General features: G+C 43.7%; 1 protein-coding gene across 1 annotated transcript; it reads right to left on the reverse strand.

Moving 5' to 3' along the window:
- Positions 1–10,218: 10,218 nt before the first annotated feature.
- Positions 10,219–50,613, reverse strand: LOC147626771 (protein S-acyltransferase 21-like). Its single transcript, XM_086815323.1, has 10 exons — positions 50,156–50,613; positions 49,879–50,064; positions 31,924–32,037; positions 31,439–31,834; positions 31,253–31,321; positions 31,045–31,116; positions 12,684–12,812; positions 12,397–12,477; positions 12,067–12,261; positions 10,219–11,974 (listed from the first exon to the last, which is right to left on the reverse strand). Exons 2-10 carry the CDS (start codon positions 49,921–49,923, stop codon positions 10,709–10,711), a joined length of 2,367 nt encoding a protein of 788 aa, XP_086671449.1. The 5' UTR covers positions 49,924–50,064; positions 50,156–50,613; the 3' UTR covers positions 10,219–10,708.
- Between the last annotated feature and the right edge of the window lie 21,476 nt (positions 50,614–72,089).

Here is a 72,089-nt window from a genome sequence, read left to right on the forward strand (position 1 = left end):
TGCCCGCTAAAGCTCACCTTTTACTTTTTTTTTTGGGTGGTTTTTTTTAACGTCTGCGTTGTATAGAGAATGGCTTCAAGTGATGGCCTCACAACGTTTTGTAAAAAAAATAAACCACAACGCTGATGGCGAGGGAGGAAGGGAGAGGCGGCAACGGCAAGGATAGGTGCAGGCTATAGTGGGGCGGGGGACCAACAACCAGTCGGCCCACATCAAGGCTCAGTCAGCCAGAAAGCTCCTCACAGACCTCCTCCTCCTCCTCAGCTGCTATTGAAGAAAACGTTGTAAAAACGTTGTAGCAAATCTAGATCAGGAATTCGATGCCAAGATTGTATCCATGTGAGCATTTGTTGGTGTTGGCTTGTAATATCTGGGAAGGTAGATGGCAAGAATTGCAGAAAATTGTAGCATGAGAATCTATTTGCTTTGCATCATGGAATTGGAGTGGGGTGAGCCTTCGCTTAATGGGCATGTAGAGCGGATCCACTCTTTGGGTTGGCGGGAAGCACTAGTACTAATGACTATATTCGGAGGGATCGTAACCTTTTGCCAATCTGGTTGTATACCAAAATTCTCGATGCGAGGATTGGTATTATTTACGATAATGGCTGTGTAGCCTCCCCTTGTAGAACTAGGTTAGCCTTGGGCCACTTGCAAAAACAGAAGCCAATCATGAAGGCAACAATCTAGATTCTAGTAGGTCAGCTAAGTGGGGGTTTGCTACCTTTCCATAATGTGCCTTCTCTCCTGATTGGTAAAAGCTCCTCTAAATATGGCATTGGTGCGCGGAGAGGGTAAGGCACATAAGGCTGCCTTCTTCATTCCATTGTAGAATAAGCATCGGGCATTATCCTTCAAGTGGGTTCAAATGGTGTGATTTGTATCAACACCTTGAACATGACTTGTAGCTTTAAAAGGGTTTTTTGCTCTGATGAACCCCTCGTATTCTACAGTTGTCAAGGACTCAAGGACATTTATGTTAGTAAAAGCTTCAATGTGATCTTGAAGTAGGATATTACGTACCTCATCAAGCAGTCGTGGTGGAGATACATTGGGTGTCGACATCTCTTTCGGGACGAGAGGGTTAGTGGGAATATCAATAGAGATAGAAGGTAAGCGAGATAATGTGCAATCCACCTCAGATTTGATAGTAGGAGCTACACTCAGAGGGATTTAGTAATTTACTTGCAATTGAAGAGAAGACGAGATAACTAGTTGGAATAAAGGACCCTTGTTCCTCTTCTTGACCCTCTCTGAACTTGGGGGTGGGAGGTGGGCTTGTTAGTTTTCATAAATTCTTGGAGTTTAGTTATATCTTCTGTAGTTATATTAGGATATTCAATGTGTTGTTAATCAAAATTATACACCACAGTAGTGCGTATAGACTCCAAATGCTTATGGATATTTTAATAAAGTTTGATAATACCAAAAGGATGATATAAGGTCGATTCTGAAAGATTTAGATGATGTGTATTATAAACCTCTATTCAATCGTGGCTAATGACCCATTGATAACTTCTTGCAACAACCTCATAGTTGACCGGTGTTATTAGGATATCATCTGGCATAAACAGGTCAAGTTTATTGACATTGTCATCCAAGATATTTGATTGTTGTAGGACCCGACACCAACTATGAAGGTTGAGCACTATGGGATGTAAGGGATATAAAAAGATATTAGCTAGGTCAGTTAGTACTATATCCCCCCGAAGGATTCCCATTATGATAGTGGGGTCGGCATCTCTTTTCGTGTTTTTATGGATGAGTGTAAGGTCTCCTAGACTGAGGTCTTCTGTGAGGTTAATCTCATACTGAAGGAGAGAGAGTGTTAGTGTAGATAGAAACAATGTAGTGTTTGTTGAGGAGGGGCTTGAGGAGTTACTGGCAACGAACATATCTCCCTTCGAGGCTCATTCAATGAGGAGTCATAATTTATCAGTTGTTTCCGTCCTCTAAGTCCTTTGTTGCATGGCGAGCTGGCGATCCTGTTCTTGTATCCTTGAGTCGTTGGTGGAAAGGAGGTCAGAAATGGCAGCTTCTCGTACCTCTCTAGTAGCGGCCAGCTCATTATATCTTCTTGTAGCCTCTTTTTGTGCCCTTCTTACAATGGTGGCCTATGCATGAGCTTCTTCAATCTACTTCAACCTTTCTGCTACAAACTCTGGCTGTTGCTTAGTTTGCTTCATACCTTGTATACACATCTGTTTGGGGCACATATTGTTCTGGAAGCTGTTCTGCATCGAAGTGGCGACTTAGGAGTTATGCTTGCTAGTACGCTTATCTTTTCAGTGCCCTGCACTTCTTGCTGCTCCAATGCCTGCTTCAATGAAGCTATTTTTCTTGTGACACTTCTACCTCCAAGCATTGGGATTCAGCTCTTCAACCTGCTGCTAGAGTATCCCCCTCATCTTTGTTTCCTTCTTTGTTCTCTTACCCTTCTTCAACTCTTGTAGTAGCTCCTTAGTTTCTTTTAAGACCGTTTGTCCCTACCTATTGCAGCTCTTCGGGAATGATAGTAGATGGTTCCAAGGGTGCATTAGCCTGGGGTACCTGTGCTTCCTATGTGCCTTCTGGAAACTGGACGATTAGCTGCATGACTGAGCACTTTAGTAAGGAGATAGAGGTTATACACCTTTGATTGGTGTGACTTAAGGTAATTCTCCATTTCTCAACATGTGTACCACGCCCAGTCTTCTTCTTTTTCTTCATGGACCCTATTATACTTGTCCAAGAATTTCACCTACATGAGCATGGACATGGCTCTACAAGCCTTTTCATCTACTTCATCCCTTATATTATCATATTCTGCCCATGGAAGGCATTTGCTTGAAACTGTCTACATGTGTCGAGATTGGTGGGGGAAACTGCACAGTGTCGTGTATCAGCTCCTCTGTGAGATAAGGACCTACTCAGTTGTTCCATCTGACTTTGTTACTATACCCCTCTTGGTGGCTTTGTCATATGATTTCAAATACTCCATACATAAGTTTATGTTGATAGTGTAGGAGGGGAGGATCTCTACCATTTGCCCAAGGCCACCTTCTCCAGCTTGTTTTTAACCGAGCTGTATCCTCCAATATCTGTAAACACTCTGGGTTGTGGTAGTGCCGCGTGATGCTCTCTTCCTTCTTTCCACTCTGGTGACCCTGTTGTTGTACTAGCCTGAGTGACAGACAGATTTCCTTCTACTTCAAGGTATGATGTGCGAAGGAGGCCATCTGTAACATTGAAAAGAGCATCAGTCATAATGACTGGTAGGAGCTTGTGGTCCTCCTCTTGTGTGTGTGTGTGTGTGTGTGTGTGTGTGTGTGTGTTCTGATGTAAAGAGTGTTAGTGGGGTGAGCAATAAAGGGTGTGTTTGGGAATGATTTCTAATTCGTGAAGTGTTAAGCTGTGAGAGGCTTAGTACGTGAGATGTTTAAGCCGTGAGAGGCTTAGCACGTGAGATGCTTAAGCCATGAGAGGCTTACCACATGCGATAGAGTAGTTTAGTAATTCATGAAACAGCAGAGTTGGGTGTGTCATGATTATCAATGGAGAAGGAGTGTTAGTGATGTACGTGTGGTATGAACAATGAATTTTAAGTGCTCAGTGCAATGTTATTCCACCCGAGGGGTTAGTGTGGACCCCGTGAAATAGCAGACTGTTATTTCATGGGTTAAGAACTCATGCCCTTCTGAGGCGATTTGGGGGGAGATGTTACATTCTTGCATGAAATGGATTAATGATTTGAAAAACAAGACGGGGAAGGAACATATGCAATCGATTAAGGAGATCCCTTAATTAATTTAAGAATAGCAAAATTGAAATGTGTTCCTTCTTGACCCACAATGCTTTTATTCATACAAATGAATGAAAAAGAACGAAGGTGGATAACATGCTCCTACCTGAGATTGACAGTTCGCAAAAGCAAGGAAGAAGGGATGAACACCGCCACGAATGCAACCCAACATGCGATGAAGAGCGGTGCAAGACGATGAAGATCGAATGCAAGATGATCACACAAAGAAGGTCGAGAAAAAATGCACAAAAAGGGAAAGAAGAAGTATTTATGATTCAGCTGTCGGCCAGCTTAAATGGGTATGCCCCACGTGTCCGCATGCGATTGGTGGAGGGCTTGTGACCGTTTCACGACATGAACTGCTAGAGTCGGTTCACGACGTGAACCATTTTGAAGTGTTTCATAGCGTGAAGTAGTTCTAAGCGTTTCACGGCATGAAGTAGCTCGGACCAGTTCTCTTAATGCATGTAAATTTTGATACCCTATGGCTTCCTATATGCTCAAACACTCAAGGCCACACATTATGCATTCAGAGGAGGAGAAGAGTACACGTGAAATGAATGAACATGTTTTATTGCATGACAAGCATACTTTTTACCTTGTATCCACTTGCTTGGGGATGGGTACCTCTTATGATGCTTCTCCGTTTATTGCCATATAAACCAATGGAGTACTTTGGAACCTATGTATATTTATTGTTTGCAACTGCTTCAGTTTAGAGTAAGAGCTTTAGATTTTTCCCACCATCCAGTTGAGGAGTGCATCCACCGAATCCTGGTGAACCTGTTTTGTTTATTGTACATGTGAGTGCACGTCTTCTTTACCCTAGTCCATAATTTGCAAAGTTCAACTCTTTCTCCTTGGTGGATGACATTGCACTCCCCTGTTTACTTGATTGAACAACTTTCTTTTGCCAGACCAATGTTGGTTCTTCTTTATCACTTGATTTAGCAGTGGATTGGTTTTGTTTGTGCTTATGGGCCTCTTCTGTTGTCCTGAAGGTGCACACAACATTAGATCTTGGGTTGGTCTTTGGTACCCATACCGTTGCATTCCCTTGATAGTAGCCATGTGTTGCTAGTAAGTCCTTTCGGACCCACCACTTTTGAATGCTGAGTTGAGTATGGGCTTGCGTGGAATATTGCTTCCTGTTCTTGGGGTGCTTTCCTAGTCCCTTGCTTGTAGCATGGTTTTTTTGGTTGGATTCCCATGAGGTCTTATCTGTATCATAGTACCCTTGGGCTTGAAGCTGGGCTTTGGGAATCTACAACTTACTAGATACTTTTGCTACTTTGCTTGTGGTTTTCTTATATGGAGATGAGGTTGTGACGTGGGTGCCTTCTCTGTTATGGCCTCTGCTTTCTTTGGTAACGACGGTCCCATGTCACATGTCATTTGTTTTCCTTTATTTATTGGACTCCATAATGACACGGTGATGGTTTCCTTGCCATCATTAAGTTGTGCTGCCCGTTCCTCCCATTGGATGTGACAATTATTGGTGCAAATCTAGGATCGTCCAGAATCATCTCTTCTTCCATGGATCCTGCAAGCATGACAAACAACCAAGGGATTATTTTGAAAGAAATATTAACATTCAAAAATCACATGGTTTTCATAGTTGACAAATGCACACTGCGAACTTGTGCATTAGAGGCCTCGAGGTGAGGTTTGTCTAGAGCTACCCATGTTTCATAGAAGATCAAGTTATGACTTGATCCCGTATCAATTAATGCAATGCTCTTAATATTACTCTCTTTTGTAGAGACTTTTACACTAAGACATGTAGGCTCAGTGTCCAGGTCATCCTTGCCAAGCAAGGTGAGTGAAACCATGTTCACATGTAGCATTTTTCCCTGGAGTCTCTGCTTTGCCTTGGCTTCTTCTCGAGCTTGTCTAATTTTTTCTTTGGCTAGCTCCTTCTTTTGTTTTAGAAGATACTCTTGTGTGAGTATTTCCTAGGTTAGGGGTCCGTAATACTTTTGAGTTTGCTGCCATTGATGTATCCTTCCATTTCTACTCCCTCGATGATTTCAATTTGGACCGATCCTTGAGAGGTGATTTCGGACACTCTGAAAGTTCCTAACCCTCTGTATTCGAGTTTCTTTTTCTTGGTGCTTCCAACACCATACATGAGGAGGTCCCTTGTTTCCAGTTCCTTGTGTTTCAGGTTATGGTCAAACCAACGTTGTCTTCATAGTTTCTTGACCATAAGCCCATGTGATACAATTAGCCTGGTTTCATCAAGTTTTTTCAAATCAACCAATCTCTCATCTAATGCATTTTCAGTAAGCCTTTTATGTACTGCAATTCGCAGGCTTGGAACTAAAAACTACATTGGCATTACTGCATCAATGCCATAAGGTAGATGGAAGGGAGTGTATCCCGTCGTTACCTTATACAATGTATGATAAGCCCATAAAGCTGCAGTCAGCTTGTGTTCCCAATCCGTGAGATTGGCTTATAAGGTTTTCGTCAAGATAGCACATAAATCTTGTTGGTGCTCTCTGCTTGACCATTTGCTTGTGGGTAATAAGGTGATGATTTGCAATGTATTACAAGGAATCCTGTAAGCAAGTGTTCAATCACCTCATTAATGAAATGTGAACCCCACTGATGACTAATTCAAGTGGACAGCCAAATCTAGAAATAATTTGTTCATATAAGAACTTGGCTGTTGTTCAAGCATTGGCTCGTTTAGAGGCCCTTGCCTCTGCCCACTTTGTGAAATAATATGTGGCCACGATCACATATCGGGCTTGTGATGGATGTGTTGCTGAACTATTGGGTCCAACAAAATCAATTCCCCATTTCTCAAAGGGTTGTCTTACAATTACAGGGGTGAGTGGCATCCTGTCTTTTTGTTATGGACTAGCAAATCTCTGACATTCCTCGTATCTTTTCACAAACTCTATGGCATCCCTGAATAACGTAGGCCACCATAGTCCCACTTGAAGCACTTTGCGAGCTGTAGCTTCTCCCGCGAAGTGTCCTCCGACTATTCTTTAGTGTGCTTCTTCTAATACCATGACAAATTCATCCTCTCGCACACATCTTCTCAGGATATCATCATTGCGTAGCTTATATAATTCTCCAACAATCAATTGATAAGGTGTGGCCAGCTTAATAAGTCGACGCATTTTATCCTTGTTCAAAGGTCAATCTTGCGAAAAACCATGAACTAGATAGCCTCAAATCTCCTCACTCCACTCAGGCACCATGTCAAGTTGGACAGACAAGCATCTGGGAGATCATCATCAATGCCATTTACTGATTCTCCGCTTGGAATTCTTGATAGATGGTCGGCCAACACATGTTGTGTCCCTTTTCTTACTGTAAATGTAAAGTCGAATTCCAAGAGTAGAAGTAACTAGCGTGTGATTCTTCCCGTGCTGCAAGGTTTGTTCACCAAATATAATAGGGCTTGATGGTCCACAAAGAATACAAATCTGTTGGCCAGTAATAAGTAATGTCGATATTTCTTTGCAGCATAAACTATGGTCAACAACCCTTCACGCTCCATAGTGGTGTAGTTTATCTCTGCATCATTTAGTTGACGACTTGTGAAGCAAACTGGGTAATCCAATTTGAATTCCCTAGGCTACGCCAATACATATCCTATCGCAAAATTTGATGCATTAATGTGCACATGGAATACAAGATCCCAGTTGGGTGACCTTAGAATAGGTGCACTTGCCAGTGCTTTCTTCAACTTATCAAATGCTTCTTGGCATTCCTCAGTCCATTCCAAAGACAATGAGTAGTCTATACAATGGTCTGGTGATTTTAGCATAGAACAAGATGAAATGACGCGATAATACCCAACATGGCCCATAAACCTCTATACACCTTTGTAGTTGGTTGGTGGGGGTAATTCCAAGATCAATTTTACGTTGCTCTTATCCATGGAAATACCTTTTTTAGACACAATGTGCCTAAGATTACACTATGCTTGACCCAGAATTGACACTTCAAAGGGTTTAAGGATATACGATATAATCGACATCGCTCAAACACCTTTCTTAAGCAAGACAAATGTTTAGTCCAGTGTGTGTGCACACAGATCATCAATGAATACCTCCAGCCACTTTTGCAAGTAGTCCTTGAAGGCCATGCACATCAATCATTTGAAGGTTACTGGGGCATTGGTGAGGCCAAAAGGCATAACCTTATAAGCATATGTTCCCCACATCATATTGAAGGCCATTTTGTGCTGGTCTTCTGGTGCTATGGACACCTGATTATAACCTAAAACCCATCTAAGAAGTAAGCTTTTTCACCTGCTACCCGTTTCCAATACTAGTGCCTACATTGACCTTTTTGAGATCAACACAGACCCTCAATTTCCCATTCTTTTTTGGTACAATCAGGATTGGTGAGAGCCAATCTATGTGTTTGATCTCATAAATAAAATCCGTAACGATGATTTTATCAATTTCCTCCTTTACAATCGTTGCATATTTCGGATTCATCTGGTATGGCTTTTGCCTGGATGGTCTTGATCCGTCCATGATCGGAATCGTGTGTTGAACCACCTCGGGTGGTACACCCTTCATTTCAATGTATTTCCAAGCAAAGCAATCTTTTAATTCTTTGAGGAGAGCAATGAGTTCTTGTTCTTCAGCTGTAGTTAAATCCTTAGCAATATAGACAGGTTTGGGATCCTCCCCTGGCTCTGCAAGGTCAACCTCCTTTACTTACTCAATTCTTCACCCCAGTTCTTAGAAAACTCCTCGTACACCTTAGTGACATCGAGATATCTTAGCCATTGGGTATCCATGGATTTACTTTGTAATAAGGCATTTCGTCAAGTGATATACCTCTTTTGCTTAAGCCATCTCCTGAGGCGTTGGGTACTGTTGTGGCCTTATGATCCAGAACCATCTATACTAGAGGCTTCATCCTCCATTTCTTATTCTCTTGGTTGCACATCTACCATGCACACTGAGGTGGTAGAAATGTTTCCCGATTCAACGTATTGGGTTTCTTTGGGAGGCAACACGTCTATAGTAGCAAGCACATGCATCCAAGTTTCACTAAAATCCGGGGGTGGAAGCGACACGTACATTGCGGCCTCTTCCTCTTCCCGTGGCAAACTAATAGAGACGTGGTTCGTTTAGTGGTGACCGAATCATTTCCAAACAATTTCCCTTCCATTGGGTGTGTCTTCCACGTTTGTAAATCGATCTTTAGAATCTGTGGGTCCTTTCGAACATACACTTGATCTAATGCCCAAGTATGCACCAATTTGGCTTCCCTCATGAAAAGGTATGTCTAAGATAATGTCATATGAATCCAGTTGGCACATGAAGTCCATTACAACAAATGTATGATGGTAGCGAAACAAAAAGACCTTAAGTCTTACATTTTTCAATAGCCCCATGAATCTTAAGGATGTTCCGTCTGCCATTTTGACGTTTAGATCTACTCTTTCCAATCTGGTTCACCCTAGTTTTTTCAACATCGTTTTGTGATGATGCTGACCCCCGCTCCTCCATCCAGGATAGCCAGTACTTAGTATCCATTATGGTGAATTGGGATCGTAGCATTTGTATCACTCTCATAATACGGATCCAATTCATTGACATGTATTTTAACGAATCTGGGAGTTCCCTCCTCCGCATGGACTAGGTTTTTCTCTGCTAGAGGTGCGGACCTAGACCTCCCTCACAATGCCCTTCGCTTTGTCCATCTCCACAATGAGGCAGTGAGGCGAGACACGAATTTACCTAATCACGATGCAAATATCCAAGCCTTTCGATAAATCCATTCGTTGTGATTCACGAAAGTGATCTCATTAAAATTGTATCTTTGACGGTGCCTAATCACTTTCTGCCTAAGAAATAAAAAAATAATAATCTTTAGGGACCACACTACCAAGCCCACACTAAATGGCATGCAACCATGTGACATGTAAAGTTCATTGTTAAACATGATGGCTGTTTTTTATTAATATATAAGGGAATCGACCTTCAGAGAGGAAAATTAAGGACATTATGGGACTTTTCTAGCCCCATGTTAGTATGTTCCCTCGCCCTCCCCAACTTTTGGTATATTTAACAGACTAAGCTGTCTCAGTTGTTGCATCCAAGGTTTGGGATTGTGTGTTGGAGATCGACTTACAGAAATAATCCAAAACAGGCATTAACTTTTGCAGAATCTCCTTGCTAAAGGCTAAAAGAACCACATCATCTACATACATGAATGTAAAATGTCCAATTATATCATTTCTCCTGTGACATGGTCAAAATCATCATTTCCATTTCATCTATCTAGACCCCTCCTTTCACCACAGATAAGGCTGTCATCTCCCATCATCACCATCTTACCTTCCCATACACGTAGGCAACTGCTGTGAGATAACCAGGTTTTCTCTGTTCTGACTCACACACTTTAGCAAGGCACACACTATCAAAAGATTTTCGGAAGCCATCACAAAGTTTCACAAAAAAATAACTAATCTATTTTACACCAAAGCTAACAGCTTCCTTGATCCCTAAACTATCCTAAGAAAAGGCCACAAATTCATATTAAAATGCGTACCCATATAAAGGGGAGATAATTCCACCCATTTTCGTGCCTAGATTGTGCAGTGCATGCACGTGCACACACATGCGTGCTGGAGCCTCACGTCAAAGTGGACAATGTTCCCATCAAAAGAGCAAGGTGCAAGCTCATCTGCCTTGTACCATTGCTGGATCAAGACTGCTACATAAATCCCTAGCTGGGGTCAGAATGTTCTGATTGAATGCAAAGCAAGAGCCATGGGTCCTTCCAAATCACACCAGCATGGAAGCCATAATTCTGTGCTCTTCAATGTTGTCAGCAATCAAATCATACTGGCATGTGCAAGAGCAGTACAGTTGTTTCATGCAGAGTATTGCAGACAATTTTAAAAACAATCTGTTAAGAGGATGTAAAGTGTGGTAGTCAGGGATTCTTGTGTGAGGATCGAGGGGGAACAAAAACAGGAGATTGTGATCGTATCGTTGATCCCCGCAAGACCACATTCTCTTGGGTGCTGTGGCCTACTACTGGAACACTGCTGCTGACAACAGGCCTCACTTGGGTAGTACCAAGGTTTGAAACTGGTGAGTTTTCCTTTCTGGTACTACCAGGTACCGGCATGCTGAGAGGTCCACCAAAGAAGATTGAAGTTCCACCATACATATAGAGGTTTTCAGGTGAAATAAATGAGGCTGGCTCAATAGGAGAACCACCCTGGGCAGTGGAGAGGTTTTCTGGAGAGCCTGGACCAAGAACAATGTCTCTGTCTGCTGCAACAGGAGAAACCTGGAAACCATCACTAGATGACACCTGTGGGTGTTGTCTAGAGAGAGGATTCGAAATCCTCATGAGGTGGTTTCTATTGGGCACAGAAATGAACCTACCTGCTGCCCGATCCCAATAAATTGCACTTCTTCTTTCTCTAGTATTGCTGCTGAAGTGAGACTGCCTTGATTCAGTATCTATCATGACACTATGACTCCTCCGTTTCTCATCTGCACTATCACCGCCACTCGAAACATCACCTCCATCACTGACAGGAGTGGTTCCAACCCAGGATGGATGATGCTCAATAGATGAGGGTGAAAGGGTGGCAGCATGATATATTGGCAAACTGTGCCTCGAATCCCTTGTTCCAGAAGAAGACATGCCCCCCCGCACATTGTGAAGTGTAGCTTTCGGTCGTGGCATCATACCTGTAGTCCCAAACCTCATCTCTAGTGGCAAAGGACTCAAAGCAGTAGAGGTCTCACCAGTTGTCCCTCCTGGACTGCTCAAACTACTACGGCTTATCTCACCTGCCTCCCCTTCATCCTTGCTGGTTGCTCGACTGGGAGGATAAGCTGTCCTGGGCGAGCCCAAATCTTGCCGTATTCCTCTCCTGCTCCCCATCAGCCCATAATCTGCACTCATGCTGCTTCGAAGACTAACATTGCTGCTTGAACTATAGCCAATTTCAGATGTTCCCACCTCACGTGATCCTACAGGGCGCAGTACAGATGAGCTTTCTCGAGCTTTTGTTGCTGCTCGTACAGCCTGACTCGGATCCAACTTTGCCAGTCTCCATGCACTAATTCTAACTGCACGCTTATGTGACCTGTTTTCTGCCCTCACAGGTACAGTTGTGGCATCTGGATCTACGGTAGATGGAACCCTGCCTGGGCCCAAGTGCGGTACAACTTCATCCTCCTTTGCAGAACAACAAAAAATGAAAATCAACAATGATACCCACCCAAGTGACTTCAGCTTTAATGATGAAGGCACAATATAGAGTGCTTTACCTGATGCTCAACAAAAACTCTTGGGGGTGTGCACCATGCTCCTCTGTAATGTAAACCAAGGGAGCTAGACCCACTTAACCCTGTCGCTGTGGAGCTCGTTGGAGATGATGGGGCGCTTTGCTGCTCGACTTCTGGCATTCCTTGAGGTTCACTTTGAGCTCTCATTGCCACCACATATTCATAAGTTGTGATACCCTGCAAGAAGAACAGCTGTGAACTTGTTTAAAAAAATCATAAGCTTGATTTCTCCCAGCTGATGATTGATTCGCTCAATCTAATGTCTGGTTATCTCAATCAAATGGCAAAGCAATGTTAAGCAGAGCAGCACACCTTCCTGATGAGTATGATATGGAAGAAGAACAACTCGCCAAGTGGTATAGAAGCCAACAGGGGAACAAAAGTACAAATTGCCTGTAACCAAGGATAGTAAACATTTTTAACTTGTTAATGTGGGATGTATATTATCTACTTATAGCACGTCCATCGGGTGTTGAACCCCCTGTGAGAAAAAACCACCAGGCTACACACTCATGGACACGTGTAAAAACTTTTTGAAGAGAGCTGATAAAAGAAATTAAATCTCAAAGTCTCATCATCATCAAGCTCAGAACTTTTACCACCACAACAGCAAATGGTGCCCTTGAGAACCCGTTGCCAAGCTTATCTGCGATCTGTCTTTCAATGCCCCTCTTGTCTGTGAAGCACCGCACTAGCACCACTAAACCAGTGCCCCAATCCAAAACAAGCTGCAGAAAGAACGACAAATTTAGCAATGCAAGTTTTTCCATCCATGTCGGTCTGCATTTTAGGTTCGTACTAGAGTGTGTGCGATTCAAAAGAGCCCACCCAAAAAGGATAGAAAAGTTAATCCATGTGGGTCTGCATTTTAGGTTCTTACTAGTGTGCACGATTCAAAAGAGCCCACCCAAAAAGGATAGAAAAGTCATATTGACAAATACACCAAATCCAAAGAACATAATGAGGTAACAAAATTGAAGCATAAGAACCCTGCTAAACCATGCAAAGCTTTATAATATTATTATTGAGCCTCTCGACACTTCACCAAAACACTCACGACTTCTTTTGTTCCAGGGATTGGCCAGCACAAGGTGCAAGAGGCAAATAGCACTAGCTCACAAGACTACCCTCAAATTCAGCCCCACCCGCAGGGACTTGTCTCGAGACATCTTCAACATTTTATGAAATTCAAGGGCATTATCACTTTCCATTCAGAAAAGGTTACAGTCTCCTGTGGAACATCTCCAAGCATAAGCTGTTAATAGAGAGTAGTCCTCTAGAATGTAATTGATCATTATTTTGCTTATATAATGATTACTTGGACATGCTCTAGATTGGATGGCAACAATGCCAGAAAGCCCAAGGAGTAAGACTTGTATTTGGGTGGCAACGATGCCAGATGACCCATTCGACAGCCAAATATCTTGAATTTCATAATCGGGCAGTCATTGTTGCGACCAAATAGCCCAGATGGTCAGACGGTCCATGCAAACAGATGGTGCAGATTACTATTGATGAACTCTCGGGCAGGATCATAAAGTTTGCACATGAAAAAGCATCGTTTTGGTCAAAAAGCAAAGAAAAGCAAAAAGTCAAACTGGGTTGACTGCGAGCTAGGAGCACCATTGGCAAGAGTAGACTGAGTTGGACCAAAAAGCAAAAAGCTGTTTTTTCAAAAAGCAACTCTAGGGCCAAAAGGAAAGTACCTAAAGCCAGAAAAGCAAAGCACAAGAACTTTGGGAAAAGCTGACCATATTTAAATAATATTTATTGAATAAAGTGAAAAAGACAAAAGCAAAGCAAAAGCTTAGCTTTTGGTAGAAAGCAAGGCTCCCCTCTAGTATAAAACTAGTCTGAGGCTCTCTTTGGATTATCATCAAGGTGTGAAGCTCATCATCATTGAGGCATGGAAAACTTCATCAAAGCTTGGAGTTCATCATTGAAAGAACGGAGATCAACATCATCATCACCACCGAGCTTTGGAGTTTTCTGCCAGCATCATGTCCCGCCCAGCCATTGTCTACGCCATCCTGTGCCACCTGAGCGTTCTCGCGCTAATGCTGTGCGCCGTACCTATGTGCTGCCCATCTCCGCCTGTGCGCTTGGCTGTTCCACTGCCTGGGCCGCCTTTGCCTGCTGCCCAACGCTGCCTCCCCTACAGCCAGCACTACCTGTTTAGCCAATGCCAGCCAGCACCAGTCAGTGCCGCTAGCACGAGCCAGCATCGCCGGTGCAGCCTCACTTCACAGCCGAACCACCTTCTGCCTGTGAACTAGGCGCCACCTGCACCATCTCGCTGCACCATCTGGTTCAGCCTCCAGTGCCAGCTGCCGCCTGTCCACCTCCGCTGTATGCCACCTGTCTTCTGGCCGCCTCAACCACCAGCACCTGCTATTGCTACCTGTTGTACTAGGCGCCGCCGCCTGTGCTGCCAGTGCTGCCACCTGCCGACTGTATGCCTATGCCTGTGCTGCCGTACAGCCTCACTGCCACCTGTTAATTCTGTACCGGAAGCCATGCTGTTTCATGGACTTAACCCAATCCATATATCCACTGTACGACCTTGTTGAGGGTTGCTTCTACTCTGGATTGGGCACTGAACCTACTATTGAGCATCAAATACCTCATCATCTACACGAATCTCCGGTGTATCTTGTGTAGAAGCTTAGGGTTCCTTGGACTTGGATTTGGATATTGGAACTAGTACTAGCCCAGTGAGAGATTCTTGTGGGTCATCCCCGTGGTGTGCTCGGCATCAGAATTCTCGTGCCTCAACTTCGACATCGACTTGGGTTTCTACATCCGCATATTTGTTTGCTTTTGTATTCATTGGTTGTATTGATGTTGGCTTGCGAGCCCGTGGATTGTTCCTGAATAAATTCCTGAAAGGGGGCGGGGCCTGTTCCCCGCTCAATGTGTGTGTATTGTGCAAAGTTCCTGTAAGCCCAACAGGGCGTGCAATGACAGACTCAACCATGTGTCCAACAGATAAAGATATAGAGAGAGAGGGGAGGCATCGCCTGCAGCAACCAGGTGGCAGCAGTACGGATAGGTGCGCCTTGGTAATGATGATGAAGATAATGTTCTTCTCATATTTCATGACCTTGTTTCTTCCACGACCTTGATGATGATGAAGTCGATGACCTTCAAACTCCTTCAATGGTCTTGCTTCTCCTCCCCCTACAAGAGAGGTTCATGCTCCTTTTATACTTGAGGGAAGCCCTGCTTTTTGCAAAAAGCTAGCAAGGCTTTTGCTTTTCTTTTCCTAGCTTTTCCCTTTTAGCTTTTAAAAATAAGGTATTACTCAACTTTTCTCAAAGTTCTTTAACTTTTCTTTTCTAACTTCAAGGCCTTGCTTTTTGGCCCTGGAGATGGTTTTTGGAAAAGCAGCTTTTAGCATTTTGGTCCAGCTTAGTCTCCTCTTTCCAATGGTGCCCTTGGCTCACAATCAACCTAGTTTGACTTTTTGCTTTTTCTTGCTTTTTTGACCAAGACTGGTGATTTTTCTTAATCAAACCTTATGGACCCTGTCCCCATGTCTTCTTCCACCTATCTAGTGTCCAGGCATGTGTTCCATCATGTGAAAAAGAGCTAGGAGGGCCAAATAGTTACATTTCCTTCCTCTTATATCGCAGTTGTCCTCAACTGCAGAATGCAAGTGTTCCATAAGTTCTAAGTATATCCATATGTTACAAGTACGTCATGTACATCCATATGTTTCAAGGTAATAGCCCCATCTGCTGAGCTTGTGCATCTGGTCTTTCCCCATATCTGTGGTATCAGATGCTCATTAGGCAACATCTCAATGCCTTTTCTTTGACCAATAGCTTTGTTCTTGATGGTACTTCTTCATGGCCTGTTAAATAAAATGAGTGTATACTTACCTTCTGCAAAAACTAGACACAAGCTAGTCAACAAACAAGTATGCATCATTCATGTCTATTGGGTATTCCAGATACTAGCCAGGTAGTCTGGAGCCCAGTATACTATAACATGCCATAAATCCAAGCATTGTCCACACATCAAAAACAACACACAATGTCAATAGAAATTCAAACATACATTAGTATGCAATGCACAAGTAATAATCCCCATGTTCATGGATTGTCCTGTGTGGTTTCATCGGAAACCCTGCTAAGCTATTTGGCTCCCAAGGGAAATCACTCAGACTATCGCTCAAGGCCATCTGGTCACTAGGACCGCTAGAGAGTTCGCTCAAAGCCATCTAGTCACTAAGACCGCCCGAGAATTCTTCAATAGTCATCTGGGTCATTTGGTCACATTAACCGCCTGACTATGAAATCCAAAACAGTCGTCTAGGCCATCTGGTCGCAATGACCGCCTGACTGTGAAGTCCAAGATATCTGGCAGTGTTGCCGTCCAATGGGTCATCTGGCAACGTTATCTCCCACATACAAATCTCGTTTAGGCATCATTACCGTCCAATGGGTCATCTGGTATCGTTGCCCCCCAAATACAAATCTTGCTCCTTGGGCTATCGGGCACCGTTGCCACCCAAACTAGAGCATATCCAAATAACCATTAATGATCAATTCCAGTCCAATATATATACGATGAAGAGGGCTAGAGGCACAATCTCTCCCTCTTGAATCTGTCTTGATCGTAAGACGTCGATATACCTATACTTCAAATACATCTGAACCAACCACTTTCTCATAATCTTGAAGTATATCTGGACAGTCCTTGAAGTACTTCTCTTGCATCCATTTTGCATCCAATAGTGAATAATTCTCAAAGTCCCAAAGGAACTTTCCAACCTCTATCTTTCCTCTTTTTCTCATAGAATGAAACTCAATTTGTTCTGGCTCTTCCACCCCTGGTAGATCCTTCAATACAGGCTCCTCTGGGGGTAGCCCTGTACATGGTTTTCATAAACTCTCATGGAAGGCATTATATCCTCCAATGATCTGAAAGATCCAACCAATAACAAAGCATGGTTGATGTTCTTGGTAATCTCAAAAGGTTCATAAACGCTCATTCCATGACTTTGGCAATCCAAAGATAAAATCCATAGCAATACTCTCCCATAGAACGTTCAATGGGTGCAATAGTCCTGCTGGTGTTTGTCAATCAAACTTGACCTTCTTGACAAACCAAACATTCTCGAATCATAAAGTTCAATGTCCTTCTTCATAGTAGGCCAATAGAAGTAGCTCTCCAAAGCTTGAAGTGTAGTCAAGGTGTCTCTATGCCTCATGTAGGGAGAAGCATGGCACTCTTCCATTACTTTGGCCTCAATTCCTTGTGTCATGCATAACTTGGGTTTGCATCATAAGAAAACCCTACTTTATGACATAAAAATTCGTTCCAAAAAGATCTTTGAAATCCTCTTTAGTAGCATAAGGATCCTTCATCACAGTGAAATCCATATGGTAACCCATAGAAACCGCATGCCTCAAGGGTCTCTGAGATAATACATCTGCTTCCTTATTGTCTTTGACATTCATAGACCACAACATGGCCTGCTTGGTTCAAGACTGCTCCAACCAACATTGGTCCTTTGCTAGCATAAAGTTTCAATGCATGTTTCAACTTTGGTCCACAAAGATCCCACGGCTTTCTTTGTCAGAACTTGCGATGGTCTAGCATCCACTGCAATCCTCTTGATGATGTCAATCTGATTATCTTCCAATCTCTCAGGCTTCTTGCATTGGCTTATCGGGACAATTTGCAGTCATATGTCTCTTCTTTCCACTTTAGCCACCAATTCAAGGCGGCATCCTTGAAATGCATGTGAACCATGCGAAGATTTGACTTTTTGGAGAAGTCTTCCTCCAAAAAGTGGCATCGAATTGCTTGACAAAAGATAAAGCTTTTTGGGTGTTCCGCTTTCCATAAAAAGCATTAAACTTGACGCTCTTCGCTCCCGGCTTGAAGTCCACCTTGCCGGTTGATGAAGGCTTCTTTGCCTTTCTTTCCTTTACTTGACCTGAAGATGTTGCATCCAAGAGAACGTGCCTAGGGATAGCCTCCCTATTTCCTCCATGAGAAATGGAACAGGTAGCTCTAGATCCTTCTACAATGGTGACTCCTTTGGCCCAAAGATAGGCTTTAGCGGTTTCAACTCCTTCAGCTTCACTGGCTCGATCCTTGATGAAATCTTCAAACTTTCGAGCCCTTCTTTGGTCCTCTTCCTTCCTAGCTCTCCAAGTTAGGAATTGTTTGAACTGCTGAAAGTCGTGGTACTCTTCTGATGCCATGGATCAACGACCCTGGTTTTGATCTTGAAGTCCTGTATTGGCCTCATAGTTGTTCCCTTCATTATGCCCTTGGTCTCCCTCTGCTCTTGACATGGCTCTATCACCCCAAGAAAGTTTCTTCAAGAGAAATCCTGCTCCGATACCACTGTAAGCCCAGAGGGGTGTGTAGTGACAAACTCAACCATGTGTCCAACAGATAAAGATATAGAGAGAGAGAAAGGGGAGGTATCGCCTGCAACAACCATGTAAGCCCAGTGGGGTGTGCCGTGACAGACTCAACCACATGTCCAAGAGATAAAGATATAGAGAGAGAGGGGAGAGAGAGAAGGGAATAGGGATCTTGCACAGTACACCACATTGAGCGGAGAACAGATCCCGTCCCCTTTTAGGAATTTATTCAGGAACAATCCACGAGCACGCTGGCCAGGATCAATACAATCAATGAATACAAAACAAACAGATATGCCGATGTAGGATATCCAATTCGATGTCGATGTTGAGGCACAAGATCTCTAATGCCGAGCACATGACCCACGAGTCTCTCTCACCAGGCTAGTACCAAATCTAATATTCCAATCAATCCAAGTCCAATGAATCCAAATCCAAATCCAAATCCAAGTCCAAGTCTAAGTCCAAGTCCAAGTCTAGATCCAAGTCCAAGTCCAAGTCCAAATCCAAATCCAAATCCAAGTCCAAGTCCAAGTCCACGTCCAAATCCAAATCCAAGTCCAAGTCCAAGTCCAAGTCCAAGTTCCATGTTAATGTCCAAGCTCTATGCCCAAGTTCTCCATGTCCAAGCTCTATGTCCAAGTCCAAGAAACACTCGCTCATCCCATGAGTAATCTCCACAACTCCTATAGCCTTGTCCATGAAGAAAACCATGGAAAAGCTCTTTCTCGCAAGAAAACTAATATAAAACCTGTTTGAATGGTTTTCGGGCGATACAAACCTCGATTTTTAGGGTTTTTGTAGCAGTTTAAGGGTTTCTGAAATTTCTATCCGTACATGTTCGTACAGTTCTGTACAGCTCCGTACATGCGTCCGTATAGCTCCGTACATGCATCCGTATAGCTCCGTACATGTGTCCGTATCGCCCATGCATATACCCATGCAAGTCTAGGGCTAACCGTACATCTGAAAAGCAAGTTGGAGAAGGTGTTGATGGCAAAGAAGAAGCTCTCCATGATCATAATGATGCCCACACATACACTCCACGATCTCCTTCAATCTTCAATGATCTTGTTCATGGTACTACAAGGGACCTCCAATCCTTTTTATACTTGTAAGAGACCCTGCTTTTTGCCAAAAAGCCTTCATGCTTTGCTTTTTTATGCTTTGCTTTTCTCTTTTTACTTTTATTAGTAAAATATTATTCAACTTTTGGTGCTTTGTTTTTCTGGCTTTAAGGCCTTGCTTTTTGGCCTTAGAGCTGCTTTTTGAGAAAGCGCCTTTTAGCTTTTTGGTCCGGCTCAATCTCCTCTTTCCAATGGTGCCCTTGGCTTGCGGTCAACCGTGTTTGACTTTTTGCATTTTCTTGCTTTTTGACCAAGAATGGTACTTTTTCTTAATCAAACCTCATGGATGTTGTCCCCATGTCTTCTTCCACCTGTCTGGTGTCCGGGCATGGATTTCATTGTGTGAAATAGAGCTAGGAGGGCCAGATAGTTACAAACCAGGTGGCAGCAGTACGGATAGGTGCGCCTTGGTAATGATGATGAAGATAATGTTCTTCTCATACTTCACGACCTTGTTTCTTCCACTATCTTGATGATAATAAAGTCAATGACCTTTAAACTCCTTCAATGGTCTTGCTCCTTGAAACCGGCCTCTGGTAGAAACCAAAGTGCGGTAGACTAGCAATCACCAAGTCCAATTGTAGTCCAGCCAATAACAATAAAATAGGATCTAGAGTGCTCCAAAACAAGAAAGAGAATGACACCTGTTGGCCCCAAAGCTTGGCGCCCCTTTCAGTATTTCTTTATTCAAATTCAATGGAAAGATTTAGATGATTACAACATGGCCATCCATGGCTCATATGTCTCCAAGTCCAGTCTACTAATCCTCAAGACCTCTTAGCATAGAGGTTACGCAGCCTTGTGTCCCAAGAGCAGTATAATGCAGCACGTGCATCCCATGCCTGTTTTGAAGTCTTACATGACCGAATATGAGGAATAATGCTTCGCTTCACAGAAAGTGCAAGCAATGCATGTGCCTATGCATCTCTTCCATTCCATCTCGTTTGAGTAGCAGTGAGAGGTACTGGTGGTGCATGTGAAGGATCCACATCTGTATCAGATTCTACTTTAGATGTACATGCAGCACCTGATTGCACTGGTAGTTGTGAAACAGGACGACTTTCACTACCACTGACCACATTCCAAAGGCCTTGAGCAACCAGCACATGTCTCATTATATAGGACCACAATGGGTAGTTAGTCCCATCAAGTTTGTCCTCAACAGACAACATGTTGAATACATCACTACAGCCAGCCATGACTGTCTACCAAATGTAAAATCTTTCAACACACTGCAAGTACTCAGTATTCACTGAATGCAACCCTGAATGGCCGCCAACTAACTGAATTCACCTGCAAAGTGTATGAAAAATATCACTCAGTAGATAATAGAGTGTTATTGGTAAAAGTATGATGGTCGATGTTGTTGAAGACACTATAGATGCTGCTGCACACCAAACACCCAAAATCGAGCAGAACCAATCCAAAATGACACATGTCCAGAACGTCTTGCGGTGCCCAAAACGCGCCCGAATCGCCCTGCGGATCCCGAAAATTTTGTATATTTCGTATACAACACACTACACTATATACCTTCTTCTCCAGGGTATCTCAATTGGAGACAGAAAAACATTGTCGTAAGGAGGGAGGTAGACTACTAGATCAAGTGTCAAGGAAGCTAGCTCTGATACCAATTGTTGGAATTAGGGTCAGGGTTGCAACAATGCACACACACAAGATAGAGAAGTTTGAGAGCACACAAAGTTCAAACTCACTAGATTAGAATGAACAAATGTGTGCCAGATACAAAAGATAAGTACACACCCTAAAATGAGTAGATAGGAGTGTGTACATACGTACGGGGGAAAAAACCTCCTAGTGAGGGAAAAAGTGCCCCGGTGGTCCTAAGTGTGTTCACACACATCACTATCATATAATGCTTCAAAGAGGGTCCAAGTCTCTCCTCTGGAAGAATCTACATTTGGTGCTTTGGATCGCCTCTACTGCGGTCACTTTAGCGGCTCTCCCTCTCGAATGTACACGACGAGTATACACCCTAGTGCCTTTAGAGGTGAAAGGATGCCTCTGCTGAGCTAAAGAAGTGAGAGAAGTGGTCATGAGAGCTTAAGACTTAGCTCAAGTGACTCGTCTATCAATGCTCTTGAGCTCTCTGTGAAACTGTATGTATATGTCCTCCTATTCATCACATACTATGTCGCTCTTCTCGGCATACTACTGATTGTGACGCTCGAGCTCCTCAACATCAACCTACATACCATGTATTCACTAGTAGTTATTAGTGACTAGTCAGTTTAAACTATTTTTTTTTTTAAGTACGCGTATGGAACGCATGGTACTAGTATGGTACGTATTGAAAGTACCGAACGGATGAGTACGAGTATGGAATGCAACTATGTGGGAGAGTATTGCTATGGATTTTATCTTTGGATTAAGAAATGGAAATGATGGTATATGGACCTTTTCCAGATTACCAAGAAGATCAACCATGTATGTTATCGGTTGGACTATCCAAATCATTGGAGGATACATAAATCCTTCCATGTCAGTTTATTGAGACCATATACGGGCCCTTCCCCAAAGGAGCCTGTATTGGAGCATACACCAGAGGTGAAAAAGCCAGAAGAGATTTCGCAATCAAAACAGACTATGTTTCATTCTGTGAGAAAAAAGAGGAAAGACAGTGGTCAGAAAGTACCTCTTCAAATTCGAGAATTATTCGCCATTGGATGCGAAATGGATGTAAGAGGAGTACTTCAAGGACTATCCAGATATACTTCAAGCTTATGCGGAACCGGTTGGTCTAGATATATTTGAAGTACAGCCATAGATGTCTTGCGAACAAGACAGATTCAAGAGGGAGGAATTGTACCTCTACCCTCTTCATTGTATATATATTGGAATGAAATTGATCATTATTTTGCTTATATAATGGTTACTTGGACATGCTCTAGATTGGGTGGCAACGATACCAGATAGCCCAAGGAGCAAGATTTGTATTTGGGTGGCAATGATGCCAGATGACCCATTAAACAGCCTTTGTGCCAGATATCTTGAATTTCATAGTTAAGCGGTCATTGCGACCAAATAGCCCAGATGACTGTATTGGATTTCATAGTCGAGCGGTCAATACGACCAAATAGCCCAGATGACTATCTTGAATTTCATAGTCAAGCGGTCATTGCGACCAAATAGCCCAGATGACTGTATTGGATTTCATAGTCGAGCGGTCAATATGACCAGATGGCCCAGATGACTATTGATGAACTCTCGGGCGGTCCTTGTCATAGCCCTGTGTTTTTCCTCTTGACATTACGCAAGTGTGCACGGGAACATGGTGGACAGTGTGAATGGCATCAGTTTGGGGCAATAGCTTCATGGACAGATTGGTACAGTTTTTGGGGTCAAAGGTGACTCTAGGAATTTTTAAGGTTTCTTTTCATTACCCCATCTGGGGGGAGGGGACAAAAGGTTTAAAACCTTTAAAAATAAAAGAACAACTTTTTTTTGTGGATCGTGGCCCTTTTGGGAGGGGTCACGTTATTTTTGGACGGGGGCTTCTTTTGGGAGAGGTCGGTTGCACGGTGAGGACTCTCTCATGCTTTTGAAAGAGCTGGCAGACTGTTTTGAAGGCGGCACACAGGGCGCTCCTCTCTATCTCGCCTGGAAAGAGCTGGCTGGCGGGCAGGGGGGCAGCGTTGGACTGAACTGCCTTCACTCTCTTTTGCTAAGAGTCAGGCTGCAGCACTAGCACATTTCTCTGGCTGGTGAAACAGGTGGGCTGGACAGCGTGGGTCTCTTTCTCTCTCTTTGGTGAAAAACAGGCAGGTCTGCAAAGAGGCTTGGTTGGGCAGATGCAGCCAGGAGGATACTTTTTCTCTCCTCTTCTTGCTGGCTCACGGTTGTCTCAGAGGTTCTCCTCTGGCCCTTTGTGAGAGGAAGGGTTTGGCGGCTTGGAGGGCAAGAACAGGGAAAGCTTCGGGGCTGTTTTGGACAAGCTTGTGGGCTGTTTTTAATGGCTGCGTTTACAGCTGTATGTATGGATACTTGGCTGCGTGTACTGTGTGGGTTTGTGAACTCGAGGCTGTTTGGCACTCCTTATCTTGAGATTCAAGGGACCTGGTCAGAACGCTGCGTTCATGTATTTTCAGTTTGTGACAGCCTATGCAATTCAGCGAGGGCTCTTTGAGGCTGTGGAAAAAGTATATAGTTTGCTGTGGAAAACAGCCTTGGTTTTGGCACTGTTTGTAGACGGTGCTGTGTATGTTTGCACGTGGGAACAAGACATGGGTTTCATGCTGAGATTGACCAAAGGTTTCATGTGAAACAAATCACTGGATGTATGCTGAAACAGGTCTTTGTTTCCATGTGGAATTGGGTTGTTGGTTTCTCGTGGGAAACATGTTACATGCAAGCTGTGATGGATGCAGAGAAGGCACAGGCTTGGGTACAGCCCTACTGCTGATGGGACAAGGGTCTAGGGTTCCATGTTTGAGATGGAAAGCATCCTTGGAATGCAGGAAGGTTGTACAAGTGTGTCTTCAGTGTGCTATGCTGTGTTGTAACGAGAGTTTTGCTTTGGAAACAGCTTGGAGTCTTTTGCGTGTGGATAGGAGCACTGATGGATCAGGGTGTATTTTGCTCATAGGGTGAGAGACTATGAGTAGTGGAAGTCACCCAGATCAATGGAGAAAGCTTCTATATGCAGGACTCATTGTATGAGAGTCTCTTGATTTTGTATGGCTGAGTTGTATGGCTGGGGGTGGAGATGAAGGCATTCCTCTCTCTCAGTTTGATTGTGCTCTAAGGCTGTGTTGTACATTTTCAAAGCTCTTATATGAATTAAAGAAATGCATTTTGGGGCCAATCGGTGTTCATGTACTGTTTGCGCGAGCACTCTTGCTCCCCCTGTTTATTTTCCTTTTCTAGGTCTTCAAAGGTGTTGAAGCGTTTTGTGTGCGAGTGTTTGTTTTGCACCGCCCTTTGGTTTTGTCTGAAGACCAAGGCCAGTTTACAGTCCTAGTGACCAAATGGCCTTGAGGATTGACTGAGCAATTTGCTTCGGGAGCCAGATACCTCGGCACCGGTTTTCGATGAAACCACACAGGACAATCCATGAACAAGAGGATCTTTACTTGTGCACTACATACTGATGTATGTTTGAATTTCTTTGACTTTGTGTGATGTTTTTGATGTGTGGACAATGCTTGGATTTCGGCATGTGCGATAGTCCATTGGGCTCCAGACTAACTGGCCAGTACCTAGAATACCTAGTAGACGTGAATAATGCATACCTGTTTGTTGACTAGTGTCTGTCTAGTTTTTGCAAGAGATAAGTATGCATTTATTTTATCTAACAGATGTGACAAAGCCATTGGTCAAAGATAAGGCATAGAGATGTTGCCAGATGAGTAGATGACACCACCATAGTTACCAGGGGACGGGGACGGGGACGGGGACGGGGACGGCTAAAGGTAGGGAACGGAGACGGGGGGTGGGGACGGCACTCAAAATTGTTAATTTTAGAGGAGTAAAGAATCAAGATTAATTAATCAATAACAACAAGCTTTCTAACTCCAAAAGTTATGAATCATGATACACATTACATTTAAAATTAAATTACGCTACGAGGTGCAAGAGTCAAGAGTCAAGACTTGCAAAGTCGGAAAAGAAAGATTTTAAAGTTGATAACATTAAATAGATATACTCAAAGGCGGCTTGTGTGAAGCCTCGAGTAGTGCCATGAGGAGGACGTGATAGAGGGGTAGATGAAGATGCACCACCACCCAATGTAGAACCTGATGTTTGGGTTGGAGTGACATAAGTGTTGGGATCCACTCCACGCACCCTTCGGCTTGCACTCAAAGCTTGATGGGCGGCAAGCTTTGCAAGAAGCTCCTTGCTTATCTCCGGTGTGACCCGCTCACAAAATTTCACCTCATGACCGGGCTCATGCAACAAATGGGCCCTCACCCTATTGGCCCCACCCACACGCTTATATGGGCAAAGCTTGCATGTCCATGGACGTGCACCCCCCGCATGAGTAGGAGGCTCGAAGTTGACCTCATCCCACCATGACCACCCATCCGTTCTACTCCTACCGCCCGCACGAGAAGAGGATGCCATGAATAGTTAGTAACTTAGTAGTAGTCTAGTAGAAGAGGGTGGAGAGAGCTTAGAGCTAAGAGGGTAGAGTAGGAGAAGAAGTAGAGAGATGTCTAGTAGGAGAGGGTGGAGAGGAAGGTGGTGGAGTAGGAGAGGGTGGAGAGGAAGGTGGTGGAGTAGGAGAGGGAGATAGTGGAGAGGAAAGCTTGAGTAGGAGAGGGAGATGGTGGAGATGAACTCAAGTCTGGGAAGTTGGAAGGCTTGAGTAGAAGAGAAGTAGCTTGCAGCCCATTATATAGCATATGGCAGCTCTCTCTCTCTCTCTCTCTCGCTCTCAAACTCTCAAACGGCCAGGCGCCAACGGCTAGTAGGCTAGTAGCCGTTACCTGAAAAAAAAAACGGCTGGAATTTATAGCCGTTGCAGAATTTGTAGCCGTTGCAGACGTCCCCCCGTCCCCCCGGGCGGGGACGCCCGTCCCCCGGTCACGTCCCGTCCGTTCCGTCCCCTGGTCCGTCCCGCCGCCGTTACGCAAATGCCGTTAGTCGGGACGGCGTTCCCACGTCCCACGTGGGCGTCCCGCCGTCCCCCTGCCACTATGGACACCACAGATATGGGGAAAGACCAGATGCACAAGCTCACCAGATAGGGCTAGTACTTGGAACATATGGATGTACTTAAAACATATGGATGTACTTGGAACATATGAATACGCTTGGTACACTTGCATTCTGCAGTTGAGGACAACTGCGATATAAGAGGGAGGGAATGTAACTATTTGGCCTTCCTAACACTCTTTTCACATGATGGACCCATGCCCGGACACAAGACTAGTAGAAGAAGGCATGGGGACAGGGATCACAAGGTTTGCACATGAAAAAGCGCCAGTTTTGGTCAAAAAACAAAAAGTCAAACTAGGTTGACCGCGAGCCAGGAGCACCACTGGCAAGAGGAGACTGAGTTGGACCAAAAAGCAAAAAGCCACTTTTTCAAAAAGCAACTCTAGGGCCAAAAAGCAAGTCCCTAAAGCCAAAAAAGCAAAGCACAAGAACTTTGGGAAAAGCTGGCCATATTTGAATAAATATTTATTGAATAAAGTGAAAAAGAGGAAAGCAAAGTAAAAGCATAGCTGATAGCTTTTTGGTAGAAAGTAGGCACCCCTCTAGTATAAAACTAAGATGAGCCTCTCTCTTTGAATCATCATCAAGGTGTGAAGCTCATCATCATTGAGACGTCACAACCTTCATTAAAGCTTGAGCCTTGGAGTTCATCATCGAAAGGGCAGAGATCAACATCACCATCACCACCAAGCTTTGGAGTTTTCTGCCAGCCACCTGTGTACCGTGCAACCACTGTCTACACCAGCCTGTGCCACCTGAGCGCTGCCGCACTGTTGCTGTGCACCGTACCTGTGTGCCACATCTCCGCCTTATGTAATAGGAAATGGACATGCTCTAGTTTGGGTGGCAACAATGCCAGATAACCCAAGGAGCAAGATTTGTATTTGCGTGGCAACGATGCCAGGTGACCCATTGGACGGCCTTTTGTGCCAGATATCTTGGATTTCACAGTCGGGCGGTCATTGTGACCAAATGGCCCAAAGACTGTATTGGATTTCGCAGTCATGAGGTCATTGCGACCAAATGGCCCAAACGACTATATTGGATTTCATTGTCGAGCAATCAATATGACCAGATGGCCCAAATGACTATTGATGAACTCTTGGGCCGTCCTAGTGACCACATGGCCTTGAGGATAGTCTAAGCGGTTTCCCTCGGGAGCCAGATAGCTCAAGCCCTGATTTCCGATGAGACCAGATAGGACAATCCATGAACATGAGAATCATTACTTGTGCATTGCATACTGAGGTATGTTTGAATTTCTTTGACTTTGTGTGCTATTTTTGATGTGTGGACAATGCTTGGATTTATAGCATGTGATAGTCCACTAGGCTCCAGACTACCTGGCCAATATCTGGAGTACCTAGTAGACGCGAATCTCAGCCCTGGTTTCCGATGAGACCAAACAAGACAATCTATGAACAAGAGAATCATTACTTGTGCATTGCATATTGAGGTATGTTTGAATTTCTTTGACTTTGTGTGTTGTTTTTGATGTGTGGACGATGCTTGGATTTATAGCATGTGATAGTCCACTAGGCTCTAGACTACCTAGCCAGTACCTGGAGTACCTAGTAGACACGAATGATGCATACCTGTTTGTTGACTAGCTTCTATCTAGTTTTTGTATAAGGTAAGTATGCATTAATTTTATCTAACACGTCTTAGGCCCTAAAGACATACCATCAAGAACAAAGCCATTGGTTAAAGGTAAGGCATAGAGATGTTGCCAAATGAGCAAATTGCACCACAGATATGGGGAAAGACCAGATGCACAAGATCACTAGATGGGACTAGTACCTCCAACATATGCAACACTTGTATCCCACACTTGAGGACAACTGCGATATAAGAGGGAGGGAATGTAACTATTTGGCCCTCCTAGCTCTTTCCACATGATGAAACACATGCCCGGACACTAGACAGGTTGATGAAAGCATGGGAACAGGGACTATTATGTTGCCACAAGGAAAAGCACCAGTTTTGGTCAAAAAGCAAGGAAAAGCAAAAAAAAAAAAAAGTCAAACTAAGTTGACCACAAGCTAAGGGCAACATTGGAAAGAGGAGACTGAGTCGGATCAAATATCTAAAAGCCGCTTTTCCAAAAAGCAGCTCTAGGGCCAAAAAGCAAGGCCTTGAAGCTAGAAAAGAAAAATTCAAGAACTTTGACAAAAGGTGAGTAATATTTTATTATTGTTAAAAGACTAAAGCAAAAAAAGAAAGCAAAGCAAAAAGCATTTCTTTTGGCAAAAAGCAAAGAAGCTTGAGCACCTCTTGTTGAGCATCAAGTGTGTGGAGGCTTTCTTGAGCAAGGAAACCCTCGCCATCAACCTCATCTTCATTACCCTCTCTTTCTGCCACTTTGTGGGGCTTCGCATCCATAGTCACCGACCCGCTCCAAATCAGTCGGCTGCGCCCACTGGTCAGCCCCTCGCCGCCGATTGACGCCACTGGAGGTCATCCCCGTGGTGTGCTCGGCATTAGAGATCTTGTGCCTCGACATCGACTCCGACCCATATTTTTACATCGACATATTTGTTTGATTTTGTATTCACTGATTGTATTAGTCCCGGCTTGGAAAGCCCGTGAATTGTTCTTGAATAAATTCCGGAAAGGGGGCGGGGCCTGTTCCCCGCTCAGTGTGGTGTACTATGCAAGTTCCCTAATCCCTTCTCTCTTTTCCCCCTCTCTTTATATCTTTATCTCTTGGATACGTGGTTGAATTTGCCATGGCACGCCCCACTGGGCTTACACTCAAGCATGTTGAAGTCATCACCCATGCACCAAGAATCTGCCATTGAGAGTCCTTGTCACACTTGAGGCAAAGACGTTGAGCAGCCCGAGTCCAGTCTCTCCAATGCATAGGATCAGCCACTGGGCGTGATCGGGGATGATCATGCGTGACTCTTCCACCAAGGGGGTGAGTAGAGCAAAGGTTCTTCCACCAAATTTTCGCAGACCCTTGCAGCTTTAATTGGGCTAAGGAAGCTTGGCTCTGCCCACTAAAATCGAGCTATATCAAAATGATCGTCCATAGCCTCGGCCAAGCGTCGACTCTCACATAAATTTTCTCCTTCACCTTTGAAGGGCGGATCCAGGTTGATCTCGTGGGAGGGCCGATTCATGGTTTCCTGAGCCAATTTTCAAAAGAAAGTTCTTGAATAATCAACTAAGCAGGAAGACACTTTACTTAAAAGAAGGAACAAGAAAAACTTTTCATTTCTTTCAATTTAAAATTAGAATGGCTTCCTAGCTGGGGTCAGGAGCTTTACACGAGGGAGATAAAGCCATAGAAGCGCTTCACTCTGTTCGAGCGGCCAATCGGACCTTTAATCTTCAAACAATGGACAATATAATTATCTATGAGTCCTAACTTTTCCTTGGCCATAGCCAAAACAAAGTTTTCTTTTGCAAGAAGGGTGCAGTCTATACATGCAACACGTATTTGGACTTCTGGTACTCGGCCTTCCAGAGTCGCACTTTCACATAGTGGGACGGATCATGAGGTAGCCGGCTCGTCTTACTATCTAAACGTCCACCACATAAAGACCTCACTATCATAATCTGGGAAAATCACCTTCTCTAGCCACCTTGCAAGCTTTCTCTTTTCTTCATCATCATGGTGAGAGAGGTGATCATATGCAATAGCTAGTACTTCTTCATGGGAAGAGGTCGGTACAGGATAGGAACAACTAGCCATCTACAAAAATTAAAAATCTACTTTAACTTAAGGACAGATAAAAACTCTTCAAAAGAAACTTTTTATTCATTATTCTATGTCCCATAGAAGGGAGATTCACATCCTAGTCTATTTATGCATTTTTTGGCACATAAGAACGACGACAAGTACAAGCCAAATAGTGCCCAGGAACTACAATCTTACTACGGGGCACATAGATAGAAAGGTAATCGTACTTCTTTAGTCAGGGATGTGACGGATCAAGGGTCCATACAAAATGTAATACTTAACCACCCCTAACTTCTCTAGGATCATGGCGAGTCCAAGATTATCCTTGGTCCGCTTATTTGCATAAGAGTTCACTTGCAAAGATATGAATTTTGTCGATGGTCCACCATTTAAACTTCTGGTCTTTGAGAGTGGGGAAGAAAAGTTCTTAAAAATAACGAGCCCACTTGGCTCACTCTTGTTTATAGGAGGCAAAATGTTGGAATGCAAATGTCAACATGTCCTCTTCCATGATGAGATTGGGGACTACGGATAAGCTAGGCTGCTGCATTTTGGCTTGTTTCTCAGCCATCTGGCAAGGGACAAGAGATTCTCATAAGCAACATGTACGTTTTTACCCCAAAAAAACCCTGCTCTTATACCAAATGTAAGACCCCTATCCCCATATCTATCCTATGGGAATAGAGATGCTTACCTGGTAGTTTCCTAGTATTGACCCAGAATTCCGGCCTACCAGTGGCTCCCCGAGGCTCTACTGGCTAGGGACAGACGTCCAAGAAATGCTAATAAACTACCCTAAATTCCTAGAATGATACTAACCAAAGTCCCCGTTAAGGATCTAAGGTAAAGTTCCCTAGATCGAACAGTTATAATTTTCTGCTTTACAGTTAATGTTCTATTCCTAAGTCTGGGAATTACAGTTATAATTTTCTGCTTTACAATTAATGTTCTCTTCCTAAGTCTGGGATTTATAATCCTTAGGCTGAAAATAGCTTAAACATAGCATAGATCTTTAAGTTGATCGATCTCATATGTTTTGGATTCTCGTGTCCAGAAAAGTAAAATGTTAGCTTACCATGATGAGGCATGTTGCCATAAGAGAGACGAATGTAACGTAGTTTTTCCTTCCAACACAATTATTCAGCCACTGCATACAAAGTTTGCTTTTTTTACCCATGGACGCATAAACTGTACATGAAATGGACACACAAATTGTACATGAAATGCAGATTTAAGATGGAACAAAAGCCAAATATGCAGTGCATGTCTGGCCAGGCACATACCCGACAATGGTGGTCAAATCCATCGACACACTTATCGCAGCTTCGACAATGCTTACTAAATTTGCGTACCTGTACTGCCAATCCAAACAACCTTAGAAGAAGTTGGTACAATCCCTTTTCATGTAACCTAGAAAGCAATCCTCAGGCCAACCATCAACTTTTTTAAATAAAAACTAGAAGTCTCACCTCCACATTGCACAGAGTACAAAACAGCACGTCTTCATCTGTAGCCGGCTGCTGCTCCATACCATCCTTCCTACAGTTGTCACCCTTCAAAAGCCACCCTAGCATGCACCCTAGACACAAAGATGATATTTCAGCACAGTCCCATCTACTCCCTATGCCGCCATCAAAAGCTTGGTTTGGATGTTTATCAAAATGTGCTACAGAAGAGCTCCTTCCAGAGGTTGACACTTGCAGAGAGTGCCCAGCCCCAACATGCCCAGAAGTAAAAACTAAAGAAGACTCTCCCAGGGGACCTTTCTCTTCCTTGGGCACAAATTTCCAACTAGAATTAAGTATTCCCGGATCCGCTGGATCGATAGCTGTGCACCTGACATACAGGAGGAAAACTGCAAGTGCCTGCAATACAAAGACTTAGTAAGTGATACAGGGTTCCTATATCCAAGATCGATTCCAGCTGAGAAGTACTCAAGAAAAGAGGAACATACCACAAAAGAATAGACTGCAATTGCTGCATATTCCAGAGCTGTATTCCCCAAAAAGGGAGCAAGAAAGACATAGAAAGCAGTTGACAGGAGAAAGAATACTGTGATTGCCACAACCTGAAAGAAGATGGCTACGCTGATTAACCTTTCTACATGATAGTGCTTCATATTCTTTAAAGACAACACTCCCACCATGCATGAGGTGCAGCACAAAATATGCATCATGTCATACGTGCCCAAGAAAGAGCAAAGAAAACAGCAATCAACCTTTTATTGGCAAAAGTTTGAAAGCTGGAAAACCCCATCAACACACCAGCTAGCTACCAACTCACTCATGACTGACTTGCTGCACAAAGCTATCCCTTTACACTTGAATTTTTCAGTACAAGAAGCAAAAAACAAGCCAAAGGCAAACCAAACTGGGCTTGTGGATACCTCTTTCAAACCAGCGCACCCTTCTGTACAGCCCCTAGCACCCATGCGCAGCAGTTCCAACTCATACAGCTCTTGTATGGCTGTGTACAGCAATCCCTATAGGTTGCGCCTGTTCCCTTCACACACAAGCACGCCCCGCACCCCCCCTTCTTCTTCCCTTCCCCTTCCCTCTGTACGGCCTATAGCCCAGTACGGCAAGTAGGACGGCTAGACTGTACAAGCAGTAGGTATCTAGGCCCTTCAAGGGCTTCATGAAAGAGCATAGAAATCAGTGCATCTAAAAACACACACAAAAGCATCCATAGCATACATCTATCTCTTTTTCTCCTCATCCCTCCCCTAATCCGTACATACAGAATTCAACATAAACTTGTGTCTTTCTCAAACACATGCTTCACCGAACTCTCTTCTCCCTTCCTCTACACTCATGCCTGCTCTTCTCCTCAAGCAACTTGCATAAAACAAAAAGCAAGTACAAATACCTCCAAATCGGAGTATGAATCAAACCCCTAGCAACAGAATCATAAAGGATTACCTGGTTCCTGCGAAACCCTAAAAAGCACAATTCGTTTTGCTTACAAAAAACTTCGCCCACGCGTCAACGTTGTCCTCTTTTAGGCATGCACTTCCCAGAAGCAAGGTGAGTTGGTATTGATTACGTGGCTCATTTTTAGAAGTTGTTACTCATGCTCCCCAAGAAGTTGGAGTAAGTGAAGTGGTTTTTGGACAGCTTGAAACCATCCTTGCACACGAACGTTTATGCACATCTTCCCCGTGAACTTGCGGACACGGTTTGTGTTGCTACAACCCTTGAGACAAATATAAATTTCCCAAGCATGGGAGCAGTTGGCTCAGAAGAAGCACAAAGACAAGGGTGGGTCGATTCAAGACAAGGATGGTAAATACAAGCAAGAAGAGGATCCTCAGTGCCTTGCCTCACCCCTAAGAACATCAAGCCAAGCAGACTACAAGCAGTGTTCCAATTGTGACTCCATTGAGCATTTTGGGAGGAACTGTTCGAAGAACATGAAGAAGCAGAATGGTAAGAGCAAGGAAAAGTGCAAGAATAAAACCAATTCGTCCACTGCATCAGTCTCAATGACACCGACAATGCACCCCCCCCCCCCCCTCCCTTCTTTCCCACTCCCACTATAGTACCATATCTGCTCTTCATTTGACCTGGTCTAGACAGATCTCCATCATGCCCGGTGGCTGTGTGCCGAAAAACAGTCCATGGACATCTGGTGTGTCAATCTTTTTGATGGAGGCGCTTCTAAAGACATCATCACGAACAATTCGGTTGAATGGCTAAAATTGCCTATGGTAGTGGATACCAGTGGTGTGGTCTTGGTCACTAGCAAGGACAATGTAAAATGCTTACTTAAGAGGAAGCATGATTGATGAAGATTAACACTAAACAACAAAGATTACCACTAATCACATGTGCAATGATGACACAGAGAGAATTGGAAAGAAAAAAAGATATATTAAGCGTCTACTAAAGACCCAATGGGCCTATACCAAAGTGATACAATAATGAGCATGGCATGTCTCATCATGAACAAAAAATAAAATAGAACAAAATAAAACTATCTCACTGAAGTGAACAAAAATGCCCATGGAAATCTCATCATGGAATACAAGGAACATGAAACATGAAACATGAGAGGAGCATCAGCCCCCAATAGATGGTATACCACTCTCCAATATATGAAGCATGGGGCTGATAATATGGTCGAAAGGTCTCCCCCGCTATGTCACATAGAAAGGCAGCCCGATGGCGGTGGAGCATGTCCTAGATCTCGAGCTAATGAGTGGTGGTCCGGAGGTAACTTTTCTCGGGTAAGGTGGGTTCACGATAGCCCGAGGTGAGTCCATGGGATCCACTGTGTGGGTGTCCTCCTCCTCGGTCCGAAAGAAGCTGGTGATGGTTGGCTGGCGAGGGAGGGGATGGGGTGGTTGGGGCCTAACCTCTCTCAAGAATGTGTCCGTGTGTCTGCGGAGCTCGAGCAGGAAGAGCTGAAACCGGCCTTCAATAATCTGACGGGCGGTGAAACACACACTCGCACACAAAACACTTCAACACCCATGGGGACCTGGAAAAGGAAACAAACAGGGGGAGCTAGAGTGCTCCTGCAAATAGTACACGGACACCGATTGGCCCCAAAATGCAGTGGCGCCCCTTGCAGTATTTCTTTACTTGATCAAAATTTGAGTACAAAGTACAACTTGTAGAATCCTCTACCAATAGGATCCCTTATAGTTTCACCCACGCAGATGTCTGCTGGAGCAAAACGCTGATGTAAGCTGATGTATAAACGCTGATGTATGCTCTGATGTAGGCGCTGACATGTGCTGAAGTAAAACGCAGAGGTGGAGCAGAAGAAGCCCTGATGTAAGCGCCAAGAAACAGCCTGATGTAAGGCTAATGTAAGCCCTGCAAAAGGCGGCCTGGACTAGCCGAGGATATAAAACCGGTCTATGGACACATAAAGCGGTAATTCATTCACAAATAACCTGGACTTACTCAGACACACAATCATAGAATCCTCGCTCCCTCGCTCAACAACACATTGGCCCCGAAGTCCGGCGCCCCTTGCGGTATTTCTTTATTGTTAAAAGGTTGGAAATTACAAAGCACAAGTGCAACAAAGCACTCTACTTGCATCAGCTGAGTTTTACAAATTCTGGGAGAAATTTGCCAGCATCACTGCACTAAAACTGTTCCATAACATCTCAGAATGAGTCCCAACTGACAGGCTCACTTCCAGAGGCATCAAACTACCCAATGGAGTCAAAAACATCACAATTCAGCTTGCTGTAATTTTCTGCACAGACCTGTTTTCAGCTCTGTTTTCAGCCCAAATTCACCCTTGTACTGTCCTGGAGGACTTTAGCAAAGTCCTACTGCATTCTGGCATCAACCGGGCAACATAACAACCCAAAAACAGCACCTAAACAGTGCTGAAACAGCGTTGTATTGAAGAGGTTATTACCCTCTTCCGTCCCTGCTTTGGTGTAGGAACTAACTACACCGGTTCCTGTTCAAGGAGGCAACTAGCCTCTGCATATAAGCATGAAATTCACACAACTGTAGAGAGAGAGAGAGAGAAATGAAATGAAATGAAATGTTATATTAACGTCTTCAAAAGGCCATAATGACCTATGAGACCAAAAGTTACATCATGGTGGATCTGATACAATGTCTGGATAAAAAAACCCAGAAAATGAAAAATAAAGATGATACTACTGGCACCTAGAAAATGAAACTGGAACTGGAAGGTACACTATGGAGGTACCTCCATCTCATAATATGTGCCGCATCGGACACTGGCGGATCTCCTCAATATCCTCTGTGGTCAGCACCCTGACTGGGTGTCTCGCATGCCTCGCAAGAATAATCCGAATCTGCCGCTGCAACCTCCGTCTATGCTGGGATGCCCTCCTCCGTGGTCGTGGGCGTCTGGACCACCCAAGCTCAATCGCACGATCAATCAGTGTACCCCTGGTGTGGGCGGTATCCATGTCCTGCTGCTGCTGTGGTCCATCTGGCGCAGTGATGGCCGGACTAAAGAAGTCTGTAATGTGCCTCTGAGTCTGGCTCTCTGTTCGCCTAAGCAGGCTATCTCTATGTCTCCGCAGCTCAAGCAAGAACAATCCCAAACACCTCTGGTCCTGGTACCCCATGACTCTGGAAAGTGGTCCAAAACCCTCTCTGAATAAACAGTGGAAACGACCACGTATCTCATAGTATGCAGTACAATGGCATATATAATGCAGCTCTGTCTCTGGCTCCCCATGGCATACTCGGCATATCCTGGCCTCAGCTGGTATACCTCTATATCGGCCAATCTCAATCTCAAGCTGGTGTGAGGATGTGCGAATCTGACCAATAGCACATCGTACTGCATGAGACAAGTGTACATCCATGTAACTGGGTCTGATCACAAAACCATCTGCTGTGAGCTGAAGAAAATGTTCTCTGTAGAAAGCCATCTTCGTAAATGTGGGAGCTGATCGCCTAACCCACTGTGGCGTGGTGTTAAACACCATAACCTTGGTTTTGCCAAGGTTGACAGACAATCCACTATCATGTGCAAACTCATGTAAAGCATCCAGATGACGCTGCATACCCTCAGGAGAGTCAGAGATCAACACAATATCATCAGCATATAACAATAGTGGGATCCATGTACCTGCTAGCTGGGCTCCTCTGTCCCCCAATCTCTCAATGTAGTCAGAAGCCTCATCCACATACATACCAAACAGTGAAGGAGATAACGGGCAACCTTGCTTCACTCCTATAGTGGAGTGAACCAAAGTAGAGACCCCCTCTGGGGTGCGTACCTGTCCTGCAACTGATCTGTATAAAGCCATAATTCCCCATATGAGCTCTGTGGGTACCCCCATCTCCTGTAATCGCCTCATCAATCTGGCTCTGGGCACTGTATCAAATGCTTTGCGGAAGTCCACAAAGCTACAATAAATCCGTCGCCCATGCGACCTGCCCTCCTCAATAATGGCCCGGAGAGTCAAGATGTGGTCAAGAGTAGAGAAACCTCTCCTGAACCCTGCCTGTCCCTCTGCTCGAATGCCAGCTCTCTCTGCCCATCTACTCAACTGCTGCTCAAGAATGGATGCATACAATCGTGCTAGTGTGTGACCAATCATAATAGTGCGATAATTCCCTGGCTGCATAGGGTCCCCTGACTTGAAGATAGGCACGATGGTGGACCTACTCCAAGTCTCGGGTAAGCCTTCGCACATAGCACGATTGAACATCACTGCTAGAAGCTCTGCCAGCATGTCTCTCGCATGAATAAAGTGCTCAGCAACCAATCCATCGTGATCATATGCTCTCCCAGTCTTCATCCTATCAATGGCCTTCCTTACCATCTCTGCGGTAAAGAAAGTACATGTCTGTGGGCATGGTGCTGGCGGGTCAGGAAAAGGTGTCTGTCCAGGAACTGTATATAGAGATGCTGCATAACTACCCCAGACCTCTGTAGAAGTGATGGCCAAAGCAGGGGAGGACTCATGAAACAGACGCCAAGCCTCCCTCGAATCCTGGCTCAAGAACAGCTGGTATAATTCCTGCTCTAGCTGAGCAAGGAAGGCCCGCTTCTTCCTTCGCACAAGGCGTCGGAAGGCAATACGTGACTGTCGGTAAGTAGTGACTCCCAAAACAACCTCCCGCTGCAGTCGGGCTCTGGTCTCTCTGCACTCCTCATCATACCAGCTGTTCTGGGGCATACATCTAGAATGCTGTCTCTGTCCAGGCTGAGTATGTGGATATGCCTCTCTCGCTGCATCATGTAAAGTCTCTGTCAGTATATGGGTCAACTCCTCCAAAGGTCTCCCTGGCTCCTCTGTGTACAGACGTCTATAAATCCCATCTGTGTAGACAGCATCAGTCTCTGAGGTAAAAGTATATCGAGTGTGATCTGCCCCTCGTATCCTCTGAGCTGTGGTAAAGTGAAAAGAGATAGTCAATGTCAACAATGCATGATCCACTACTACCCCAATGGGCCGAGATCCAACTGTGAAGTCCTCAATGCATGAAACAAAGCTGGGCATAGCCATAACATAATCCACTGTGCTAGCACCATGTCTATGTGGAAAGCAAGTAAATCCAGCTGCTGACGGAAACCTCTGCAAGCCATTAAGTATGGCCAACCCATGCGCAGTCCCCATATCTACCAAATATCTCCCATACTCTGTGCACTCCACATCCTGTGAGCTTCTGTCTAATCCCATATCCAGAGTGTCCAACTCTCTTAGCATCTCCTCCGAGGTATCATAAAAGGCTGTCTGGCGGTTGCCCGTCCGGGCATTAAAGTCCCCTAGCAGGATGATGTCTCCATCCCTAGAGAACTCCCATATGTCATCATCTAGCACAGAGAAAGGAGACTGCCCTCTAGGTGCTGCATATGTCGATGTACTAGGAGCAAAATAGCATATGGCAATATACAGGAATCTGCCTGTGTCGGCCCTCAGTCTCACCCACATATATCTGGCCTGATCATCTCTCCGAACTATGTGTATAAGCGGTTGCAGCTCCTCCCTGAAAAGAACTGCCACCCCTCCTGATCCTCTACTACTGTGTACCGATCTCGTCCCTACTCTGCAAGCTGTCTCCCATCTGTATCCTGTCACCTGTGGCATCATCTGACCAGGGGCCTGGTGAGTTTCCGAGTAGAAGACTATATCTCTATCTGTAAAGCTGTCCTCAAAGGCACCTACATCAAGTCTGAGGGATCCATTGCAGTTCCAGGCTGCCAGCTTTAATTTGGTCCCATAGGTCTCGCACCGTCATGTAGAGCGTCGCTCCACGATGACCACCCTCCCTTCTCTATAAAATGCTATCTTACCCTTTTCTCTTGCTGCTCTAATCTCTGGCATGACTTCCTTCATATGTGCAAGCTGTGAAAGAGTAAGATCATCACCAAGAAAAATGCCTGTATTCTTTAAAGTGGGTCGTCTTTTCAAGAACTCCTTCTTCGCCTCAATAGAAGGGAAGCGAAGTATGAGAGCTCTTTCCTTTGATGTTTCCCCGTTGCCTCCGCTTTTTTTGCCCACTCTCCAGGCTTTTGCGTGTGTCGGACTGTCAATCCCCATCAACACCATAAGCTCTTTCACCTCCTCTTCAACTTTATCCCCGTCTTTAAGGCCGGTAATCCTCACATGCAAAGCACGTGTACGTCTTCGTTGTTCCTCTTCCAAAGTCATATTAATGATTGTAGGTGTAGGGGTTGTTATCTCCTTACCTTTACCCTTCTTGGCGACCTCTATCCACTTCTCCGCTTCATCCATCTTCTTTTGCGTCTTGGTGATGACTTCCACCCATGAGGAAGTCTTTGCTTCCTGTTGCTTCTCTTCTTCCTTAATTGCCAGAGAGAGAGAGAGACTGTGGGGAGCAAGCTCAACCCTCAATACATGAGTTGCAGGGCAAGGGAGTGCACCGCAATAGCTCTTAACCTGCAAAAACAACCCACCATAATGGCTGCAAATGAGCCTCATTCAGCCCAAAATCCCACGCTTCCCTCTTCCCAGTGTGGAAAATGCACATAAATTTGACACTTGGCACATTTTTAAGCCTTTTCCACATGCAATCTTCCAAGCTAAAAATCTCCTGACTGATTCACATTCTCACAACAGTCCTTTGCCAGCTTTTGGTCCCCTTGACATTCCGCACAAACTGACGCGAACACTTTTCAATTCCGACACTGCCCAAAATAGCGGTTCCCTAGATTTTAGGGATGATGTCATCTACATTCCTTCTGGTCTCCTGACTATCTTTGACCACTATGGTCACTTCAAAATTTGCTTAAAATTCAAGATACATTCACATTTCGGTGGCGGCCACTTACTAGTGTAAACTGGCCTATACCCTCATTCAGTGGCCATGTCCTGGACACTGTCATTCATCTTTCAGTGCAGTTCTCAGGCTTAGCCAACCACTGGTCCAAAGTCCCACTGGCTGACCCATTCTGACATTGCAATGGCCCAAGCCCTTTCAAGAGATCCCGGGGGAAAACAACAGCAACCGAAGAGAAAGAAAAGAAAAATATATATATTTATAAAGAAATGTAAATAAAGAAAACAACTGCAAAAAGTTTCACCTTCTGGTGACATACCCCCCTCTTGAAAGAAGCAAGCGACCTCGATTGCAAGTCCACATGCAAACAGATGACACAGGACGATCACAAGATTCCCCAGGTGATTAGTGTCATCGCATGTATCTGCTGCGAACAGATGACACGAGGCGATGATAGGAATTCCCCACTACCATTTGTGTCATCGCAGATTTAAGCCTTTCAAATACATGTTTCCGGATGCAACACAGGGCGATAGCACGTGTCCCCGCACTATTAGTGTCACAACACGTATAATCATTCATTGAAGTGTAACAGATACAACTTCAAAGCACTGAAAGTTCATTCATTGATTAAGTCATTGACAACAAATGTCAAAACTGTACATTGCCAAACATATAATACAAATGTACAGGTCATTCAAAATTCAGGTTCAAAAAAACAAAAATAACTGGGACAGACTCTCCTTTCAGCTTCACATCCAAAACATGAGTCTTGTCCCTATGTACAATTGTGATTTTCCTGTTGAAAGCATCCATCACTGCATGTTTCCTATGACACCATGGAATTCCCAATAGGACATCACATCCTTCCAAGGGCATGATAAGAAACTCCTCTGTGTCGACATAACTCTGTATATGCATGCAAAGTTTGCCAAGTATAGGAGTGACAGGAACTGAATGCCCAGGGCATGCCAAATCAGCCTGTCCAACTCGTCCCATCTCTTCAGCACGAATTCCCAACTTGGCTACCAATGCCGGTGAAATAAAGTTGGCTCGAGCACCAGGGTCAAAGAAAATCAGCACTGTAGCATCTCTGATTTTACCCCATGCTCTGCACAATTCTGTCGCATCATCACATGGCTGGTCACCAACCATGTCAGGTATCAATCCTGCACTTGGCATTGTCTTCTTCTTGGGTGGCCCTTGTTTATCCTCCGCATCTTTTGCTGGCTGTTGTGGACATTTTGCAGCCATATGCCCTTTCTGTTCACAGATGAAACATTTCCCAGCTTGCATCAATGCCTTTCTCTCTTCAAATGACTTGCCATACAGTGGCCTCTTCTGTCCGTTGCCTTGAGGTTCCTTTTTCACTGTGCTCTTGAAACCACCTGAACCTCCCTGAAGCAGTGCATTAGCCATGTTTGCATTCTCAATTAGTTGAGTCATGTTGGAAACATTGGTCTTAATACAGTAATCCCTGATCTCTTTGGGCAAACCACAGCAATACTTCTCTATTTGCTCTGACAATGGCACTGTCCTCTAAGAAGTTACTGGCAAGAGTGCATCCCAAAACTTCTTATCGTACTCTTCTAGATTTGCACAATTAGCTGCATCCAGTTTGTGCCATGCTGTCATCACATCCACTTCAAAGGTGTTTGTCAGCCATGCAAAAGAGAACTGCTGCTTGAATTGGACCCATGTAGCAGGTGCTTGTCCTTGCATCAACAGTGAGGTCCACCACTGCAATGCATTACCTTTCAAGAAAGTAGCAGCCTTCCGCACCTTAGAAGACTCTGTAAAGTTACCCCCACTGTATGCTGCATCAAACTGCTGAATGAAAGTCAGCGCTTTCAATTTGTCCTGCATCCCACTGAAAGTCTCAAACTTTACTGCTTGACCTCCTTCTTTGTAATCCTTTTGCACCTTTTCTGGATCAATCCTTACTGCTCTTTGTCCACTAGGTTGAGAAAATTCAGCCACACTGACAGGTGCTGCGGGTCCCAATGCTGGACTAAAATAAGTTTAAAATCCGGGCTGCACACCTATATTGGCATAAAGAGGGTTCACAGCTTCCATAGGCATCATTCCTGGTGACCCTCTTGACATCAGTCCTGGCAAAACTGTGGGCGGCCTAGCCATGGCCTGGAAAACAGACCCACCACCAAAATAGCCGGGCTGGAAAGCAACGAATGGAGGAATGGTCGGCATGACCCTTTGCACATTACTTTCCTGGCCATTAAATGCATGTACCTGTGCCTGTGTAACATGCTGCACTGGATCAGCTGTCACTGCTGGTGTCTGCTCTACATGCTCTGGCATCCTTGGCATTTGTTCCTGTGCCCTCTCAACTGCATGCTGAGATGATTCAGCCTGGGAATCCCCTGTCCTTGACTGCAAATACCTCTTCATCCTGGGATTCTTCACCAACTGTTCAAAGGTACCAACCATGCTCAGGAGCTGCGCATGAAATAAATCCTCTTGTTCCTGTTCTTCCTCTAACAAGGCTGGCTGTACTACTGGCTCCATCCGAGCAGAGGCTGACACCTGGGCACCTGTCACCTCTATATGCTGTCTGCGAGTAGAAGAGGAACTCTCTTCGGCAGGGAGCTTGCCTTTCCCTTTGTCTGTCATACTGTCAACTGAAAGTTTAAGGAAACCTGTATCCAAAGAAAGAGACCGTACTCTTTCTCACCTGTAATCAGTTGTACCTCACTATGTGTGTCTCCTGTTCACCCAATCCAATCCGTGTCCGGGCTCTTGCAGAAAAGAGGACCCTACCCCGGCAATGGAACCATAAAACCGGTCTATGGACACATAAAGCGGTAATTCATTCACAAATAACCTGGACTTACTCAGACACACAATCACAGAATCCTCGCTCCCTCGCTCAACAACACATTGGCCCCAAAGTCCGGCGCCCCTTGCGGTATTTCTTTATTGTTAAAAGGTTGGAAATTACAAAGCACAAGTGCAACAAAGCACTCTACTTGCATCAGCTGAGTTTTACAAATTCTGGGAGAAATTTGCCAGCATCACTGCACTAAAACTGTTCCATAACATCTCAGAAAGAGTCCCAACTGACAGGCTCACTTCCATAGGCATCAGACTACCCAATGGAGTCTAAAACATCACAATTCAGCTTGCTGTAATTTTCTGCACAGACCTGTTTTCAGCTCTGTTTTCAGCCCAAATTCACCCTTGTACTGTCCTGGAGGACTTTAGCAAAGTCCTACTGCATTCTGGCATCAACCGGGCAACATAACAACCCAAAAACAGCACCTAAACAGTGCTGAAACAGCGTTGTATTGAAGAGGTTATTACCCTCTTCCATCCCTGCTTTGGTGTAGGAACTAACTACACCGGTTCCTGTTCAAGGAGGCAACTAGCCTCTGTATATAAGCATGAAATTCACACAACTGTACCTGATTTTATCTGATGAGAGCATTACCATAGTCTGCAAGAGAGAGAGAAATGAAATGAAATGAAATGAAATGTTATATTAACGTCTTCAAAAGGCCATAATGACCTATGAGACCAAAAGTTACATCATGGTGGATCTGATACAATGTCTGGATAAAAAAACCCAGAAAATGAAAAATAAAGATGATACTACTGGCACCTAGAAAATGAAACTGGAACTGGAAGGTACACTATGGAGGTACCTCCATCTCATAATATGTGCCGCATCGGACACTGGCGGATCTCCTCAATATCCTCTGTGGAAAGAGGATATTGAGAGAGAGAGAGAGAGAGAGACTGTGGGGAGCAAGCTCAACCCTCAATACATGAGTTGTAGGGCAAGGGAGTGCACCACAATAGCTCTTAACCTGCAAAAACAACCCACCATAATGGCTGCAAATGAGCCTCATTCAGCCCAAAATCCCACGCTTCCCTCTTCCCAGTGTGGAAAATGCACATAAATTTGACACTTGGCACATTTTTAAGCCTTTTCCACATGCAATCTTCCAAGCTAAAAATCTCCTGACTGGTTCACATTCTCACAACAGTCCTTTGCCAGCTTTTGGTCCCCTTGACATTCCGCACAAACTGACGCGAACACTTTTCAATTCCGACACCGCCCAAAATAGCAGTTCCCTAGATTTTAGGGATGATATCATCTGCATTCCTTCTGGTCTCCTGACCATCTTTGACCACTATGGTCACTTCAAAATTTGCTTAGAATTCAAGATACATTCACATTTCGGTGGCGGCCACTTACTAGTGTAAACTGGCCTATACCCTCATTCAGTGGCCATGTCCTGGACACTGTCATTCATCTTTCAGTGCAGTTCTCAGGCTTAGCCAACCACTGGTCCAAAGTCCCACTGGCTGACCCATTCTGACAATGGCCCAAGCCCTTCCAAGAGATCCCGGGGAAAACAACAGCAACCAAAGAGAAAGAAAAGAAAAATATATATATTTATAAAGAAATGTAAATAAAGAAAACAACTGCAAAAAGTTTCACCTCTTGGTGACAGGAAAACGCAGATATGAGCCCCTGCTGTAGGCGGCCAGATGGTACCTTATATGGCGATGAAGTGGTACATGTGTGATGAGGTATAGGCAATGCTATATTATATAGTGAAGGGGGGTTGTTGGTCAGTCACCATAAAGGTGTAGGTCAGCAGCCAAGACAAAAAACCCCAAAAATATAAGATATAAAATATCCAGAAAGTCCCTTTTTAGGTCTGGAAAAAGTGTTGTTTCTTCACAGCTAGCTCACCTCCCAACCGTAGGTTCTATGCTTTGAACCACCCCCGAGCCCAGGGCTAAGGTCTGACTCCCACATATCCATGCCGGTCCTTCGGCATGCTTTTCTATGCTCCGCCGTACACATAGCCAGAGTCAGCCGAAGTCTTGGTTGAACTCTGACCGATAGTGGGGTTATGACAACAATAATCCATGTTTCACTTATATAGTGCCCACTATTGCTATAAATAACTAAACTATTATAAATAGCCACTACACATTTATTGATTAATAATAATCTTAGCCGCGCATATTAGCTTGCTTTCTCCTAATCCGAGGGCTCCCCTAACGTTGTCAGATTAGACCACTAATCCCAAGGATTAGCACTAGGTAGTGTGGTGTGTGGTGACTGTTACATGCAGTAGCTCTGGGAGTCTTTTCTTTCAGCCCTAAACACCAACTCGGAACATGCTGATGCAAAACGCAAGCAAAAGAGAGAGAAAGATAGAGAGAGATAGCTGAGCATTCAGTATATTACATAGTACAAAAAGGTACATCAGTCTTGCAGCCCTCTGCCTTCCATGAAAAGGTGTAAACCTAATCTACAAGCCTAACCTAGTTACTCAGCCCCTTGAAGGACTAAATGACCAAATCGATGAGCAAGTCTTGCCTTTTATAGGCTTGAGAAGACCTGATTGACTAGCCGACTACTGGTCGGCCAGGTCCATGATAAAAATACACAGTACACTTCATATGCTGCAGTCGACAAGACCTTCTAGTCTCATAAACTGGCCAGCAGAAAACCCAAGGTCCTCCATCTGATATCCCTTGCCAAATCAGCAAAACCCTTGCTCAAACATTTGGTTTTTTGCTCTGTCTTTATCTTGTTGCCTCTTTTGGATTAGCTTTGAGATATGCATGTGCATGTCTTGCACATGACATCCCCCTCTACTAAACTTGATGACGAGATTCCAATCTGTATTCTTGGATAATTGTCATCATCCCATTCTCTGTTCCCGGAGTCCCCCTGTCATCCTTCCCTCTCTAGCAACCTTTTCACTGAACACCCGGCCCGGTCTCCAAATCCACTCTAACTCTGATGAAGATCTATGCAACTATTCCATCCGGTTCCCGTTCCGTTCATTCCCCGTCCCTGAACACTGTCTCTGGTCTTCTTCCCTGAGAAATGAGTCTGGCACTCTCACTCCACCCCTTGGAGGATCAACCTCGCCTGGAACCGTTGCCTGAAAGCCTTTCCTGGTGTGCCCCAAGTGGTACCCGACTCACAGGACTGCCATCCCCTTGGGCTTTGTGGAACACCACCAACCAACCTCCTGGGAATTCTTCCATGTCTTGTGTTCCTTGCCTTCGGCCTTGTACTTGTGCAATTTCCTGAGCCTTGGACCTGTGCACCTTCATCTGGGACTGAATCAGTGTTTAGCCTTGCTGAGCCTGATGCTCTGATACCAATGTTAGATGTGGAAGCTTTGGGAGTCTTCTTTCAGCCCTAAACACCAACTGGGAACATGCTGATGCAAAACGCAAGCAGAAGAGAGAGAAAGAGAGAGAGTGTGTGTAACACGCGGAAGCTCTGGGAGTCTTCTTTTAGCCCTAAACACTACTGAGAACATGCTGATGCAAAAAACGCAGACAGAAGGGAGAGTAGAGAGAGAGAGATATGCTCGAAATTTAGTATATTCATATGGTACAAAAAGGTACTCAGTCTACAACCCTAGGCTGCCTTGCTAAAAAGGTGTAACACACCAAAATCTATCCTAGTACTTGATCCACTCCATAAGGGAGAGAATGACTATAACAATGAGCACATGTGCCTTTTATAGGCCTCTTGGACCAAAGGAGATCTGGCCGACTAGCAGTCGGCCAGCCGACTGGACAAAATCTTCATATCACTTGATGCGCCTGCAGCCGCCTCATCTGGTTCAACCGACAGGACCCTCCTTGCAGCCGACAGGTCTTCTGGTTCTTCTCCAAGTCCACACTAGCCACTTCTGCACCTTATGCTCCACTTCTGGTTCTAAATGCTCTTTTGTTGGCTGCCCCTTCTGGATTATCTTCTGAGAATGTCCATGGCAATTCTTGCACATGACATCCCCCTCTGCTAAACTTAATGACGGGATTCCAACTTTTTCCTTGGATGACTGTCATCATCCCACTCTATTCCCGGAGTCCCTCTGTCATCCATCCATCTCTGGCAACCCTTCTCACACTGAAAACCCGGCCCGGTCTCCAAAACCACTCTGACTCTGAATAAGATCTATGCATCTATTCCATCCAGTCCCCAATCCGTTCCTGCCCTAACTCTGAACACTATCTTGGTCTTCATTCCTGAGAAATGAGTCTGGCACTCTCACATCACCCCTTGGAGGATAATCCTCACTTGGGACCGTTGCCCGAGAACCTATCTGGCTCACAGGACTACCATCTCCTTGGGCTTTGTGGAACACCACCAACAAACCTCCTGGGAGCTCTTCCCGTTCCTGTGTTCCTTGCCTTGGGCTTCGTATCCGTGTACTGTCCTGTACCTTGGACCTGTACACCATCATATGGGACTCAATCAGTGGTACACCATCATATGGGACTCAATCAGTGTTTAGCTTTGCTGAGCCTGATGCTCTGATACCAATGTAACACGCGGAAGCTCTCTGGGGTCTTCTTTCAGCCCTAAACACTACTGAGAACATGCTGATGCAAAAAACGCAGACAGAAGGGAGAGTAGAGAGAGAGAGAGAGATATGCTGGAAATTCAGTATATTCATATGGTACAAAAAGGTACTCAGTCTACAGCCCTAGGCTGCCTTGCTAAAAAGGTGTGACACACCAAAATCTGTCCTAGTACTTGATCCACTCCATAAGGGAGAGAATGACTACAACAATGAGCACATGTGCCTTTTATAGGCCTCTTGGACCAAAGGAGATCTGGCCGACCAGCAGTCGACCAGCCGACTGGACAAAATCTTCATATCACTTGATGCGCCTGCAGCCGCCTCATCTGGTTCAACCGACAGGACCCTCCTTGCAGCCGACAGGTCTTCTGGTTCTTCTCCAAGTCCACACTAGCCACTTCTGCACCTTATGCTCCACTTCTGGTTCTAAATGCTCTTTTGTTGGCTGCCCCTTCTGGATTATCTTCTAAGAATGTCCATGGCAATTCTTGCACATGAGAGAGAGAGAGAGCTGAGTATTCAATATATTACATAGTGTAAAAAGGTACATCAGTCTTGCAGCCCTTGGCTGCCTTCCATGAAAAGGTGTAAACCTAATCTACAAGCCTAACCTAGTGACTCAGCCCCTTGAAGGACTGAATGACCAAATCGATGAGCAAGTCTTGCCTTTTATAGGCTTGAGAAGACCCGATGGACTGGCCGACTGCTGGTCAGCCAGGTCCAGGACAAAAATACACTTCATATGCTGCAGCCGACAAGACCTTCTACTCTCATAAGCTGGCCGACAACAAGCCCAAGGTCCTCCATCTGATATCCCTTGCCAAATCAGCAAAACCCTTGCTCAAACATCTGTTTTCTGCTCTGTCGTTATCTTGTTGTCTCTTCTGGATTAGCTTTGAGATATGCTTGTGCATGTCTTGCACATGACAGCGACGTAGATTAAGTACTTCTAGCTTTTCTTTTCTTTTTCTTTTTCTTTTACTTTTTTGAGGGGGGGGGGGGGGAGGGGGGGACTTGATGGTCTTGGCTCGCTAGAGCTATGCCCAAAGGTAGGATAGTTGTACGCCCTCTAAATAAAGTTCATGACACTATTCACACAGCCTATTGGTAAATCCGGGGCTTGGAGGACCTTGGGACCTCCCGTTTTAGGGGTTCACTAGTTCCTCCACCCAAGTCTCCATTTATTTAGCTCGTTGCTTTTTGGAGATTTGAAGGAAGCTCTATTGAGTCTCGAGTGCTGGTCGTTTGATGGGATCAAAGGCTATGGTTTGATGCACTAAAGATCAAAAAAGGTCAAGCATATCAGTAACAACATTATTGGAAAATAGCATAAGGAAATGCTACGGGTTTAAGATTGGGCTACGTGTCTATGCAATCAGCAGCACTACACAAGTTTCTCTTTTCCTTTTTCTTTTTTTCCTTTCTGTTATTTGTTTGTTTTTTTTTCCAATCCTGCAAGTTTGGATGAACTTGGCTTTTTTCAGACCTATTTTTGATAGAGAAAGGTCTATCATGAAAAAGCACTTACAAGATCTATATATATTTTACGTTCTTGAAGGGAAAAGAAACTAAGATGCTTTGTATTAAGGAACTGCAAGATTCTCTCCAAGAACCAGACCCAGATTTTATTTTATTTTTTATTTGCCTCATGACTTGGTATTAGTGCAAAGTCTCTGCATAATACTGTTTAAGCAAGCTGGGAACTATAAGAATATCAAAAGGGGGGGGGGGGTGGCGGACTGGACCACTTCTCTTTGTTTCCAGTGTCGTGTTCAATTTTCACACATAAGCAGACATGCACAGATATAAATGAATACATAGCACGCTCAACTGCACCGTTGTGTGTTTTTATTTATTTTCTTCCAGTATTTTAATCGTTTGACTAAATCATTTGATCTGTAACATGGAATGGCCTGCTACACATACTAGGATGGCCACCTTCAAAGAACGAAATTGTGAATAAAAACATCCAAGAAAAAAACTTTTTTTGCAGCTTTTGTGGGAGAGAGCAGTTTTAAAAGCAGACAGCTTGCTTATGCTCACTGGGATTCATGCAAGTGAAAGAGGAAAAACTCCCATGGATGCCCTGATCACCCATGCACACCCTTCTACAACTACACTGTTGCGAGCCTTCTCAAAGGCTCATTGCACCAGTGAAACAACCCAAGCACCTCTGCCACCCAAAGACTTGAACATATAAGCATTTGCAGCTCTGTGCATCAACTTAACGACAAGCTCTGTGCCACAACTTGAAACACCACCACCAACACATGTCTCTCTCTCATTCAGTAAAAAGATTGATTTGGACCATAGAACTAAGTCCATCCAGTCCTCATCCCCTCCTCCGCTAAAAGCATTGTTTCTAGAAATGCTGATGACTCAGCTTCCCATGTGTGTGCCAGCCCGTGAAATTCTCTCAGAGTCCAAGGGAATGCCTGATGACAGTCCATCAGGTCCCACCCCATGAAGTGCCTATTGACAAAATCACCTGTTCCTATAAAAAACAGGGAACCCCAGCCCATATGGCTTAGCGTTCCAGCTGGTCCAAGCTATCCATCTCTCAAGCATTCAAGCCTGAAACCAGCGGACAAATTTCATTTCAAACGCAAGCTGGACCTGTGGCCTAAGAGAGAGATGAGGAAAGAAGAAGCCAGAAGATAGGGTCGGGAAAGCGGCAAAAACAGCAGACTGGCTGTTCCATGGCCTGCTTGTATTATATGGCTTCTTAATCTTCTCCCGACTGTCTGATTGCAGTACCTGTGAGCTGTATTTCTGCAAACGAAAAAAAAAAAATCGAAAGGAAGGAGGACTTGAAAAGAAGACGGAACTGACCTGGTAGGTGTGAGCAGGAAGTTGCCAGCCATGGCGGCGCACCATCTGGGCGAGCGGGTTTTCATAGACAAGTGGCCCCAATGGTAAGCATGGATGTTAGAGGAAAGAAGATTGGCCGAGATCTTCAGATCGTAGCAACCTTTGTCGCTCTGTCTGTGAGGAGGCGATCCATCTAACCGCTGATCTCTGCACCAAAAGTGTTTTGCTGTTCAAAGCAGAGCCCATAGAAAGAGTGGTATTCGGCACAGCTTTTTTCCTGCTTTCCGGCAAACCGTACCTTCGCTTCCTCTGACAGCACACTATCTACAAGGAAGCGGTAGGCTTCTCCAACATCAGAATTACAGCAAAGACGACAAAAACACTATTAGCTTCCTCGGGTGCTCGGAAAAAGTTTCCCAGTGTTTTCGGCCTGGCTAGAATTTCCTCCGTGCCACCTAAAGTTTCTCAACCTGATTAGATTCTTTGTCTGTTTCAAGAAAGGTAACTTAGAAGGGTTTTGCCTGTTAGAATTTTCTGTTTGTTGGGTTTTCTGTCTGTTAAAGTTTGTTATGCTTGATTAGGGGTTTCTGTCAGAGGCCCGCAAACCAGACACCAGCAACGAGAACTGCCAACACAAAACATGAGAGATGATGTGGAGACAGCGTGCGGAGCTTCAGAGGGAGGGAGTTTGCCCCCACGCCCGCCAACAAGAAGTTACAATAACGATGCCCTAGGACCTACAAGCACAGGAGCGCCGTGCTACACATGGGTCAGGCTAGCACTATATGCAAGTACCCCATGCAGTCAACGGTACCCAATAAGCCTACGTAATGCGCATATCCCGAGAAGCTCAAATTTCTAATTCAAGTTCGAAGACCATGGTTTGGCACACGTACGGTTCACTTAGGAGCGAGGACAGTTTCAACAAAAGATATGGTGGCATTGCTACGTTTTTTTTTTTTTTGAGTGTGGCATGTTATGGTATCGAGTGCATCGTAGCTATATGAGGAGTTGTTTGGACTCGAGTAGTTCTCTGTCCCTCTCTAGGTCAAGAGGGTGTAAAAGAGGAGAATTCCACTACCTTTTTGCAGCCCATCATGGGGCAGAAGTGGCTAGTGGAATTGCCCTTGGGTTGGCGTGGATCCACCTGGCTTCGAGTCTTCCTTGTCAATTGGTCTCTCTAGATGATTGAGTCGACATAAAGTCTCTCTCTCTCTCTCTCTCTCTCTCTCTCTCTCTCTCTCTCTCTCTCTCTCTCTCTTGTGTGCATGTGTAATGAATGACCTCACTGTAGTTTCAATATTTCTTTTCACTTTGAAGGTTTAAAATGACCTTCACTCCAGAAATATCTATAAGGTTGATGTAGCTATGGCGATGCTCTTTCTTAGAGGGTGCAAAGCTCTAGCTTACCCTTGGGTTTACTTGATCTAGGCCTATCAAAGCATCTTTGCAATGTTGCAAGCATCTAAAAGATGTCCACATCTCGCATATCAAGCTAATAATGAGAAAATTGGCAAATAAGACCAAGTCTATGTAAAAGAGCTAGAACTAGCAATGGATGTCCCTGCATCACCACTTACTCTTAGGTGGCCTATTGAAAAATGGCTTATGAAGGATTAAGTCATATACCTCACATTTATCTTCCCAACTTTAGTATTGCCTAGGGGCCATGCGTTCTTGGTTTGGTAGGTTTTATATGTGAAGATCATTTATGTATGAGTGACACCATATGCTCCCATGTATGGCTCAAAGGTGTACAAAACAATGAGGATATCATCCCTAAAGAAAGTGATAGTTTGCAAGATGCAAAGCTTGAATGCTCATTTAAAAACTAAGAATATAAAGATGTTTTTTTACAAGTGCAAGTTTATGCAATACATCTCATAACATGTCTCAACGAATTATCTATTGAGTTAGCATGTAACCTCCTTATTCATGCAAGCATGTTAAGAAGTAAGGGGTGCTACAAATTTCACAAAGGTGTAGGCCTAGTTGTTGATCCCAATGAGCTACGCATGACATTGCAATAAGCTAAGCATGGTCACTCCATATGCCTTTAGAAGTCCCTAAGGGGGCCAAATACATAAGTTATATTGCCCTTTTGGTTCTTGAATAGAAGACCACTATGTCTTCTTTGTGTCTCTTTTAGTTATTAACCACGTGATTTGATTGTGTATATGCTCAAAAGTGATTTTTCTAATTACTCTAACATGGAGAATGCCTAGAGTTGTGATAACAATGTGTAAAAAGAAGAAGGCATGTAAGGTATACATGTTGAGTTTAACCTTCACCAAAACCAACTCTACAACCTAACCCAAGTTGCCAACTAGATCAAGTTGTAAGGTATACTCTAACATGGAGAATGCCTAGAGTTGTGATAACAATGTGTAAAAAGAAGAAGGCATGTAAGGTATACATGTTGAGTTTAACCTTCACCAAAACCAACTCTACAACCTAACCCAAGTTGCCAACTAGATCAAGTTAAGTGATGTGAATCTTTCAAGAATACCTTTCATTCACACATATTATGACAAAACCAAAATCACCAAAAACCATTAAGATTCAAAGAGGAGGATTGGGAACATGTGTGTGCAATGAACATAGGTAGGTTATCATTATGACAAAACCATTATGACAAAACCAAAATCACCCAAAACCATTAAGATTCAAAGAGGAGGATTGGGAACATGTGTGTGCAATGAACATAGGTAGGTTATCATACTCGAAAAGTAGAGATGTTGAAGCTCAAATAAAAAGATGAAAATAGAGCCATAATATATTTTAAAGTGATTGGTCAAAGCTCATTTTACTATTCTAAAAAAGACTTACATAAGCATCTAAAAGAAACAACAATCAACTTTTCTAGAAAAAAGCCATAATATATTTTAAAGTGATTGGTCAAAGCTCATTTTACTGTTATAAAAAAGACTTACATAAGTATGTAAAAGAAAAAGCAATCAACTTTTCTAGAAAATGAACTCTTGAAGTTTATGATTAATGTCCACAATTATGGTGTTTAAGTCAGCATTTCCATGATTTTACAAATATCAACTCTTGACAAAATATCACAGCAAAAACCAACATAACATGTTTCCCTCATCATCATAGAGATGTGAGTTTTAATGAGCCTTGTCAAGGCACAATTGTCTAAAGACCCTACTTCAAACTGACTTTGTTGACTTGAGCACTATAATGTGTTTGAATCCTATCTATCTACACATTACCTCACTTCCTCACTTAATATTTTTCACTATATTAAATTATTTGAAGACCCTTCTTCAAAGTGAGTTTGTTGACTTGAGCACTATGATGCGTTTGAATCCTATATATCTACGGGTTTAGGGTTTAGGGTTTAGGGTTTTAGGGTTTTTTCACGTGTGCGGTTGTGGAGTGATAAAGATAAATAACCGATAGCTGCACAGCAGTTAAAACTAGCTGCGGCAGCAAAAAATAATTTTTTCAGGGGCCGGTTACGTGATAGTCAAGTGAAGTGTATGTAAGATATGGTGTTGAGGTGTGATGGCCACGCACTATGACCAAAAAGTCAAAAATCCCACCTCACGAGGACAACAGCTAGCCGAAAAATACGACCAGTTGCCCACGCAAACTAAAGGCTAAGATGTAGGGACAACAAATTGCTGCAAAAGAACGACTAGTTGCCCACCAAACCAAGGGCTAAGAAGTGGGGACAACAACTTGCCGCAAAAGAACGACTAGTTGCCCTCAAAAAATAAAGGTAAGGGGAAGGGAAGGTGCATCAATCGAAACGACACTTAGCATGCCACGCAATATGACATTATGCCAGATCGAAGGAGCATACTCAGCAAAAAGACACTAAACCAGCCAAATTAATGACCAAGTGCCTCTTGCTAAGCACCAAAACAATGGCCTTACTCACACACACAAGAAAGACACTTTACTAGCCCAAAAAAGGACTAAGTGCCTAACATACACAAAACACAAGACAAAATTTGATTTAAGAGACAAAAAGGACTTAAAAAAGTCGATTTCTTGTATTAACTTGAGGGTGTAGCTCCAAACTAGTTTCGCTCTAGAGTGAGCTCTTCAGTGGAACACCCAAGTTTGAGAGTACAAGAATGAGAGCTCTCCCTTATGTAGAGAGGGGAGGGCTAGCTTTTGCCTCTTTGCATGTGGGATAATTCAGCCTTTTGTTGTGAAAAAGCAAGCTTAGGGCGTGAAGAACCCAACGCAACAAACGGCGCTCGAATCGGATAAGTAGAGCTCTCTAAACAAGTAAAAGACGCTCAATAGCATCTCATGCAAGCTAGGGGTTTTGAACTCATGACCCCTTTCATTAGAGTCACAAGCCTTAACCATTAGGCTAGAGTGGACATGTTGACTCTACATGCAAAAATAAGTTACATAAGACTAGAGAGATGCATAAAATAGGTGGAGGGTTTTCCCGATAGGAGAACCAAGCATGGGAGGTCTCACATGCTGTTAAGCCGATGCTCCCAAAGGTTGCTTTACAAGGTGGGTCCACGCTAAAAATAGTACTTACTAAAAATAGTATTTAGAAAGTTACAAATTAGAGGTTCGAAACCTTGATCTGACAAGATAGGAGCGCAGATTCCTTGGATTTCTCCAGCAAATCATAGGTCTAGGTATATGCTTCAGCTCGGGATTTTGTTGGCAAAGCCGAAAAACTTTAGGGTTTAGGGAGGCCCCCAAGTTCAAAGCTTTGGTGTACTTGGAGTAGTGAAGCTTAAGAACTAGGGGGGTCCGCTTACTCGAAGAGGTTTCTCGATTGGAAGCCTTTAGAAGTAGAGCTGTTCGCATATTGTACTTGATCTTGCTGAAAGTTTTCCGAAGGAGAGAATCTGGATATCCTCTACCTCGAAGTCGTTAGAAAAACAAAAGCTTTAGCTTGATGTAGCTTTGAAGCGTGCTTTCCCTGATGACATAACGCTTAAGTTCTCCAATGATGAAGGCTTCCTTTTGATGACTAGGGTGCCAGGAAGAGAAAGGGAGGTATTGATACCTGTTCAGCTCTTTCTGAAAACAACTAGTAGAAAGCTTTCCTGTGGTTTGAAAATTAGTACCTTTGAAGAGGTGAATGTCCAAAAAATCCACAGAATGGAGATGACATGTGTTATCTTGATATGCTCCTGAAGATCTATTGCATAGTTGCTAAGATGTTTAAGCAAAGTGGTGTGAGACCCATGCCAAAAACCTAAAGCGTCATCAATGTATCTTTTGTAGTAGAGTAGCTCTGTTGTGGGATGTACCTGTTCTTGAAGGTTTTCTAAATAACATAGAAAAAGGCAGGCATAGACAATAGCAAAATTACTGCCCATAGCAGTGCCTCTGATTTGATGCCAAAAAGTGCCATTAAACTCAAGATAGTGGTTCTTGAGAACAAGAGAGGCAATTGTCATGATGAGGTTGAGCTCTACATGGTTGAAGTCACCCTGTATCATCATCTTGAGGGCATGCAGTCCTTCATTGGTGGGAATACTGGGGTACAGAGATTCCACATCAAATGTGAAGAGGATAATTTCTTGTGGTAGATGAAGCTCAGATAACTCTTTAATCAGAGTGAGGGAGTCTTTTAGATGTTGCTTTTGTTGGAAGAGAATGGGGAAAAGCTTATGATGAAGCCATATAGACGCATTCTCAAAAACAAAGCCATTGTAAGAGCAGATTGGCCTTCCGACCACTGTAGGTTTGTGGATTTTGGGCAAGAAATAGAGAGAGCAAACTCTGAACCCTTGCTCTGGCTTCTGCAAAATAAACTTTGCTTCATCCCTTGAGAGCACACTAGACTTTTGACAAATGCAGGCAAGCCTATCAAACAGTTCATTCAATGGAGCTTAAGTGACTGGGAGATAGACCTGTTGATCTAGAAGTTGCCGATCACCTTCATTAAGATACATGATTTATCAAGAACTACCAAACCAAGGTTTTTATCTGCTGGCTTGATAATGATGTTATGGTTCTTTATCAATCTGTTAAGGGCTCTTCTCAAATGAAGCGGAAGCTTGTTCTGAGGAAGTCTCTCACATGAAGAGATTGAATTTTGAAGTATGACTCTTCCAGTGTTGATGATGTCTTCCAGAGGCTGATAAACTTTAGAAGGATTCCAATTCGGGTTTACAACTCGAAAAGGAGGAAGAGGTCTATCTGGTGCATTTCTAAAAAACCATCGAAGACGAAGTTGTCTTGCAAAATTATCATAGTCTTTGGTTAGATGTGTTGAATCCGAAAACTTTGACGGAGGAATATATCCCAAACCAAGTCCTAGAAGCTTTTTATCGCTAAATGAAAGCTTGTACTGAGAGAGATTGTGGATGGTAGTGTTTGAAACACGTTGATCCACCTCAGTTGGGGTCTTTCTAGAGAAAAGCAATAGAGCATAGCGCTCGGGATTTTGGAGAGGGAGCTAGAAGAGGTGCCTTAGCGCCGGGGATTTCGAGACCGAGATCGGCTCGGTGGAGCGGATCTGCTTCGTGAATTTTGTCGATTTTGTTTCTGTCCCGAACCAGATTTCTGGGTATTGCGGCCTTATCGAGAAGAGGAAGGCTGTGCAGAGGAGGGGGTGGAAGTCTTCTTCCTTTGAGGTTGATTTCCACCCCCTTGCCGGTTTCCCCGCCGGTTTTTTGGCTGGGTAGACTTGCCTTTATTTGGCTTGTTTCCCTACTGCTTACCTTGGTGGTTGTTTTGCCGGTCTTTCTGTTGATTGCCTTTTTAAGAAGCTTGGTTGCTTCTAGTTTTCTTCTTCTTGTTGTTCTGGCTATTGTTCTGGCTTTTCTTTTGTTGATTATCTTTCCGTTTTTTGTTTGTCCCACCTGTGTCATTTGCTAGACTTTTCTTTAGCTTGTTGATCTGTGCTTGAACTTGCTTCTGAACTTGCTCTTTGACTAGCTTGGCTATAGAGGGTTCAGTAGGAAGAGATTCTGCATCTTCCATGGCTTGATCCTGTGCAACTTTCCTCTTGGTGAAAGCAGCTTGCTTGATCTTAGAGTTAAGGAGATGAGAGACCCTGAAATTATTTATGGCAGTTTTGAAATCTTTGAACAGCTTGTTCTTCCAAGTCTTCATGGTGTTTTCCCATAAAGCGTGTGGGCTGTCCATGAGTTCTAAAGCAGCCATGAGGTTCAAGATTTCTTGGAGACTGGCTTTAAAAGTGGAGGCATAAGCATCCAGCTTCTTTTCTTGATTCTCCACCAGCTTTGTTTGGGCTTCAATGAGGACTTCCAAGTAGCTGCTCCTGTAATTTTTACAAAGATCTTGTAGAGTTTGATTGAGAAAGGCCTGTCCTTGTTCATCTTGCACAGTAAGGCGGGGTGGTTTGAGTCGAAGACTGTTAGGTACGGTGCCTTCTTCTCTTTGCTCTCTAAGCTTTTTGAGGTAAGCTTGACTTTTCTCAAAAGCTAAAAACATCTTCTTGTACTCCTCGATAGACTTCTTCAAGAAATCTTTAAGGTGAGAAGGTTGAGCGATGGAAAGAGTAGGTAGAGCAAAAAGGTGATCATAGGATGATGATGAAGCACCAAGTGTAAACCTGTATTGGTTTTGTACATTAGCAGTATCTATGGAATCATCCATTCTTCGCTTAGCACGTTCTCTTTCTCCACTAGCAAATTGAAATGCTCCGTGGGCTTGTAGAAGGGTTGTCTTGACCTTCCTTTGTTGCCTCTGGGATAGTGTTCAAAAGCACCATGATAGCAAAGGTTTAGGGTTTCGGGGTTTTTTCAGGTGTGCGGTTGTGGAGTGATAAAGATAAATAACCGGTAGCTGCGGCAACTAAAAGTAGCTACGGCAGCAAAAAATAAATTTTTCGGGGGCCGGTTACGTGATAGTCAAGTGGAGTGTATGTAAGATATGGTGTTGAGGTGTGAATAGTATGAACTTAAGATGGCCACGCACTATGACCAAAAACTCCAAAATTGCACCTCACGAGAACAAACAGCTAGCCGAAAAATACGACCAGTTGCACTAAAGGCTAAGATGTGGGGACAACAACTTGCCGTAAAAGAACGACTAGTTCCCCACCAAACCAAAGGCTAAGACGTGGGGACAACAACTTGCCGCAAAAGAACGACTAGTTGCCCTCAAAAATAAAGGTAAGGGGAAGGGAAGGTTCATCAATCGAAATGACACTTAGCATACCACGCAATATGACATTATGCCAGATCGAAGGAGCATACTCAGCAGAAAGACACTAAACCACCCAAATTAATGACCAAGTGCCTCTTGCTAAGCACCAAAACAATAGCCTTACTCACACACACAAGAAAGACACTTTACTAGCCCAAAAAAAGGACTAAGTGCCTCGCATACACAAAACAAAAGACTTAAAAAAGTCGATTTCTTGTATTAACTTGAGGGTGTAGTTCCAAACCAGTTTCGCTCTAGAGTGAGCTCTTCAGTGGAACACCCAAGTTTGAGAGTACAAGAATGAGAGCTCTCCCTTATGTAGAGAGGGAACGGATAGTTTTTGCCTCTTTGCATGTGGGATAATTTAGCCTTTTGCTGTGAAAAAGCAAGCTTAGGACATGAAGAACCCAATGCAACAAAAGGCACTCGAATCGGATAAGTAGAGCTCTCTAAACAAGTAAAAGAAGCTCAATAGCATCTCATGCAAGCTAGGGGTTTTGAACTCATGACCCCTTTCATTAGAGTCACAAGCCTTAACCATTAGGCTAGAGTGGACATGTTGACTCTACATGCAAAAATAAGTTACATAAGACTAGAGAGATGTATAAAATAGGTGGAGGGTTTTCCCGATAGCAGAACCAAAATGGGAGGTCTCATATGCTGTTAAGCCGATGCTCCCAAAGGTTGCTTTACATGGTGGGTCCACGCTAAAAATAGTAATTACTAAAAATAGAAAGTTACAAATTAGAGGCTCGAAAGCTTGATCTGACAAGATAGGAGCGCAGATTCCTTGGATTTCTCCAGCAAATCATAGGTCTAGGTATATGCTTCAGCTCGGGATTTTGTTGGCAAAGCCGAAAAAGTTTAGCGTTTAGGGAGGCCCCCAAGTCTAAAGCTTTGGTGTACTTGGAGTAGTCAAGCTTAAGAACTAGGGGGATCCGCTTACTCGAAGAGGTTTCTCGATTAGAAGCCTTTAGAAGTAGAGCTGTTCGCATATTGGATTTGATCTTGCTGAAAGTTTTCCGAAGGAGAGAATCCGGATATCCTCTACCTCGAAGTCGTTGGAAAAACAAAAGCTTTAGCTTGATGTAGCTTTGAAGCGTGCTTTCCCTGATGACATAACGCTTAAGTTCTCCAATGATGAAGGCTTCCTTTTGATGACTAGGGTGCCAGGAAGAGAAAGGGAGGTATTGATACCTGTTCAGCTCTTTCTGAAAACAACTAGTAGAAAGCTTTCCTGTGGTTTGAAAATTAGTACCTTTGAAGAGGTGAATGTCCGAAAAATCCACGGATGAATTGGAGATGACATGTGTTATCTTGATATGCTCCTGAAGATCCATTGCATAGTTGCTAAGATGTTGAAGCAAAGTGGTGTGAGACCCATGCCAAAAACCTAAAGCGTCATCAATGTATCTTTTGTAGTAGAGTAGCTCTGTTGTGGGATGTACCTATTCTTGAAGGTTTTCTAAATAACATAGAAAAAGGCAGGCATAGACAACAGCAAAATTACTGCCCATAGCAGTGCCTCTGCCATTAAACTCAAGATAGTGGTTCTTGAGAACAAGAGAGGCAATTGTCATGATGAGGTTGAGCTCTACATGGTTGAAGTCAACCTGTATCATCATCTTGAGGGCATGCAGTCCTTCATTGGTGGGAATACTGGGGTACAGAGATTCCACATCAAATGTGAAGAGGATAATTTCTTGTGGTAGATGAAGCTCAGATAACTCTTTAATCAGAGTGAGGGAGTCTTTTAGATGTTGCTTTTGTTGGAAGAGAATGGGGAAAAGCTTATGATGAAGCCATATAGACGCATTCTCAAAAACAAAGCCATTGTAAGAGCAGATTGGCCTTCCGACCACTGTAGGTTTGTGGATTTTGGGCAAGAAATAGAGAGAGCAAACTCTGAACCCTTGCTCTGGCTTCTGCAAAATAAACTTTGCTTCATCCCTTGAGAGCACACTAGACTTTTGAAAAATGCAGGCAAGCCTATCAAACAGTTCATTCAATGGAGCTTGGGTGACTGGGAGATAGACCTGTTGATCTAGAAGTTGCCGATCACCTTCATTAAGATACCATGATTTATCAAGAATTACCAAACCAAGGTTTTTATCTGCTGGCTTGATAAAGATGTTATGGTTCTTTATCAATCTGTTAAGGGCTCTTCTCAAATGAAGCGGAAGCTTGTTCTGAGGAAGTCTCTCACATGAAGAGATTGAATTTTGAAGTATGACTCTTCCAGTGTTGATGATGTCTTCCAGAGGCTGATAAACTTTAGAAGGATTTCAATTCGGGTTTGCAACTCGAACGAAAAGGAGGAAGAGGTCTATCTGGTGCATTTCTAAAAAACCATCGAAGACGAAGTTGTCTTGCAAAATTATCATAGTCTTTGGTTAGATGTGTTGAATCCGGAAACTTTGAAGGAGGAATATATCCCAAACCAAGTCCTAGAAGCTTTTTCTCGCTAAATGAAAGCTTGTACTGAGAGAGATTGTGGATGGCAGTGTTTGAAACACGTTGATCCACCTCAGTTGGGGTCTTTCTAGAGAAAAGCAATAGAGCATAGCGCTCGGGATCTTGGAGAGGGAGCCAGTAGAGGTGCCTTAACGCCGGGGATTTCGAGACCGAGATCGGCTCGGTGGAGCGGATCTACTTCGTGAATTTTGTCGATTTTGTTTCTGTCCCGAACCAGATTTCTGGGTATTGCGGCCTTGTCGAGAAGAGGAAGGCTGTGCAGAGGAGGGGGTGGAAGTCTTCTTCCTTTGAGGTTGATTTCCACCCCCTTGCCGGTTTCCCCGCCGGTTTTTTGGCTGGGTAGACTTGCCTTTATTTGGCTTGTTTCCCTGCTGCTTACCTTGGTGGTTGTTTTGCCGGTCTTTCTGTTGATTGCCTTTTTTAGAAGCTTGGTTGCTTCTAGTTTTCTTCTTCTTGTTGTTCTGGCTATTGTTCTGTCTTTTCTTTTGTTGATTATCTTTCTGTTTTTTGTTTGTCCCACCTGTGTCATTTGCTAGACTTTTCTTTAGCTTGTTGATCTGTGCTTGAACTTGCTTCTGAACTTGCTCTTTGACTAGTTTGGCTATAGAGGGTTCAGTAGGAAGAGATTCTGCATCTCTCATGGCTTGATCCTATGTAGCTTTCCTCTTGGTGAAAGCAGCTTGCTTGATCTTAGAGTTAAGGAGATGAGAGACCCTGAAATTATTTATGGCAGTTTTGAAATCTTTGAGCAGCTTGTTCTTCCAAGTCTTCATGGTGTTTTCCCATAAAGCGTGTGGGTTGTCCATGAGTTCTAAAGCAGCCATGAGGTTCAGGATTTCCTGGAGACTGGCTTCAAAAGTGGAGGCATAAGCATCCAGCTTCTTTTCTTGATTCTCTACCAGCTTTGCTTGCGTTTCAATGAGGACTTCCAAGCAGCTGCTCCTGTAATTTTTACAAAGATCTTGTAGAGTTTGATTGAGAAAGGCCTGTCCTTGTTCATCTTGCACAGTAAGGCGCGGTGGTTTGAGTCGAAGACTGTTAGGTACGGTGCCTTCTTCTCTTTGCTCTCTAAGCTTTTTGAGGTAAGCTTGACTTTTCTCAAAAGCTAAAAACATCTTCTTGTACTCCTCGATAGACTTCTTCAAGAAATCTTTAAGGTGAGAAGGTTGAGCGATAGGAAGAGTAGGTAGAGCAAAAAGGTGATCATAGGATGATGATGAAGCACCAAGTGTAAACCTGTATTGGTTTTGTGCATTAGCAGTATCTATAGAATCATCCATTCTTCGCTTAGCACGTTCTCTTTCTCCACTAGCAAATTGAAACGCTCCCTGGCTGGTAGAAGGGTTGTCTTGACCTTCGTTTGCTGCCTTTGGGATAGTGTTCAAAAGCACCATGATAGCAAAGGTTTAGGGTTTAGGGGTTTTTTCAGGTGTGCGGTTGTCAAGTGATAAAGATAAATAACCGATAGCTGTGGTAGCTAAAAGGAGCTGCGGCAACAAAAAAATAAATTTTTCAGGGGCCAGTTACGTGATAGTCTAGTGGAGTGTATGTAAGATATGGTGTTGAGGTGTCAATAGTATGAACTTAAGATGGCCACGCACTATGACCAAAAAGTCCAAAATCCCACCTCACGAGGACAAACAGCTAGCCGAAAAATACGAGCAGTTGCCTACGCAAACTAAAGGCTAAGATGTGGGGACAACAACTTGCCGCAAAAGAACGACTAGTTGCCTACCAAACCAAAGGCTAAGACGTGGAGACAACAACGACTAGTTGCCCTCAAAAATAAAGGTAAGGGGAAGGGAAGGTGCATCAATCGAAATTACACTTAGCGAGCCACGCAATATGACATTATGCCAGATCGAAGGAGCATACTCAGCAGAAAGACACTACACCAGCCAAATTAATGACCAAGTGCCTCTTGCTAAGCACCAAAACAATGGCCTTACACACACACACAAGAAAGACACTTTACTAGCCCAAAAAAGGACTAAGTGCCTCACATACACAAAACACAAGACAAAATTTGATTTAAGAGACAAAAAAGACTTAAAAAAGTCGATTTCTTGTATTAACTTGAGGGTGTAGTTCCAAACAAGTTTCGCTCTAGAGTGAGCTCTTCAGTGGAACACCCAAGTTTAAGAGTACAAGAATGAGAGCTCTCCCTTATGTAGAGACGGGAGGGCTAGCTTTTGCCTCTTTGCATGTGGGATAATTCAGCCTTTTGCTGTGAAAAAGCAAGCTTAGGACATGAAGAAGCCAATGCAACAAACGGCGCTCGAATCGGATAAGTACAACTCTCTAAACAAGTAAAAGAAGCTCAATAGCATCTCATGCAAGATAGGGGTTTTGAACTCATGACTCCTTTCATTAGAGTCACAAGCCTTAACCATTAGGCTAGAGTGGACATGTTGACTCTACATGCAAAAATAAGTTACATAAGACTAGAGAGATGCATAAAATAGGTGGAGGGTTTTCCCGATAGCAGAACCAAGCATGGGAGGTCTAATATGCTGTTAAGCCGATGCTCCCAAAGGTTTCTTTACATGGTGGGTCCACGCTAAAAATAGTACTTACTAAAAATAGTAATTACTAAAAATAAAAAGTTACAAATTAGAGGTTCGAACGCTTGGAGGGTTTTCCCGATAGCAGAACCAAAATGGGAGGTCTAATATGCTGTTAAGCCGATGCTCCCAAAGGTTGCTTTACATGGTGGGTCCACGCTTAAAATAGTACTTACTAAAAATAGTAATTACTAAAAATAAAAAGTTACAATTTAGAGGTTCGAAAGCTTGATCTGACAAGATAAAAGCGCAGATTCCTTGGATTTCTCCAGCAAATCATAGGTCTAGGTATATGCTTCAGCTCGAGATTTTATTGGTAAAGCCGAGAGGGTTTAGGGTTTAGGGTTTAGGGGTTTTTTTAGGTGTACGGTTGTGGAGTGATAAAGATAAATAACCGGTCGTTGCGGCAGCAAAAAATAGCTGCGGCAGCAAAAAATAATTTTTTCGGGGGCCGGTTACGTGATAGTCAAGTGGAGTGTATGTAAGATATGGTGTTCAGGTGTGAATAGTATGAACTTAAGATGGCCACGCACTATGACCAAAAAGTCCAAAACCCCACCTCACGAGGACAACAGCTAGCCAAAAAATACGACCAGTTGCCCAGGCAAACTAAAGACTAAGATGTGGGGACAACAACTTGCCGCAAAAGAACGACTAGTTGCCCACCAAACCAAAGGCTAAGACGTGGGGACAACAACTTGCCGTAAAAGAAACGACTAGTTGCCCTCAAAAAATAAAGGTAAGGGGAAGGGAAGGTGCATCAATCGAAATGACACTTAGCATGCCAGGCAATATGACATTATGCCAGATCGAAGGAGCATACTCAGCAGAAAGACACTAAACCAGCCAAATTAATGACCAAGTGCCTCTTGCTAAGCACCAAAACAATGGCCTTACTCACACACACAAGAAAGACACTTTACTAGCCCAAAAAAGGACTAAGTGCCTAACATACACAAAACACAAGACAAAATTTGATTTAAGAGACAAAAAAGACTTAAAAAAGTCGATTTCTTGTATTAACTTGAGGGTGTAGTTCCAAACTAGTTTCGCTCTAGAGTGAGCTCTTCAGTGGAACACCTAAGTTTGAGATTACAAGAATGAGAGCTCTCCCTTATGTAGAGAGGGGAGGGCTAGCTTTTGCCTCTTTGCATGTGGGATAATTCAACCTTTTGTTGTAAAAAAGCAAGCTTAGGACATGAAGAACCCAACGCAACAAACGGCGCTCGAATCGGATAAGTAGAGCTCTCTAAACAAGTAAAAGAAGCTCAATAGCATCTCATGCAAGCTATGGGTTTTGAACTCATGACCCCTTTCATTAGAGTCACAAGCCTTAACCATTAGGCTAGAGTGGACATGTTGACTCTACATGCAAAAATAAGTTACATAAGGTAACTAGAAGACTAGAGAGATGCATAAAATAGGTGGAGGGTTTTCCCGATAGCAGAACCAAGCATGGGAGGTCTCATATGCTGTTAAGCCGATGCTCCCAAGGGTTGCTTTACAAAGGTGGGTCCACACTAAAAATAGTAATTACTAAAAATAGAAAGTTACAAATTAGAGGCTCGAAAATTTGATCTGACAAGATAGGAGCGTAGATTCCTTGGATTTCTCCAGCAAATCATAGGTCTAGTATATGCTTCAGCTCGGGATTTTGTTGGCAAAGCCGAAAAAGTTTAGCGTTTAGGGAGGCCCCCAAGTCTAAAGCTTTGGTGTACTTGGAGTAGTCAAGCTTAAGAACTAGGGGGATCCGCTTACTCGAAGAGGTTTCTCGATTAGAAGCCTTTAGAAGTAGAGCTGTTCGCATATTGTACTTGATCTTGCTGAAAGTTTTCCGAAGGAGAGAATCCGGATATCCTCTACCTCGAAGTCGTTGGAAAAACAAAAGCTTTAGCTTGATGTAGCTTTGAAGCGTGCTTTCCCTGATGACATAACGCTTAAGTTCTCCAATGATGAAGGCTTCCTTTTGATGACTAGGGTGCCAGGAAGAGAAAGGGAGGTATTGATACCTATTCAGCTCTTTCTGAAAACAACTAGTAGAAAGCTTTCCTGTGGTTTGAAAATTAGTACCTTTGAAGAGGTGAATGTCCGAAAAATCCACGGATGAATTGGAGATGACATGTGTTATCTTGATATGCTCCTGAAGATCTATTGCATAGTTGCTAAGATGTTGAAGCAAAGTGGTGTGAGACCCATGCCAAAAACCTAAAGCGTCATTAATGTATCTTTTGTAGTAGAGTAGCTCTGTTGTGGGATGTACCTATTCTTGAAGGTTTTCTAAATAACATAGAAAAAGGCAGGCATAGACAACATCAAAATTACTGCCCATAGCAGTGCCTCTGATTTGATGCCAAAAAGTGCCATTAAACTCAAGATAGTGGTTCTTGAGAACAAGAGAGGCAATTGTCATGATGAGGTTGAGCTCTACATGGTTGAAGTCACCCTGTATCATCATCTTGAGGGCATGCAGTCCTTCATTGGTGGGAATACTGGGGTACAGAGATTCCACATCAAATGTGAAGAGGATAATTTCTTGTGGTAGATGAAGCTCAGATAACTCTTTAATCAGAGTGAGGGAGTCTTTTAGATGTTGCTTTTGTTGGAAGAGAATGGGGAAAAGCTTATGATGAAGCCATATAGACGCATTCTCAAAAACAAAGCCATTGTAAGAGCAGATTGGCCTTCCGACCACTGTAGGTTTGTGGATTTTGGGCAAGAAGTAAAGAGAGAAAACTCTGAACCCTTGCTCTGGCTTCTGCAAAATAAACTTTGCTTCATCCCTTGAGAGCACACTAGACTTTTGACAGATGCAGGTAAGCCTATCAAACAGTTCATTCAATGGAGCTTGGGTGACTGGGAGATAGACCTGTTGATCTAGAAGTTGCCGATCACCTTCATTAAGATACCATGATTTATCAAGAAGTACCAAACCAAGGTTTTTATCTGCTGGCTTGATAAAGATGTTATGGTTCTTTATCAATCTGTTAAGGGCTCTTCTCAAATGAAGCGGAAGCTTGTTCTGAGGAAGTCTCTCACATGAAGAGATTGAATTTTGAAGTATGACTCTTCCAGTGTTGATGATGTCTTCCAGAGGCTGATATACTTTAGAAGGATTTCAATTCGGGTTTGCAACTCGAAAAGGAGGAAGAGGTCTATCTGGTGCATTTCTGAAAAACCATCAAAGACGAAGTTGTCTTGCAAAATTATCATAGTCTTTGGTTAGATGTGTTGAATCCGGAAACTTTGACGGAGGAATATATCCCAAACCAAGTCCTAGAAGCTTTTTCTCGCTAAATGAAAGCTTGTACTGAGAGAGATTGTGGATGGCAGTGTTTGAAACACGTTGATCCACCTCAGTTGGGGTCTTTCTAGAGAAAAGCAATAGAGCATAGCGCTCGAGATCTTGGAGAGGGAGCCAGTAGAGGTGCCTTAACGCTGGGGATTTCGAGACCGAGATCGGCTCGGTGGAGCGGATCTACTTCGTGAATTTTGTCGATTTTGTTTCTGTCCCGAACGAGATTTCTGGGTATTGTGGCCTTGTCGAGAAGAGGAAGGCTGTGCAGAGGAGGGGGTGGAAGTCTTCTTCCTTTGAGGTTGATTTCCAACCCCTTGCCGGTTTCCCCGCCGGTTTTTTGGCTGGGTAGACTTGCCTTTATTTGGCTTGTTTCCCTCCTGCTTAGCTTGGTGGTTGTTTTGCCGGTCTTTCTGTTGATTGCCTTTTTTAGAAGCTTGGTTGCTTCTAGTTTTCTTCTTCTTGTTGTTCTGGCTATTGTTCTGGCTTCTCTTTTGTTGATTATCTTTCTGTTTTTTGTTTGTCCCACCTGTGTCATTTGCTAGACTTTTCTTTAGCTTGTTGATCTGTGCTTGAACTTGCTTCTGAACTTGCTCTTTGACTAGCTTGGCTATAGAGAGTTCAGTAGGAAGAGATTCTGCATCTCCCATGGCTTGATCCTATGTAGCTTTCCTCTTGGTGAAAGCAGCTTGCTTGATCTTAGAGTTAAGGAGATGAGAGACCCTAAAATTATTTATGGCAGTTTTGAAATCTTTGAGCAGCTTGTTCTTCCAAGTCTTCATGGTGTTTTCCCATAAAGCGTGTGGGTTGTCCATGAGTTCTAAAGCAGCCATTAGGTTCAAGATTTCCTGGAGACTGGCTTCAAAAGTGGAGGCATAAGCATCCAGCTTCTTTTCTTGATTCTCTACCAGCTTTGCTTGCGCTTCAATGAGGACTTCCAAGCAGCTGCTCCTGTAATTTTTACAAAGATCTTGTAGAGTTTGATTGAGAAAGGCCTGTCCTTGTTCATCTTGCACAGTAAGGCGGGGTGGTTTGAGTCAAAGACTGTTAGGTACGGTGCCTTCTTCTCTTTGCTCTCTAAGCTTTTTGAGGTAAGCTTGACTTTTCTCAAAAGCTAAAAACACGTTCTTGTACTCCTCGATAGACTTCTTCAAGAAATCTTTAAGGTGAGAAGGTTGAGTGATAGGAAGAGTAGGTAGAGCAAAAAGGTGATCATAGGATGATGATGAAGCACCAAGTGTAAACCTGTATTGGTTTTGTGCATTAGCAGTATCTATAGAATCATCCATTCTTCGCTTAGCACGTTCTCTTTCTCCACTAGCAAATTGAAACGCTCCCTGGCTGGTAGAAGGGTTGTCTTGACCTTCGTTTACTGTCTCTGGGATAGTGTTCAAAAGCGCCATGATAGCAAAGGTTTAGGGTTTAGGGGTTTTTTCAGGTGTGCGGTTGTCAAGTGATAAAGATAAATAACCGGTAGCTGTGGCAGCTAAAAGGAGCTGCGGCAGCAAAAAATAAATTTTTCAGGGGCCAGTTACGTGATAGTCAAGTGGAGTGTATGTAAGATATGGTGTTGAGGTGTCAATAGTATGAACTTAAGATGGCCACGCACTATGACCAAAAAGTCCAAAATCCCACCTCACGAGGACAAACAGCTAGCCGAAAAATACGAGCAGTTGCCTACGCAAACTAAAGGCTAAGATGTGGGGACAACAACTTGCTGCAAAAGAACGACTAGTTGCCTACCAAACCAAAGGCTAAGACGTGGGGACAACAACGACTAGTTGCCCTCAAAAATAAAGGTAAGGGGAAGGGAAGGTGCATCAATCGAAATGACACTTAGCGAGCCACGCAATATGACATTATGCTAGATCGAAGGAGCATACTCAGCAGAAAGACACTACACCAGCCAAATTAATGACCAAGTGCCTCTTGCTAAGCACCAAAACAATGGCCTTACACACACACACAAGAAAGACACTTTACTAGCCCAAAAAAGGACTAAGTGCCTCACATACACAAAACACAAGACAAAATTTGATTTAAGAGACAAAAAAGACTTAAAAAAGTCGATTTCTTGTATTAACTTGAGGGTGTAGTTCCAAACAAGTTTCGCTCTAGAGTGAGCTCTTCAGTGGAACACCCAAGTTTGAGAGTACAAGAATGAGAGCTCTCCCTTATGTAGAGACGGGAGGGCTAGCTTTTGCCTCTTTGCATGTGGGATAATTCAGCCTTTTGCTGTGAAAAAGCAAGCTTAGGACATGAAGAAGCCAATGTAACAAACGGCGCTCGAATCGGATAAGTACAACTCTCTAAACAAGTAAAAGAAGCTCAATAGCATCTCATGCAAGATAGGGGTTTTGAACTCATGACTCCTTTCATTAGAGTCACAAGCCTTAACCATTAGGCTAGAGTGGACATGTTGACTCTACATGCAAAAATAAGTTACATAAGACTAGAGAGATGCATAAAATAGGTGGAGGGTTTTCCCGATAGCAGAACCAAGCATGGGAGGTCTAATATGCTGTTAAGCCGATGCTCCCAAAGGTTTCTTTACATGGTGGGTCCACGCGAAAAAATAGTACTTACTAAAAATAGTAATTACTAAAAATAAAAAGTTACAAATTAGAGGTTCGAACGCTTGGAGGTTTTCCCGATAGCAGAACCAAAATGGGAGGTCTAATATGCTGTTAAGCCGATGCTCCCAAAGGTTGCTTTACATGGTGGGTCCACGCTAAAAATAGTACTTACTAAAAATAGTAATTACTAAAAATAAAAAGTTACAAATTAGAGGTTTGAAAGCTTGATCTGACAAGATAGGAGCGCAGATTCCTTGGATTTCTCCAGCAAATCATAGGTCTAGGTATATGCTTCAGCTCGAGTTTTTTTTGGTAAAGCCGAAAGGGTTTAGGGTTTAGGGTTTAGGGGTTTTTTTAGGTGTACGGTTGTGGAGTGATAAAGATAAATAACCGGTCGTTGCGGCAGCAAAAAGTAGTTGCGGTAGCAAAAAATAATTTTTTCGGGGGCCGGTTACGTGATAGTCAAGTGGAGTGTATGTAAGATATGGTGTTCAGGTGTGAATAGTATGAACTTAAGATGGCCACGCACTATGACCAAAAAGTCCAAAACCCCACCTCACGAGGACAACAGCTAGCCAAAAAATACGACCAGTTGCCCAGGCAAACTAAAGACTAAGATGTGGGGACAACAACTTGCCGCAAAAGAACGACTAGTTGCCCACCAAACCAAAGGCTAAGACGTGGGGACAACAACTTGCCGTAAAAGAAACGACTAGTTGCCCTCAAAAAATAAAGGTAAGGGGAAGGGAAGGTGCATCAATCGAAATGACACTTAGCATGCCACGCAATATGACATTATGCCAGATCGAAGGAGCATACTCAGCAGAAAGACACTAAACCAGCCAAATTAATGACCAAGTGCCTCTTGCTAAGCACCAAAACAATGGCCTTACTCACACACACAAGAAAGACACTTTACTAGCCCAAAAAAGGACTAAGTGCCTAACATACACAAAACACAAGACAAAATTTGATTTAAGAGACAAAAAAGACTTAAAAAAGTCGATTTCTTGTATTAACTTGAGGGTGTAGTTCCAAACTAGTTTCGCTCTAGAGTGAGCTCTTCAGTGGAACACCCAAGTTTGAGAGTACAAGAATGAGAGCTCTCCCTTATGTAGAGAGGGGAGGGCTAGCTTTTGCCTCTTTGCATGTGGGATAATTCAGCCTTTTGTTGTGAAAAAGCAAGCTTAGGACGTGAAGAACCCAACGCAACAAACGGCGCTCGAATCGGATAAGTAGAGCTCTCTAAACAAGTAAAAGACGCTCGAATCGGATAAGTAGAGCTCTCTAAACAAGTAAAAGACGCTCAATAGCATCTCTTGCAAGCTAGGGGTTTTGAACTCATGACCCCTTTCATTAGAGTCACAAGCCTTAACCATTAGGCTAGAGTGGACATGTTGACTCTACATGCAAAAATAAGTTACATAAGACTAGAGAGATGCATAAAATAGGTGGAGGGTTTTCCCGATAGGAGAACCAAGCATGGGAGGTCTCACATGCTGTTAAGCCGATGCTCCCAACGGTTGCTTTACAAGGTGGGTCCACGCTAAAAATAGTACTTACTAAAAATAGTATTTAGAAAGTTACAAATTAGAGGTTCGAAACCTTGATCTGACAAGATAGGAGCGCAGATTCCTTGGATTTCTCCAGGAAATCATAGGTCTAGGTATATGCTTCAGCTCGGGATTTTGTTGGCAAAGCCGAAAAAGTTTAGGGTTTAGGGAGGCCCCCAAGTTCAAAGCTTTGGTGTACTTGGAGTAGTGAAGCTTAAGAACTAGGGATTTAATCAGAGTGAGGGAGTCTTTTAGATGTTGCTTTTGTTGGAAGAGAATGGGGAAAAGCTTATGATGAAGCCATATAGACGCATTCTCAAAAACAAAGCCATTGTAAGAGCAGATTGGCCTTCCGACCACTGTAGGTTTGTGGATTTTGGGCAAGAAATAGAGAGAGCAAACTCTGAACCCTTGCTCTGGCTTCTGCAAAATAAACTTTACTTCATCCCTTGAGAGCACACTAGACTTTTGACAAATGCAGGCAAGCCTATCAAACAGTTCATTCAATGGAGTTTAAGTGACTGGGAGATAGACCTGTTGATCTAGAAGTTGCCGATCACCTTCATTAAGATACATGATTTATCAAGAATTACCAAACCAAGGTTTTTATCTGCTGGCTTGATAATGATGTTATGGTTCTTTATCAATCTGTTAAGGGCTCTTCTCAAATGAAGCGGAAGCTTGTTCTGAGGAAGTCGCTAACATGAAGAGATTGAATTTTGAAGTATGACTCTTCCAGTGTTGATGATGTCTTCCAGAGGCTGATAAACTTTAGAAGGATTCCAATTCGGGTTTGCAACTCGAAAAGGAGGAAGAGGTCTATCTGGTGCATTTCTGAAAAACCATCGAAGACGAAGTTGTCTTGCAAAATTATCATAGTCTTTGGTTAGATGTGTTGAATTCGAAAACTTTGACGGAGGAATATATCCCAAACCAAGTCCTAGAAGCTTTTTCTCGCTAAATGAAAGCTTGTACTGAGAGAGATTGTGGATGGTAGTGTTTGAAACACGTTGATCCACCTCAGTTGGGGTCTTTCTAGAGAAAAGCAATAGAGCATAGCGCTCGGGATCTCGGAGAGGGAGCCAGAAGAGGTGCCTTAGCGCCGGGGATTTCGAGACTGAGATCGGCTCGGTGGAGCGGATCTGCTTCGTGAATTTTGTCGATTTTGTTTCTGTCCCGAACCAGATTTCTGGGTATTGCGGCCTTGTCGAGAAGAGGAAGGCTGTGCAGAGGAGGGGGTGGAAGTCTTCTTCCTTTGAGGTTGATTTCCACCCCCTTGCCGGTTTCCCCGCCGGTTTTTTGGCTGGGTAGACTTGCCTTTATTTGGCTTGTTTCCCTGCTGCTTACCTTGGTGGTTGTTTTGCCGGTCTTTCTGTTGATTGCCTTTTTTAGAAGCTTGGTTGCTTCTAGTTTTCTTCTTCTTGTTGTTCTGGCTATTGTTCTGGCTTTTCTTTTGTTGATTATCTTTCCGTTTTTTGTTTGTCCCACCTGTGTCATTTGCTAGACTTTTCTTTAGCTTGTTGATCTGTGCTTGAACTTGCTTCTGAACTTGCTCTTTGACTAGCTTGGCTATAGAGGGTTCAGTAGGAAGAGATTCTGCATCTTCCATGGCTTGATCCTGTGCAACTTTCCTCTTGGTGAAAGCAGCTTG

Source organism: Cibotium barometz, chromosome 21 (assembly GCF_041138505.1).
Source record: "Cibotium barometz isolate CiBa-2024 chromosome 21, ASM4113850v1, whole genome shotgun sequence".
NCBI lineage: Eukaryota > Viridiplantae > Streptophyta > Polypodiopsida > Cyatheales > Cibotiaceae > Cibotium > Cibotium barometz.

Excerpts from the sequence above, each read along its gene's own strand:
- LOC147626771 (XM_086815323.1), bottom strand. The coding sequence starts at position 49,923 with ATGGTGCGCCGCCATGGCTGGCAACTTCCTGCTCACACCTACCAG. Across the intron at positions 31,835-31,923 it reads TTGCAGTCTATTCTTTTGTG|GCACTTGCAGTTTTCCTCCT; the intron begins GTATGTTCCTCT and ends TTTGTATTGCAG. Across the intron at positions 12,813-31,044 it reads TGGCAACATGCCTCATCATG|CTTGTTTTGGATTGGGGCAC; the intron begins GTAAGCTAACAT and ends TTCTTTCTGCAG.